The 72089-nt window shown below is 46.5% G+C and overlaps 1 protein-coding gene, 2 non-coding genes and 2 pseudogenes across 4 annotated transcripts; 2 read left to right on the top strand and 3 right to left on the bottom strand.

Moving 5' to 3' along the window:
• Positions 1–29755: 29755 nt before the first annotated feature.
• On the bottom strand, positions 29756–34554 carry LOC123413109 (annotated as a pseudogene).
• Positions 34555–45645: 11091 nt separating this feature from the next.
• LOC123407412 (2-oxoglutarate-dependent dioxygenase 33) lies at positions 45646–48889 on the top strand. Of its 2 annotated transcripts, none has more exons than XM_045100544.1 (12): positions 45646–45998; positions 46330–46445; positions 46879–46997; positions 47112–47175; positions 47264–47331; positions 47592–47650; positions 47736–47895; positions 47984–48003; positions 48174–48220; positions 48326–48406; positions 48504–48593; positions 48672–48889. In XM_045100544.1, exons 1-12 carry the CDS (start codon positions 45965–45967, stop codon positions 48798–48800), a joined length of 987 nt encoding a protein of 328 aa, XP_044956479.1. In that variant the 5' UTR covers positions 45646–45964; the 3' UTR covers positions 48801–48889. The 2 variants fall into 2 exon arrangements, with proteins under 2 accessions (XP_044956479.1, XP_044956480.1); XM_045100545.1 differs by having other exon boundaries at positions 45775–46249.
• A 1093-nt stretch (positions 48890–49982) lies between these two features.
• Positions 49983–50179, bottom strand: LOC123414324. The gene has a single exon (XR_006614322.1). It is a non-coding gene; the product is annotated as a U2 spliceosomal RNA (small nuclear RNA).
• On the top strand, positions 50103–52802 carry LOC123409362 (annotated as a pseudogene).
• A 451-nt stretch (positions 52803–53253) lies between these two features.
• On the bottom strand, positions 53254–53449 carry LOC123414320. The gene has a single exon (XR_006614318.1). It is a non-coding gene; the product is annotated as a U2 spliceosomal RNA (small nuclear RNA).
• Positions 53450–72089: the final 18640 nt, after the last annotated feature.

Raw genomic sequence — 72089 nt, 5'->3', positions numbered from 1 at the left:
TCCTCCGCGGTCCGGCTCGTTCCCGGCGTGGCGCGTGCCTCTCTGTTCCCTAGCAGCGGTTTAGTAGGATGCAGTAGCGCGGCTTGTTCTGCAGTGCAGAGTGTGTGCGTGCCAGCGCCGCGCAGAGGGGCTTCCTCCCCCTCGTGGTAGCTGCCATGGCCAGGCTGGATCCCTCGCCGTGTTGAGCCGTATTGAGTCCCCATCGCGTCTTCTCTGTTACCGGCGAGCAGCAGATTTCGCAGGGCATAGCAGTCAGTCGGGAGTGTTAGCTCACCTAGTTTCAGACTCTCTTCTCTGTCAGTAGACGAGTCATAGCCGAGTGGTAACTAGCATGGTGCGCCTGTAAGAGGGCGTGGGTTCGAGTCCCCCCCTCGGCGCCTTTTGTTCCTTGTTTTGATTTATTCCTGCAGGTGATTACCTTGTCCTTTTTTCCTTCTCCTGTTAACATCAGTAACAGCAGCGCAGTGGTAGATGGTGTTTGTGTTATCGTCAGGTGCAGGGTTCGAATCCCATGCGTTGCACCCCCTTTTTATCTTGCTTGTTTTCCTTTCTGATTTGCAGTAGGGCAGCACAACAGAGTTAACCTCTGTTTGGGTCCTTCTCTATCGAGCCCAGGGGCATAGCAGAGTGGTTGGGTGCAGTAGAGAGCATCAGGAGGTTCAGGGTTCAAATCCTGACCCCTCTTGCTATTGTGTTCTGTCCTTGTTGTTTTTTTTTCCTTCTACTACATTTTTTTTAAAACACCCTTCTTACTACTGCTGATCTTGTGCCTACCAAAGGTGGCCATGGAATTATGTATTTTTTTTTCTCCTTGCTGTCATAGTTGTGCTAGGTGATGTAGTGTGTGTGGTTGTGCTTGTGAAAGATGTGCATGTGAGTGTGTTTCCCTTGTGCTTGGAGTGGGCTCTTGCACCATGTGGGGCTAGTAGATTGTGATGTGTGTGCATTAGCTTGTGGTAGCTCTAGTATAGAGATGTGTGTGAGAGCCTCACCCATGGCAAGGCTTGAAGAGCATTGATGTGCTCATGAGTGGTAGTGTGTGGTGTTGTCGGATTCATTTAGGGAGTGTAGCTATTGTATGCTCTAACTAGTTCTAGTAGGACTAGATTTGTGTCATGTTAGATATGTGGGTGGTGTGGACCTCCCCACCTTTACAAGTGGTGCACCTCCTCATGTTTCATATGAGAGAGGGCATATTGTGTGTGTGGGGTTGGCTCATGTGTGTTGGGGTTGTTGGTGTGTATGACACAAACATGGGGTTCAAACCCCCATGTCACTTTGTCATTGTGCACATGAAACCCTCCTATGTATTGTCCTCTTAGAAGAATACCATATGGATTTGCATTTTTATGTTGTTGAAAGTTTGGGCTTTGTTTCCATGATATAGATGGAGCCCAAAAGCATGGATCTTGGTAGGTTAGTTGTAGGGGTTTGTGCTCAATACCATAGTGGTGTCAAACACCTCTTGGGAACTTGTGTGTGCAAACTATGCCTAGACAAAGTGGGCATGTGGTTGGAAAATTCCAGATTTTTTGAACCCTGAAAATTTCACTAAGTCTGGAATGCTGAAAACATTTTCTTCCCCTGTAGATAAGGTTGTTCTGGTCATTGTGGTGGAAACTGGACTTAGTGCACTGCTGGTGTTTTGAACCTGGTATGTTTGTGAAGCTTCCTGTCAATTTTCAAGTCATTTGGTGTCCAGTAGCTTGTGTTTTGATTGCTGTCAAAAAGCTTCAGAACAGAAACAGTAACTCAGGTGCAGGAATTTTCACTAAGTCCCTGAGAACTGATGGTTTTGGGAAAGTTTGTGGCCTTGTATCTTCTAGAGTTTAATTCCTTTTGCTGTGATTCTTGCTGGATATGGTAGTGTTCTTGGTTGGCAACAGCCACATATATTATTTGTCATGTTTGAAGACCTGTAGCTATGTTGCATGTTGCTCTCAAACAGCTAAAATGCAGAAACTGGGCAGATTGCGTAGTTTTGACATTTTGTTCAAAGTTTGCGTTTAATTGTTGTTGGAGTGTTCTACCTTGCTCCATTTCATTCATGTTGGGTTCATATATGTCTTGGCAACCTGGGAACACCAGATTTGTGCCAATTGTGTGTGTGGTGATGAATCTTTCACGTAGGGCTTCATATCGTGTTTCGTTGTTTCCCGTTGATCCGTAGCTCCGTTTGCAAAGTTCTTTATATGGTTTTGCACCGTTTTTAAGAGATGCATCTGTTCATTTCATTACCATGCATGTACAAATAGTTTAGTGCAAAGTTCTGTCCAGGAACTCGTTGTAGTTTATCTTGCTTGTGCTAGTGTTAGAAATAGTGGTGCATGCTCAACTTTCATCTCATGCATCATGTGATTGTTGCATTTTGTGGAGCTGCTGTTCATTGGCTGTTATTCTTGTGTTGGGTAGCACCGGGAGCGGAGACCGATTACGTGGAGTCAGGAGAGTACTTGCAGGACGATCCAGAACCATTCCAAGCTGAGGATATCACAGGCAAGATGACATGACCTTGATCCCATATCTAGACTTGTTATGTTAGTTTCGATTCCACGTCATATTGCTCGCTGCCTACCACTGAAAATATATTGCCTCTTCATATGCCATGAGCCCAAACACCTTACTCTTTCCTAGCAAATTTGCATGGCTAGGTAGGCTTGCTCAGCTACTAATGCTAGCATTGTTAGTTGCAGGTGTTTTTCACTCATGAGTTGCCATGAGCTTGATATCATTGTATTAATTTCTAGTATTTAACTAATGTATCTATATATTTGGTAAATGACGGGAGGCCTAGCCTTTTGCCGGGTGTCTTGTTCCGTTATTGCCGGCTTAGTTACCGGTTACCGGTGTTTGATTCCATAATGATCGCTCCTAACACGTTCGGGGTTGTTATGGGGACCCCCTTGATAAATCGCGTAGTGTTAAGGCTTGTCCGGCAGGACCCAACATTGGTACTATTTGCTAATCACTTAATAAAAAGCTGCATAGGGAATAGCTACCCCGAGGTTTCTTAATCAACAACCCGGGCCAGTGCTCCTCATGAGTGTTGGTCCAAACTGGGCAGACTATGGGGCCACCACAGGGCAACCTGGGGTTTGGTATACCTGTAGTGTGACTCATCCGGCGTGTCCTGAGACTGAGATACGCGGCTCTTATCAGGGTCGTCGACACGTCGGGAGGTCCTGCTAGTCTTGTCTTGCCTTAGCGGTGTATCTTGCGTATAGGAATCCCGGTGAGATTTTGGTTTTCCCCAGAGTTGAGGTTTTCCTCTAAGGAATCCGACGAGATCACGAGTTTCGTGATAGAGGATGCCTTTGCGGCCTGTGTTCGTTTGTGATGGACTAGTTGGAGCACCCCTGCAGGGTTTAATCTTTCGGAAAGCCGTGCCCGCGGTTATGTGGCAACTTGGAATATTTTGTTAACATCCGGTATTAGAAAACTTAAACTTAAACTAATAAAATATGCCAACTGTGTGTGTAACCGTGACTGTCCCTTCGAAGATCTCTCTTCGATCGGGAACACGGCGGGGTTATGAATGCCGTAGGTAGATGTTCAGGATCACTTTCTGATCAAGTACTCACGACCATTAGCATAGAACACTGTCACTTCTTCTTTTGCGTAAGCTAGCCACTTATTCAACCTTAGGATGCAGCAGCCCGAAACACTTCACCCCTTCCTTACCCAAAGACATGACTAGATCTGGCACCAAGGCCTTAGATTGCTGAGTCCCCGTGGCTCACGGATTCCTCCGAAACTTCCAGCAGGTACAGGTACCCCAGAGGCAGAGGATCCCGACGGCACCCAACTGGCGTGGCAGTACGACGAGGAGACCGATCGCCTTTACGTGAACTATCCAGAAGACTGAACCGTGGTCGTGATCGTGGGCCTGCAGCGGGTAGCATAGCATTTCCTTGTTTTGTAGCCCGTATCGGAACTACCTTGTTGTATCTGCGTTGTGCTCTGTATTTTTTTATTAAGAAGACAGTTGAATCCCAGATTGTCTACTTTATTTATTATTATGTGCTATGTTTACTTGCTTGCAAAACACTTAGATGCGCTCCTTTCCTATTCGGGGGCCTCGACCCCCAGATCGGAAAGGACCGCATCTTGGTCGTTACATCTAACTTTCAAAGCATCAACATCACAAGAAATCCTATCATCGCTCTTAGCCAAATCGTCAATTTTGAGTAGTTTTTCCTCTCTGGACGCATTGAAAATCTTTTGAGAGTTGATGAACTCTTTGATATTACTCTCTAGATGAGAGGGTAATCTATTGTAATTTCCATGGGTATTGTTGTAGGAGTTTCCAAAGTTATTAGAGGAGTTACTAGGAAAAGGCCTAGGAACATAGTTTCCTCTAAAAGCGTTGTTGTTGCCAAAGTTATTCCTACCAACAAAATTTACGTCCAAGCTAGCGTTGCTACTCTCAATCAAAGAAGACAAAGGAAATTCATTAGGATCCAAAGGAGCACTTCTACTAGCAACTAAATTCATTAACTCATCCATCTTAGCACTCAACGAGTTAATTTCTTCTATAGCGTGTACCTTCTTACTAGTAGGTGACCTTTCAGTGTGCCACTGAGAGTAGTTCGTCATGATGTCGTCTAAGAGATTTGTGGCTTCTCCTAACGTGATTTCCATGAACGTTCCACCTGAGGCGGAGTCCAAGATATTTCTAGAAGCGAAATTCAAGCTAACGTAAAAGATTTGAATAATCATCCAAAGGCTCAAGCCATGAGCGGGACAATTTCTAATCATTAATTTCATTGTCTCCCAAGGTCGTGCAACATGCTCATGATCAAGTTGCTTGAAATTCATGATATCATTACGAAGAGAGATGATCTTAGCCGATGGAGAATACTTGGATATATAAGCATCTTTGCACTTATCCCAAGAATCAATACTTTTTTGGGCAAAGAAGAAAACCAAGTTTTTGCGCGATCTCGCAACGAGAAAGGAAAAAGCTTCAATTTAATCACGTCATTATTCACATCGCTTTTCTTTTGCATATCGCAAAGATCAATGAAGGTATTGATATGGGATGCGGCATCTTCACTAGGAAGGTGAGAGAATTGCTCTTTTATAACAAGATTCAGCAAAGCGACATTGATTTCGTATGACTCCACACTAGTGGCGGGAGCAATCGGAGTACTAATAAAATCATTATTATTAGTATTCGAGAAGTCACAAAGCTTGGTGTTTTCGTTCATGGTGACATCAGCAAGCAAGCAAACACACGAGCAAACAAAAAGCGAGCAAGAAAAAGGGCGAACAAAAAAGGCGAACGAAAGAGGCAAATTGGTGAAGTGGGGGAGAGGAAAACGAGAGGCAACTGGCAAACAAAGTAAATGCAAGAGATGAGTTTGCGACACTTACTTGGATGAGTTCTTGACTTGATCTTCCTCCCCGGCAACGGTGCCAGAAATCCTTCTGCTACTTCTCAAACAACAGCGCCAGAAATTGACACGTTGACGGAGATTGGGCTTGCGTTAGTTTTTCCCTTGAAGAGGAAAGGGTGATGCATCACATGAGGAGTAAGTATTTCCCTCAGTTTGAGAACCAAGGTATTGATCCAGAAGGAGGGTCTCATCAAGTCCAGAGTACCTACGCAAACACAAACAAACTTGCACCCAATGCTTCAAAGGGGTTGTCAATCCCTTCAAGATTGTTTGCAAATGTGAGATCTGAAGGCGGAAAGTGCAACGTAGTAAAAAGTGTAAGGCTGAAAATAGGGTGTGGAGTAGACCCTGGTGGCCATAGTGTTCACTAGAGGCTTCTCTCAAAATAGCAATTATTACGGTGGGTGAACAAATTACTGCCGAGCAATTGATAGAACCGCGCAAAGTCATGACGATATCTCAGGCAATGATCTAGCATATAGGCATCACGTCCGAGACAAGTAGACCGATACTTTCTGCATCTACTACTATTACTCCACACAGCGACCGCTATCCAACATGCATCTAGTGTACTGAGTTCATGACAAACATAGTGACACTTTAAGCAAGATGACATGATGTAGAGGGATAATCTCAAACCAATGATGAAAACCCCATCTTTTTACCCTTGATGGCAACAACACGATACGTGCCTCGCTACCCCTTCTGTCACTGGGTGAGGTCACCGCACGGTATGAACCCAAAACCAAGCACTTCTCCCATCGCAAGAATCATAGATCTAGTTGGCCAAACAAAACCCACAACTCGAAGAGAATTACAAGGATATGAAATCATGCATAAGAGAGATCAGAAGAAACTCAAGATTCATAGATAATCTGATCATAAATCCACAATTGATCGGATCTCGACAAACACACCGCAAAAGAATATTACATCGGATAGATCTCCATGAAGATCATGGAGAACTTTGTATTGAAGATCCAAGAGAGAGAAGAAGCCATCTAGTCACTAGCTATGGACCCGTAGGTCTATGGTGAACTACTCACGCATCATCGGAGAGGTCATGGTGTTGATGGAGAAGCCTCCCGTGTCCGAATCCCCCCTCTGGCAGGGCACCAGGACATGCCCCGGATGGGATCTTGCGGAGACAGAAGCTTGCGACGGCGGAAAAGTGATTACGATGCTCCCCTGATTTTTTTGGGAATATTTGGGAATTAATAGGCGAAAGATCTAGGTCAGGGGACCTCCAGGGGGCCCACAAGCCTGCATGGCGCGGCCCCCTGGCCGCGGGGTGGGGGCTTGTGGGGCCCCTAGGGCTCTTCTGGCTTGGCCCCCAAGCTCTCTGATCTTCTTCCGTTCCAGAAAAAATCTTTTCGGGGATTTTCTTCCGTTTGGACTCCGTTTCAAAATCTCCTCTGAAAGGGGTCAAAAACATGGAAAAAACAGGAACTCGCACTTGGCACTGAGTTAATAGGTTAGTCCTAGAAAATAAATAAAAGGCATGCAAAACATCCAAAGTTTGACAAGATAATAGCATGAAACCATCAAAAATTATAGATACGTTGGAGACGTATCAATTGCCCATACCCATGCTCAGTTGTCTTCCTTTGGAGGTGACGGTGGTGGAGTTGTTTTGTCCTTTGATTCCAAGAGGGCCATCAATCTTCGATTTATACCTTGGAGATCTGTGATATGTTTCTCCAGCAAAACAACTTCACGAGTGAGATAAGTATTGTGAGCACGAGTTGTTTCACAAAACCTCAAGAGTTCAATCAAGGATGGAGACAATAGGTGGATGTAGGGTTGAAGGAAATCCACTTCTTCAGCTTCTTCCTTGGTGAACACAAATTGTACTTCGTCCCACGCCTGATTCTTCTCCTTAGCTTTGCCCTTGGTTTCTTTAGGTAGCCTTTCCATGGCCTCCATGACCTCCATTCTTTTCATATCATCATTTACTTCTCCATAGACTTGAGGGAGATTGTTCTCCCCCACAGATTCCTGAGATGACATCTTCACCTAAATCTGCGGCAGAAAACAGGCTCGAAACAAAAACAGAGGAAATCTGCGTGATACGAGGGTCAGACCTTTCGGGAGAATATTGATACGCCTCCGCCGTATCTACTTTTCCGAACTCTTTTGCCCTTGTTTTGGACTCTAATTTTCATGATTTGAATGGAACTAACCCGGACTGACGCTGTTTTCAGCAGAATTGCCATGGTGTTGTTTTTGTGCAGAAATAAAAGTTCTCGGAATGTCCTGAAAATTTACGGAGATTTTTTCTAGAATAAAAGAAAAATACCTGCGCAAAGATCCACCAGAGGGGGCGTGCCAGTGGGCCACAAGCCCACAGGCCGCGGCCACCCCCTAGGCCGCGCCGTGAGGGCTTGTGGGGCCCACGTGGCACCACCGCCCCCAAACTCAGCTCTATATCTTTCGTCTCGCCCGGAAAAAAAATCAGAGAGAAGGTTTCATCATGTTTTACGGTACGGAGGCGTCGCCACCTCCTGTTCTTCATCTGGAGGGCAGATCTGGAGTCCGTTTTGAGCTTCGCAGAGGGGAAATCGTCGCCATCGTCATCATCAACCTTCCTCGATCGACAATTCCATGATGCTCTTCATCGTTCATGAGTAATCTCATCGTAGGCTTGCTGGACGGTGATGAGTTGGATGAGATCTATCATGTAATCGAGTTAGTTCTTGACGGGGTTGATCCCTAGTATCTACTATGTTCTAGATTGATGTTGCTACTACTTGGCTATGCTTAATGCTTCTCACTAGGGCCTGAGTGCCATGATTTCAGATCTGAACCTATTATGTTGTCGCCAATATATGTGTGTTTTAGATCCTATCTTGCAAGTTGTAGTCACCTACTATGTGTTATGACCCGGCAACCCCGGAGTGACAATAGCCGGAACCACTCCCGGAGATGACCATAGTATGAGGAGTTCATGTATTCACCGTGTGTTAATGTGTTGGTCCGGTTCTTTATTAAGAGGAGAACCTTAATATCCCATAGTTTCCATTAGGACCCCGCTGCCACGAGAGGGATGGACAATAGATGTCATGCAAGTTCTTTTCCCTAAGCACGTATGACTACATACGGAATACATGCCTACATCAGGTTGACGAACGGGAGCTAGTTACTTATCTCTCTGTATTATAGCTGTTACATGATGAATCACATCTGGCATAATCATCCATCACCGATCCAATGCCTACGAGTCTTTTACTACTGGTCCTTGCTACGTTACTTTGCCGCTATTGCTGTCACTACTGCTGTTACTTTGCTGCTACTGGTTACTGTTGCTACTGCTGCTATCATACTACCTTGCTACTGATACTTTGCTGCAGACACTAAATCTTTTAGGTGTGGTTGAATTGACAACTCAACTGCTAATACTTGAGAATATTCTTTCGCTTCCCCTTGAGTCGAATCAATAAATTTGGGCTGAATACTCTACCCTCGAAAACTGTTGTGATCCCCTATACTTGTGGGTTATCAAATATATAATGATTTTTTCCAAACCAGAAGGAGTACTCCACACGAAAACGGAGTCTCGGAGGCACACGAGGTGGCCACAAGCCCCCCAGGCGCGGCCAAGGGGTGGGCCCGCGCCTGGCAGGCTTGTCGCCTCCTCGCGTGCTTTCCGGACTACTTCCAATTTTTGTATTTTTTCAAATATTCCAAAACGGAGAAAAATTCCAAACGGAAAAGTTTTGGAGTCTGTTTTCTTACCGAATCACATACCTCTTCATTTTCGGAGTCTGAAACAGGCTGATAAATATCCCTTAGGTATTCTTCCGGAGTTATGGTATTGATAATATTGCTCTAAACATTTATGGGAGTACCTGAGATATAATGCTTGATTCTGTGCCCATTTACCACTCTCGGACAATTACCTTCCGTGTTGTTGATCTTGATAGCACCAGAATGATATACTTCCTCAACAATATAGGGACCTTCCCATTTAGAGAGAAGCTTGCCTGCAAAGAATCTTAAACGAGAATTATATAGCAAGACATAATCACCTACATTGAACTCACGCTTTTGTATCCTTTTATCGTGCCACCTCTCAACCTTTTCTTTGAACAACTTGGCTTTCTCATATGCCTGAGTTCTCCACTCATCAAGCGAGCTAATATCAAATAACCTCTTCTCACGAGCAAGTTTGAAATCAAAGTTGAGATCTTTGATTGCCCAATAAGCTTTATGCTCTAGCTCAAGACGTAAATGACATGCTTTACCGTACACCATTTTGTACGGAGACATGCCCATGGGATTCTTATAGGCAGTTCTATAAGCCCACAGTGCATCATCGAGCTTCTTAGACCAATTCTTTCTAGACCCGTTGACAGTCTTTTGCTGAATTAGTTTAATCTCTCTGTTTCTTAGCTCTACTTGACCACTCGACTGAGGGTGATATGGAGACGCAATTCTATGGTTGACATCGTACTTAGCAAGCGTCTTACGAAAAGCACCATGAATGAAATGTGAACAACCGTCGGTCATTAGATATCTAAGGACTCCAAATCTAGGGAAAATAACTTCTTTTAGCATCCTGATAGACGTGTTGTGATCAGCACTACTAGTGGGGATAGCTTCTACCCACTTAGTGACATAATCAACAGCAACTAGCATTTGAGTATACTTGTTGAATTTTGGAAAAGGTCCCATATAATCAAAGCCCCAGACATCAAATGGTTCAATGACAAGTGAATAGTTCATATGCATTTCCTGACGTTTACCAATATTACCTATTCTTTGACATTCGTCACAAGACAAGACAAACTTACGGGCATCCTTGAAGAGAGTGGGCCAATAGAAACCTGATTGCAATACCTTGTGTGCAGTTCTATCTCCCGCATGGTGTCCTCCGTAGGCCTCGGAGTGACACTTCTGTAGGATCTGTCCTTGTTCATGTTCAGGTACACAACATCTAATAACACCATCTACTCCTTCCTTATAAAGGTGAGGATCATCCCAGAAGTAATGTCTCAAGTCAAAGAAGAATTTCTTCTTTTGCTGGTATGTGAAACTAGGTGGTACATATTTGGTAACGATATAGTTTGCATAATCAGCATACCAAAGTGCACTACGTGAAGCATTGATGACATTCAATTGCTCAACGGGAAAGCTATCATCAATAGGTTGTGGGTCATCAAGAACGTTCTCCAACCTAGACAAGTTATCTGCTACTGGGTTATCAGCACCCTTCCTGTCGACAACGTGCAAATCAAATTCTTGTAGCAAGAGAACCCATCTGATAAGTCTAGGTTTAGCGTCTTTCTTCTCCATGAGGTACTTAATAACAGCGTGATCAGTGTGAATAGTGACTTTGGAATCAACTATGTAAGACCTGAACTTTTCACATGCAAACACGACTGCTAATAATTCATTTTCCGTAGTAGCATAGTTTCTTTGGGCACTGTCTAGAGTTTTACTAGCATAGTGAATAACATTGAACTTCTTATCAACTCTTTGCCCTAGCACAACACCAACAACATAATCACTAGCATCACACATGATTTCAAAAGGTAAGTTCCAATCAGGTGGTTGAACAATAGGTGAAGTTATCAAAGCCTTCTTAAGTATTTCGAAGGCTTCCTCACAATCATCGTCAAAAACAAAAGGAATATCCTTTTGCAAGAGATTGGTAAGAGGCCTAGAAATCTTAGAAAAGTCTTTAATGAACCTCCTATAGAAACCAGCATGACCAAGGAAACTTCTTATACCTTTGATATCTGTGGGGTATGGCATTTTCTCGATTGCATCAACCTTAGCCTTATCGACCTCAATACCTCTTTCAGAAATTTTATGTCCTAAGACGATGCCTTCATTAACCATAAAGTGGCACTTCTCCCAATTCAAGACAAGATTGGTATCTTTACATCTTTGTAAGACTTGATCAAGGTTGCTGAGGCAATCATCAAAAGAAGACCCGTAAATGGAGAAGTCATCCATGACAACCTCGACAATCTTTTCACAAAAGTCAGAGAATATAGCCATCATACATCTTTGAAAGGTGGCAGGTGCATTACATAAGCCAAAAGGCATACGTCTATAAGCAAAGGTACCGAAAGGGCAGGTGAAAGTGGTTTTCTCCTGATCAGCTTGTGCAACTGGTATTTGGGAGAAACCAGAATAACCGTCTAGAAACAGAAGTGTGTGTGTTTGGACAGTCTTTCTAGCATTTGGTCGATAAAAGGCGAAGGTTAATGATATTTCCTAGTGGCTTTATTCAATTTCCTAAAATCGATCACCATCCTATAGCCAGCAATAATCCTCTGTGGGATCAATTCATCCTTATCATTAGGGACAACGGTAATGCCTCCCTTCTTAGGGACGCGATGCACCGGACTTACCCAATCACTATGAGCAACAGGATAGATAATACCTGCTTCCAGGAGCTTTAGTATTTCTTTTCTTACTACTTCTTTCATCTTAGGATTTAATCTCCTTTGCTGATCAGCAACTGGTTTGGAATCAGGATCAGTTTTGATCTTGTGCTGGCATAGAGTGGGACTAATGCCCTTAAGATCATCAAGAGTATATCCGATAGCAGCACAGTGCTTTCTTAGAGTTTTTAGTAACTTCTTTTCTTCATGCTCTGAGAGGCTATCACTAATTATGACAGGATATATCTCTTTTTCATCAAGATAAGCATACTTAAGAGTATCTGGCAACTGTCTAAGCTCGAAAACAGGATCACCCTTTGGTGGGGGTGGATCCCCAAGCAGTTCAACATGCAAATTATTCTTAAGGATAGGATATTGTTCTAAGACAACTCTATCTATCTCATCCCTTTCATACATATGCAATCATTTTCATGCTCAAGCAAGTATTGCTCTAAGGGATCAGTATGAGGTACGTCAATAGAAGCTAAGGCAATAGTTTCATCCCTACTAGGCAACTCTTTTTCATGAGGTTGACTACCAAACTTGGAGAAATTGAACTCGTGTAACACACCTTCAAAGCCAACAGTGACAGTTTGCTTCTCACAGTCAATATGAGCATTGACGGTATTGAGGAAGGGTCTGCCAAATATGATGGGACAAAAGCTATCTTGGGTGGTAGCAGGAACGAGAAAATCAACAGGATACTTCGTTTTACCACACAAGAATTCAACATCCCTAACAATTCCTAGAGGGCAGATAATATCTCTATTGGCAAGTTGAATAGTGACATCAATAGGCTCTATCTCAATAGGTGCAATCTCATCTTTGATTTCATCATATAAGGATTGATGTATTGCACTAACACTAGCACCCACGTCACATAAACCATGATAACAATGATCTACTATCTTAATAGAAACAACAGGCGTGCCAACAACATGCCTATGTTTGTCTCTAGCGTGAGGTTTAGCAATTCTAGCAGCATCTTCACACAAGTGAATATTATGTCCCTCAACATCGTTAGACAGAAGATCTTTGATAATAGCAATGCTAGGTTCAACTCTAATTTGCTCAGGGGGTGTAGGTGTTCTAATGTAGCCTCTACGTATCACAGTTGAAGCTTTAGAATGATCCTTCATCCTAACAGGGAAAGGTGGTTTCTCAATGTAAGCACTGGGAACAACAGGATCATTATAGGCAATGACTCTCTCTTTAACTGGATTGGGTTTAACTACATTGACTTCTAAGGGAGGATGATATTTAAACCACTTCTCTTTGGGGAGATCAATATGAGCAGCAAAAGATTCACACAATGAAGCTACTATCTCAGAGTCAAGTCCATACTTAGCGCTAAAGTCACAAAAAGTATTTGTTTCAACAAAGGATTTAACGCAATCAAACTTGATATTCATACCTGACTCCTTACCTTCTTCAAGCTCTGAATCTTCAGAGTTGCATTTAATTCTTTCCAATAAATTCCATTTGAAGTCAATATCTCTCTTCATAAAAGAACCGGTACAAGAAGTGTCAAGCATGGTGCGATCATCATGAGAAAGCCGAGCATAGAAGTTCTGAATGATAATTTCTCTCGAGAGCTCATGATTGGGGCATGAATATAACATTGATTTAAGCCTCCCCCAAGCTTGCGCGATTCTTTCTCTGTCACGAGGCCAAAAATTATAAATATAAATCCGATCACGATGTACTAAATGCATAGGATAAAAGTTTTGATGAAATTCCAATTTCAACCGATTGTAGTTCCATGATCCAGTATCATCACATAGCCTATACCATGTCAACGCCTTATCCTTCAAAGATAAAGGAAATACCTTCTTCTTGACCTCATCCTCGGGCAAACCTACAAGCTTAAATAAACCACAAACTTCATCTACATAGATTAGATGCAAGTCTAGATGTGATGTTCCATCTCCTGTAAAAGGATTAGCCAGCAATTTCTCAAGCATACCCGAAGGAAATTCAAAGAAAATATTTTCAGTAGGTGCAGCAGGTTGAGGAGCAACTCTTTGTGCTTCCGTTCTAGGTGAAGATACCCCGAACAAGCCCCTCAAAGGATTAGTTTCCATAGTGACAAGTGACAATAAATTTCAGCACACTGTATGAATGTTTCCTTACCAATTTCCACTTACCAAAGGCGCTTCACTCCCCAGCAACGGTGCCAGAAAAGAGTCTTGATGACCCACAAGTATAGGGGATCTATCGTAGTCCTTTCTATAAGTAAGAGTGTCGAACCCAACGGGGAGCAGAAGGATCTGACAAGTGGTTTTCAGCAAGGTAAAATCTGCAAGCACTGAAATTATCGGTAACAAGTGATTGTGTGCTGAGATGATTCGTAGCAAGTAGCAAGTAAAAAAAGTAACAACGGTGCAGCAAAGTGGCCCAATCCCTTTTGTAGCAAGGGATAAGACTGGACAAAGTCTTATAGGAGGAAAAACGCTCCCGAGGACACACGGGAATTTCTGTCATGCTAGTTTTCATCACGTTCATATGATTCGCGTTCGTTACTTTGATAGTTTGATATGTGGGTGGACCGGCGCTTGGGTACTGCCCTTACTTGGACAAGCATCCCACTTATGATTAACCCCTCTCGCAAGCATCCACAACTACGAAAGAAGAATTAAGACAAGGTCTAACCATAGCATTAAACTAGTGGATCCAAAACAACCCCTTACGAAGCAACGCATAAAGTAGGGTTTAAGCTTGTGTCACTCTAGCAACCCATCATCTACTTACTACTTCCCAATGCCTTCCTCTAGGCCCAAATAATGGTGAAGTGTTATATAGTTGACGTTCACATAACACCACTAGAGGAAAAACAACATACAACATATCAAATTATCGAAGAAATACCAAATTCACATGACTACTATTAGCATGACTTATCCCATGTCCTCAGGAAAAAAGTAACTACTCACAAAGCATAATCATATTCATGATCAGAGAGGTAATGACTAGCATCAAGGATCTGAACATAAACTCTTCCACCAAATAATCCAACTAGCATCAACTACAAAGAGTAATCAACACTACTAGCAACCTTACAAGTACCAATCGGAGTCGCGAGACGGAGATTGGTTACAAGAGATGAACTAGGGTTTGGAGATGAGATGGTGTTGATGAAGATGTTGATGGTGACGAGTCCCCTCCGATGAGAGGAGTGTTGGTGATGATGATGGCAACGATTTCCCCCTTCGGGGGGGAAGTTTCCCCGGCAGGATCGTCTTGCCGGAGCTCTAGATTGGTTCTGCTCAAGTTTTGCCTCGTGGCGGCGGCGAAACCACCAAAAAGCTCCCCTGTGATTTTTTCCTGGATGAAACCCTCCATATAGCAAAAGAGGGGGCCAGTGGGCTAGTGGGCTGCCCACAAGCCCCCATGGCGCTGCCTGTGGGGGTGGCCGCGCCGTGCAGGCTTGTGGGCACCCCGTGGTGCCCCTCTGGCACTTCTTCGTCCCAATATTTTTTATAAATTGGGAAAAAATCCCCGTTGATTTTCACGGCGTTTGGAGTTGCGCGGAATAGGTATCTCAACTTTGTTCCACTTTCAGGCCAGAATTCCAGTTGCCGGTATTCTCCCTCTTCATATAAACCTTGCACAATATGAGAGAAAAGGCATAAGAATAGGCCAGAATAAACCTTGCAAAAGAAGCGATAAATATCAACATGAATACATGATGCAAAATGGACGTATGAGTATGGAACAAAAGGATCGGAAGAGAAAAGCAACACATTAATAGCACGATTCATGGTCCTACTAATAAGTAGCATCGACTACACATATAAGTTCAACGACTGTCCAAACTAAAGAGACATACAAGTTCATTAAACTTTAATTACAACATAGCATCAGTACTTTCGACTCGACTCATGGACCGGAGCGTGGATGAAGCCGCCGTCTTTCGTGATGGTCATGAATGTGCGGTCGTTGTCAGCCTGCATTTGTAGCGTTGTGTCAATATCACTGTTGGACGGTGGACAGTTTAGGTAGAACTGCCCCGATCTAGCAAGGACATCTTGATAGATGATTTCCGCCAACTCCTATTGGATGCGAAAGAATTCTTGTTTGATGTCCTCGTCCTGGATTGCCTACAAGCATGCGACCCAATCTTTGAGCTCATTTGGTAGCATACGGTGATGCTGGTCCCGTACGATTGCCCGCATGTGATGGAGGGCGTAGTAGGCATCCTTCTAACTGCCAGGCGGCTGCTTGATGCAGGGGAATGTCGTTACGTGGGCGAACACGTGCTTGCCATACCTAAGAATTGACCTCCTGAAGGTGCCTCCAGATTTGGCGTAGCCGGGGAGGACATCATCAAGAACTTTCTTGATATTTGTGTAGTCTTTCTTCGACTGACGGCCCGAGTCGAAATATGTGGCCATGGAATATTTCGGGCTTAAGAGGATGAGTGTGCAATGTGTGTCACTGCACAAAACATGGAATGTTAGCAAAAAAAAGAACGATCGAAATCTAAGAAATCATATGTTACGGGACGATGAGGGGATGACTTACTCAGAAAAGTAAGGCACGAGGAAGTTATCCTTATCTGCATTTGCCAGAATGACGCCTTCGAGGTATGAACTCGCGACATGCCAGTCCCCAACACCATCCAAGAGCTTGGCACGCATGTAGAAGGGGTCGACTATTACGATGTCCAGGGTGTTGTCTCTAATGATCCGCATCTCCGTACTGAGCGAAAATAGCCGAATGAAGGTGTAGTGCATCGGATAAAGATTAAGCATAGCGAAGATGTCATCAAACCGCAAGACGATCATACGCTCGATGTTGCTATCGACAAAGCCCTTGCCCTCTGGCACCTTGGCCATGAAAACCGGGTATGCCCCATCATTCTAAGAGAGACGCCGCTTCTCCATATAAAGAACAGCGTCATGCAGACTCCGCATAGCACTGGTTGCAGCATTGAGCATATTATTCGGTAGCATCGGCCTACCCGCCACATGCACCCTCCTCTCAATATCCTTAGATATTGGTGGCCCGTCCTAAGCACGGATCGTACTCACTGCCGGCTAGCTCGCACCCGTGTTAGTTTTTCTTTTCCGTCCCTTCTGCTTCTTCTGCTGTAATGGGATCGAGTTCTGCTCAGAGACCACCTTCTTGAGTGTGTTTTGGCTGATAATATTTCGCACCTCGGCTATTTGAGTCTCGGTGAAGGCGGGAGCTGGAGGCGTCTAACCATAGCATTAAACTAGTGGATCCAAATCAGCCTCTTACGAAGCAACGTATAAACTAGGGTTTAAGCTTCTGTCACTCTAGCAACCCATCATCTACTTACTACTTCCTAATGCCTTCCTCTAGGCCCAAATAATGGTGAAGTGCTATGTAGTCGACGTTCACATAACACCACTAGAGGAAAAACAACATACAACACATCAAAATATCGAACGAATACCAAATTCACGTGACTACTATTATCACGACTTACCCCATGTCTTCAGGAACAAAAGTAACTACTCACAAAGCATAATCATATTCATGACCAGAGAGGTAATGAGTAGCATCAAGGATCTGAACATAAACTCTTCCACCAAGTAATCCAACTAGCATCAACTACAAAGAGTAATTAACACTACTAGCAACCTTACAAGTACCAATCGGAGTCGCGAGACGGAGATTGGTTACAAGTGATGAACTAGGGTTTGGAGATGAGATGGTGATGATGAAGATGTTGATGGTGATGAGTCCCCTCCGATGAGAGGAGTGTTGGTGATGACGATGGCGACGATTTCCCCCTCCGGGAGGGAAGTTTCCCCGGCAGGATCGTCCTGGCGGAGCTCTAGATTGGTTTTGTTCAAGTTCCCCCTCGTGGTGCCGGCGAATCCTTCGAAAAGCCTCCTCCTGATTTTTTCCAGACCGAAACCCTTCTTGTAGCAAAAGAGGAGGGCCAATGGGCCAGCAGGGAGCCCACAAGCCCCCTAGGCGCGGCCAGGGGGGTGGCCACGCCTAGCAGGCTTGTGGCCACCTGCTGGCACCCCTCTGGCACTTCTTCGGCCCAGTATTTTTATAAATCCCAAAAATATCCATGTTGACTTTCACTGCTTTTGGAGTTGCGCAGAATAGGCATCTCAAACTTGCTCCTTTTTCAGGCCAGAATTCCAGCTGCCGGCGTTCTCCCTCTTCATGTAAACCTTGCAAAATAAGAGAGAAAAGGCATAAGTATTGTACCATGAAGTGAAATAAGAGCCCAAAAAGCGATAAATAGTCACATGAAAACATGATGCAAAGTATCAAACGATACGATCAATATGCTACGTTCATAGTTTGGGTCTAGTCCATCACATGATTCTCCTAATGAAGTGATCCAGTTGTCAAGTAACAACACTTGCATATAGCCACAAAACCTTGACTATCATTGATCAACTGGCTAGCCAACTAGAGGCTTGCTAGGGACATTGTTTTGTCTATGTATCCACACATGTATTTGAGTTTCCAATTATAGCATGGATAATAAACGGTTATCTTTAAACAGGAAATATAATAATAACTATTTATCATTACCTCTAGGGAATATTTCCAACACCCGCACCGTGCGTCGTGCCCGAGTCATAGCAGCCTTCGACCGTGCGACCATGGGGAACCATGTCCCACAGTCACGCAAGACACCAGGTGGTGAGCCCCGCGCAAGGACCCTGCTCCCGCCGGCCATCGTCAGACGCCCCGTCGCCACCTCACCGTGGCGTCGCGCCCGTCAGCCTCCTCCCTCAACTGCGGTGGCGAGAGGAGCGTCGATGGCGGTGAGGCCGCGTCCTCGTCCTCTTCCTCGCCTCACCAGCTCCCTGCGTCACCAATAGAGCGGCAACTTCGGTGGCCCTGACACCTGCACCGCCACGGCAAGACCATCATCCCTCTGCTCACCGTCATGCCACCTCCAGCAAGTGCATCTTCCCTTTGCTCGACATGCTCGGACAGTGCCCCTAGCGATGCTGACTTTGGCAGGTCCTTTGGCCGCTACACAAGTTGTTGTTGTTTCGGTCTTTGTCATTGCCAGCACTTGTTGCACAATCCACCATGTGACCGCCCCCTCGTACTTCTTTGTGTTGTACGGTTGTCCCGAGAAGTACGCCAATGACCGACGCCCAGACCACCATGTTTTTTTGGATGCAAGACCCCAAGACCGCGTGCTCCACTACCGTCGCTGAAGACTCGTGTACCATTACTTCAACAATCGTCGTGAGAACCACTACTTCCACGACGTCCACGACGACCCATGTACATCTACACCACAACGACTCGATCCGCTCTGAATTGCACGCTTCAAAGGTATAACCACCAAGACAATCACCCGTGAACCGAATGCATTGTTGTATGAGATGCGATGTTGTCCGTTTCGCAGATGCCATGTTAATTGCAGGTACCCCATATTCATGCTTCCGGCACATGGGAACCCGGTAACCGGGATCACCCCATCATTCTTTGGCATGACACGCTCACAATCCGTTGGCATCGGTATCTCATCGTGTCATCAGAACCGGGACGTTGTTGTGGCTGCCGATTGCATGCATGTTGCATTCATGGCATAATGTCTTGTGTGCATGTATCTTTTAAATGTAACTACGTTAGAGATGACATATATGTGTAAACCGAGTAGAATGACGTGTACAATCACATGCTTCACCTCTTGCCATGTTTAACAACATTTATTATTGCCGTGTACCTAAACGGGAGTGAACTAAATAATTAAAATGTGGAGTTTCGTCAATATGCAACTCGTTGCATATTGAGCTTCACTTAACGTGTAGTGTTTGATTGTTGTGAATTGTCGTGCTATGCCTTGCATAATTAAATGGACATGCATCATATTGTTGCGCATTATGACATGCATATGTTGTGGTGTTTATTCTGTGTTGATTGTTGATCCGGGTTATTTCTTCTCGATAGAGTTCCGAACCGCTTCAAAGTATGAGGAACCGTTTGAGTATGATGGTTCGTCTGCTTCACGGATTCGTTCTTCTTCCAAGCTGGATCACATGCAAGATGACCATTTCCGTAGATACCATTACTATCATTGCCATGCTAGATGTCTCGTTTCTTTCGGTATGCCTCGTTGCCTACCACCTATTTGATAAGCCTCCCGACATTGTCATGAAAAGCCTCTAACCTTTCCACAACCTGGCAAACCACTGTTTGGCTATGTGACCGCTTGCTCAACCTTCTTATAGTGTTGCTAGTTGCAGGTGCATGTGCTTCCATGTGAAAACATGGGTTCCATGTTATATCACCATATTATGCTTTTTAACTTAATTCACCTATATACTTGGTAAAAGGTGGAAGGCCTGGCCTTCTAGCCTGGTGTTTTGTTCCATCTTTGTCACCTTACTTTCGGCTACAGGATTTATGTTCCATAAATGAGCGCTCCTAACATGCTTGGAGTTGTTATGGGACCCCCTTGATTTTCGTGGATTTTCGTTTTGGGATAAAACTCGTCTGGCAAGGCCCAACATTGGTACTATATTCGCCCAACATAATAATACTGATAAGTAATTTCATGCATAGGGAGTTAGCGCTACCCTAGGAGTAATTCAACATAATACAGGGGGGCCAGTGCTACTCGTGCTGGTCCAAACTAGAGCCGTTTGCGGGGCCAACCCGGGGCAACCCAGGAGATTTCTATCAGGCCACCGTACGCTGTGCTTATCCGTCGTGTCCTGAGAATGAGATACGCGGCTCCTATCGGGATCGTCGACACGCCGAGCGGTCTTGCTGGAATTGTTTTACCTTTCTTGAGCGTCTTGTGCATCAGGATTCCGGTGATGCTTTGGGCTATCTCAGAGTTGAGGTTTTCCACTAAGGAATCCTAGGAGATCACGAGATTCATGGTCAACGACTTCTATGCAACTTGTGGTAGTTTGTGATGGACATGCCGCTTGTGGTAGTTTGTGATGGACTAGTTGGAGTACCCCTGCAGGGTTAAATCTTTCAGAAAGTCATGCACACGGTTATGTGGAAAACTTGGAAACTTTTTTTAACATCCGGTTCTAGATAAATTGAAGTAAAATTAATTAAGATATGCCAACTGTGTGCGTAACCGTGACTGTCTCTTCTCGGAGTTCTGCATCCGAAAGAGGACACGATGGTGTTATGTCTGACGTAAGTAGGTGTTCTGGATCATTTATTTGATCATCATTAGTCACATACATCTTGCGTAGATCATCCCCCTTTTATTCGTGTACTCGTAAGTTAGCCACCTCAAATAAATGCTTAGTTGTTTGCTGCAGCCTCATCACTAAACCATACCTCATCCATTAAGCTTTGCTAGTCTTGATACCTGTGGAAATGAGATTGTTGAGTCCATGTGGCTCACATATTACTACAACAACAGTTACAGGTACAGTTAAAGCGATACTTTGACGTGAGCGTGATGATTGTTCTATTTGGAGTTTCTTCTTCTTCTTCTTCATTGATCTAGGATGGATTTGAGGCCGGTAGCCTGGGATAGTAAGGATAGTCGTCGTTCTTTTATCGTTTGTTTCCGTCTGTAGTCGGACCCTGCTCTTCTACCTAGTGTTTGAATATGTTGATGTATTGATGTGATCATTGATGTAGCTTGTGGCGAGTGTAAGCCAATTCCATATACTCATCTATTCTATAGATGTACTTGTAACGATATCCATTCTTGCAAAATGACGAGATGCGCTTCTATCCCTGTCGAGGACCTCGTGCCAAAATAAGGATAGGATCGCATCTTGGACCTTACAGTATGACATCAGAAGTATACTATTTTTTGTGTGTCAAACATAGCACAACTGAAATACTTCATGTCATTATTTATTTTGAGAAAATATGTTGTGGCTGGGACGTCCGAACGAGGCATAGAGATGTGCCTTCTAAACTGAAGAGTACTTATGTCTGTTTTTATTTCTATTTAATTTTTATATATACTAACAAATTTGTTAAACATTTCAAAGGGGGACATTAGCAAGAGCTAGACTGAACTGGGGTTCAGAGAAAGGCAAACAAAGAAGAGGGCATAAAATCCAAGGCGAGCGAACAGGGGGGGGGTTAAAATCAATTCTCCCCTTGGTTGGCGGCTTGGCCACGAACACGGATGGGGCAGGATCCGGGTGCTCTGGAGATGATGCATCACACCGTGGGCCTCGACCTGGGCCTCGGGTTGGGGCTCTGGCTCACCTCACATGACAGCCTCACATCCTCCACCACCAAGATAGCTAGCAAGCGATAGCGAAACGTCACGCTAGCTAGACGCAAGGAACAAACCTGGACTCATGTGTTACTCTCTCATTTAGGGTTAGCGGCGCTGCCTGAGGCAATTCTCGTGATCGCTGGGGAGGGGCTGTCGTAGCAGGACACTACCGAGTCGTCAACTCACAAGAGGTGACGCGGGGTTCTTCGCTCTTGCCGGGGGTCGTTAATATGGATGTCTCGGGGGGATCTTCTTTGCGTACGGGCAAGGAGAAAGATATCGATCTAGAGGAGATGATAAAGAGTAGGGAACTCATGGAGGAGGAACTTGATGAGGTCATCATTGGGGAAAATGATGCTCAAACTTTCGGAGCTGAGGCTAGGTGGATGGCCATCGCAAGAGTTAACACGGATCAACCCTTCAGCCCTACTGCTTTCTCGGACAACATGAAGTTCATCTGGAGCTTGGCTCGCACGCCAAAGTTCACAGAGGCCGAAGAGAACCTGTTCATCTTTCAGTTTTTGCTGACCTAGGTGATTGGAAGAAGTTGTGCATGGGGGTCCGTGGCTCTGCACAGGTCTCGGGGTCATAATTGAGGACTAAGATGGCAAAACTGATCCTCGTGCAGTTGTTCTTGATGGCCTTTATGTGTGGGCTCAGATTCACAAGATACCGGACCTTTATCATTGGGAACATTTGTTGATCAGCTAGCTCGCAGGATTGGCAAGGTTCGTGAGGTTCAGGCGCAGCCTACGGTCTACTACGAGGGAGATTATGTTTGGGTGCATGCTAAAGTTTTTACGGCCAAACCCCTGACACGTTTTATTCCGCTGGCAGTGGTAGGCGAGGGTACTCGCACGCTTGTGGTCAAGTATGAAATTTCCTTACTTCTGCAAGGTGTGTGGGCTGATGGGACATGGTTTCGAGGAATGCGGCAATGGGGTCTGGAAGGAGGAAGATAAAAAGAGGGGAGGTTGGATGATCACTCAACGGCGAGAGATCAGTACTCATCAAATAGAAGAGGTATATTCCCATCCCATGGGGGAAGGGGGAGAGGACGCGGAGGCAATTCAGGCCGCGGTTATGCACTAGCTAGAGGCCGAGGGCATGCCAATGAAAACAAAGCGTCTGAAGGAGCCGAAGACCAGGGGAATTTTGGACCCGACCCCGCGACGAGGTGGCGAGAGGCAAGGAAAGTGTAGCAGAAGGGAGCGAAGCAAGAGGGGGTGCTCTAACAGAGTTGAACAATGCTGTCAAAGGAGCATCAGAACATGGCCCTGTTCATGTGGCCGTTGTTCACTCAGATGGTGTCACCCACGACTTGGATGCTAGAAACTGTAGCAAGAGGGGCTCGCAGGACAAGGACCAGACTGTTTCTTCCAGCAATGCTACTCCTATAATTGTGACTAATGGTGAGCTGGTTGTTGTAGAGAGGAACTCGGCAGGAATACCACCACTTCCCCCGGTCTATGTATCACCTTGGAAGGACAGAAAGAGGCCGAAGAAAGGTCCGAATGGAGATGACAACGGTGCTCGACAAAAGATTGCTTTATCGGCGAGCTCCTACGAGGAGCACCGCCGGGCACAATGAATTACCTATGTTGGAACTGTCGGGGCACGAGCTAGGCCTCGATAGTTTGCGAACTTCGCGATCTAATGAAGAATTTTCCCCCTACTTTGCTTTGTTTCTTATAAATACAGATTGAGAACGCTAGAGTAGAGAGTTTAGCGAGTTCAATTGGTTTTGATAAAGCTTTTTCTATTGATGGCGTGGGAAGAAGTGGAGGCATCAATTTGTTTCGGAAAAAATCAATAAATATAATTCTTTTGGGGTATTCAGTTTACCACATAGACGTGGAAGTTCTTGACCCGGGATAGGATTCTTGGAGAATGATTGTGGTCTATGGGGAGGCCCAAACTCACCTGCGACATCAAACTTGGGATACGTTAAAGAACATAAGTGTCTCAAGCAACCTTCCTTGGCTTTGTATTGGTGATTTCAATGAAGTTCTTCGTCCGGAAGAACATGAGGGTATTTGACAATGAAGCAATGCTCAAATTCAAGCCTTCACAGAGGTGGTTGACGTTTGTATGCTGATGGACTTGGGTTTCAATGGCAGGTTTTGGACTTTCGAGAAGAAAATGGTGGGGGCTCTTATACCAGAGTTAGGCTGGATCGTGTGCTGGCGTCTGTGGAGTGGATGACCCTCTTTGCCAATGCAGACGTGAAACAGCTGGAAGCTGCTACTTCGGACCACTGCCCGATACTCCTTGAGCGGAATGTCGCTCTCAACCTGGCGAGACCCAAAGACAACATCTTAAGGTACGAGGTGGCTTGGGAGTCTCATGAAGGTTTGAAGGATGAAATTCAGGAGGCTTTGGCAGCAGGGCAACCCAGCCTGCGAGTGGATGAAACCAAACAAAAGCACCATGTTTTGTCCCAAAGCCTCGGATTTTGGGATAAAACCACGTTTGGGTCGGTGCGGGGCGAAATTAAAAAGTTAAAGTCTAAGCTGATGAGGTTGAGGGCTGATCGCTCTGGCCCTAGCCATACGGAGGAGAAGATTCATGAGAGACTATTAAGATGTATCACGGGGAAGAAATTCTATGGCACCAACGGTCTAGTATTGACTGGCTGTTGGCGGGGGACAAGAACACAAAATTCTTCCACACGAGGGCAAGCACGAGGAGGAAGAAAAACATGATAAAATCCCTCTCCAATGCTTTGTGCATCATAGTGGACGACCCGACTGAATTGAAAACCCTGATTTCCGATTTTTACAAAGACTTGTACACTTCAGAGGGAGTAAGAAACATGGAGGCAGTGCTTCAACATGTGCCTCGTAAAGTCACACCTGGTATGAACGAAGCTCTATGTGCTCCTTATTTCAGAGAAGAGGTTAAAGTGGCGCTGTTTCAAATGTTTCCCACAAAATCTCCCGGCCCGGATGGCTTCCTCGCACACTTTTATCAGAGGCATTGGGAGGTGTGTGGGGAAGAGATTACAAATGCACTGTTGCGTATCATCAAGGGGGAAGAAAGCATGGAATGCATTAACGACACTTTTTTGGTTTTAATTCCAAAGTTAATGAATCCAACCTTAATCTCTCAGTTTAGGGCGATCAGCCTTTGCAATGTATTGTATAAAATTGCATCAAAGGTGGTGGCGAGTACGCTGAAGCAAATCTCGCATGAGATTATTTCTGAGGAACAATTTGCTTTTGTACCGGGAAGGCTGATTACGGACAATATCATTTGTGCCTATGAATGTTTACATTTTATGAAGAAGAGCACGGTCGAGTAGAATATTCATTGTGCGTTAAAGTTGTACATGATTGAAGCATACGACAGGGTTGAGTGGGCATATCTTGAGGCAATCATGCTTAAGCTTAGTTTTGCTAAATCTTGGATTGATGTCGTTATGTGCATGATTAAGTGATTGTCATTTTCAATTTTATTCAATGGAGAGAAACTAGACCAGTTTAAACCCACCAGGGTTATTGGACACCCCATAGAAGAAGACCGCGCATGTGGATACACATAAAGCCAACAAGCTCAGCACAGTTGGTGCCATCGAAGATCACCGAGCACTGAGGAACAGCCACATAGCTTGAAGAGGACATGATGAGCTCCCTTTCTTTGTTTTTTTTTTTTGAAGTCAACCTAATCCCGATCTGGATCAGGGCCAAGCACAGCTACAACGGGCAACCCACGGGGCAGGCCGGAGGCAGCAGCGGGCGACCCATGGGGCAGGAAGCCGCAGGGCACGCCGGACAACTGCCTGCAGCAGTGACAGCCCCACGGCGGCTGCAGGAAGCAGAAGCAGTGGCAGACCGACGGCGGCTGTAAGAAACAGCAGCCGCGGCAGCAGGGCCGAAGGAGAGATGCGGCGGGGACCAGCAGCAGCACGATGAGGGCGGGCGGCAAGCAGCCGACAGCGGCGGAACCGGGCGGGGCCGGTCGAGAAGCAGCCGACGGTGGCTGAGTCCGGGCTGGTCCGGACGAGGAAACGCCTACAGCGGCGGTTTCTGGGAGAGGCCGGACCTAGGGCGGGGCAGAGCCTGGCGAGGGGAGAGCGGGTGGCGAGCCCTGGGGGAGCCAGACGAGAGAAGGGCGCCCGGAGGAGTTAGCTCGCAGCGCTGGCGCTGGTGGAGGAGGAGAGCACGGAGCTACGAATGTGCGGGGTGGGAGAGAACCTAAGCATCTGATACCATGTTAGGAATGAGCAACTAACATTCACACGGGCCAAGGGCCAATACTTATACAAGTGGTAAAAGGCAAGAAAACCTCTGGTACAATGGGGATATACACCAAAGGGACTATACGCATCTAACATATTTCACCTCGGTAGTTCTTGTATACTTCAATCTTCGTAATTAGAGATGGAGAATTTCATTGCTCCATTTCTCCTAATCAATCTGTGTGTGTCATATATGACGGCTTTGCCAAGTCAATGGTGCTTTTTTATGAATCATCGTTACCAAAGGTGTTGGTCCATTTTTTTGTAGGTTGTTGGTGCAAATGGTGCTGACCAAACTATTGTTAGCGGGTCCATGGAAGTGCTGAAACCATGTTGGACCGTTGCGACATCTGGTGTACCGGTGTGAGAGAAACTTTTTAATGTTTCAATCTGCCACTACAACCATTTCAATCTGTTCCATTATGGTGACCTTTTAAGAAGTTTTTGGATGACATTTGATCCATCTCGCATAGAGGTGACGGCTGCTATTCTGCTAGAGAGAGGCGATGGTCATATACAGAAGAGAGGAAGTCATGGTCATCTTTCTAACAGGTCGGGGAGAGGTTAGTATATTTCTTTGGCGACTTTCGTTGCATCAACTCCATGGCACTAGGATTTATCTTACGAATTCATGAGCAGCTGTTTATCTCCAATACATTGAGCTTGTTTGTCTCATCACTTGCAGGCTAACTTGGTCACGATGCGACATGGAGGTGGCAACTATCTTCTTTTTTCGAAATGGCACTTATCCTGCATTCATTAAGAAGAAAAGAGTTGCTCGGTTAATTAAGGAAAACTGAGCAAAAACCAGGTTGTACAGTTCATTATGGAGAACCGAACGAAAACCATCACAACCGCTGGGCGGCACACAAAAACCTCACACACACCACTCCAAAGAGGGTCTTGCCGAGACATCACATAGACGTCATCGTCATCGCCATTCCTAAACCCTGAGCAAACGACTCCGACTTCACCTCAGGCGATCGTCAACTGAACACACATTGAAGAGGTCGTGCGGAGATGCATGAATGCCTGCACGACCGCACCAAACCCAGCCACCGGCGACCAGACATCACAACTTCGACTCTGACGGAGAACCATGTAGGAGAACTAGGCACGGTTGGCGCCGCAAAAGATCATCGAGCGAACTACCTGCTACCTGTCATCGTATACTACTGGAGCCCCGCCACCGCAGCTTCGACTTCAAAGCAACAAACCAGCCGAGACGATTTCGCACACCCACCGGAGAAGAGCCGACTACCGCAACCATAGCCATGTCTCCGACACTCACCTCGTTGCCACAGAAGCCTCGTGCCAATACCGCCGTCTTCCATTGGTCTTGCTCACCATATCCAGCTCGAAAAACGAGGCCCATAGGAGAGAATACGACACCAAGGCGCTTTCATTGTCCGATCAAACCAGATCAAGGGTTTCCCCTAAAGCTGGAGCGATCAACACAGGAGAGGTGCAACCACAATACAACAATGTCTCCAAGAAGATAAGCGACGGCCACGACCGCTGCCACCTCTAGCCCCGGCCATAGCCGAGACAGGGTTTTCACCCAAGCTCCTCAGACCACCTCAACCGCACATCATCTCACCATGGCGACCACCAAGCACCACCACCGAGCTGGCCCAGCACTACGAGCTCCTCCACCTCGGGCTACCGCGCTGACGGAGCAGCAATAACCCTCCCTCGCGTCGCCATGTGACCTCACGGCAGCACCTCCTTGCCACCGGACCTCCGAAGCCGCTGGCCGAGCGCCGTACTGGCCGCTAGAGCCCCTCCACCATGCGCTCCACAAGAGCAGCAGCACCACGACGAGCTTGGCCCTCACGTCGGAGATCCGCGCCGCCCGAACCTCCCGTGCACGCTAGCCGAGCGACCTTACCAGGCCTCGCCCGAGCCAACGCTCCCACGCCCTCGCTGGAAGTGGATCTCGCCAGCGCCCGCGTCATCTCAGTCGCGCTTCGCCGTACCTAGCCGATGGGAGCCACTGTCACACCGCCCACATTCCCTGGCCATCGGATCCGAGCCAGCCGGCAACGGAGCCTTGCCCGCGCACCCGTCGGAGTCCGACGGGACTTACCCTGGGCGCCCGCCGGAGGCCGACGGGCCTTACCCTTGCCATGCCCGCGCCGGACCATATCAGCCAAAGCACGGGCCACCACCCCACGCCGCCAGGGCGCCACTGCAGGCCGGCCCCGCTTGCACGCCACCAGATCCGGGCGCAAGGGCCTTGGATCCGCCACCCCCGCCGCACCGAGATTGCGATGACCACGCGCCGGTGCTGCACGAGCCAGCCACCGCCGCCGCAGCCTGAAGGAAGCCTGTCGCCGCCGCTGCCACACGGGCTTTGCCCGACGGCGAAGGGGGGAGACGACGGAGAAGCGGTTGTCGGTGGTGGCTTGGGTCGCCACCCGTGTCGCTCGTGCGAACTGACGCTGGGCCCTGGGGTGGATGTGCGCGAACAATCTTTTGAAAAAAATGTTACCGATCGACCTTCCTTCTCCATCAGGGATGATGGAGAATGTCGTGATCCCCACTCTCAAGGTCTTTTCTCTGCGAGCCTACGGCCCAAAGCATGCCATCGCATGCAGCGATAAAGAGGCCGTGGTGATTTCTCCTTCTGGTGGCCTACTGGCGTCCATCGAGCTTCCTGCGCCGCTGAATCAGGCGCTGGTCCTTGAGGACTTCTGTGTAGACGGCCTGACGAGGCAGTCCGGGGCACTCTTCTTCGGCACACCCTCGTCGGCTGCTTGATCGTTGTGGTCGGGGTGATACTGCCCTCTCTGCTCCTCAACTCGCCGAGCATTGCGATGGTAAACCAAGGTCGTCTTCGACCACACATGCTGCATCATGAACCTCACTCCTTTTATTTCTCTCAACATGCAACGCATCTCACTTCATCAACCCTCTACTTTATTTATTCAACATGCATAAGAAACGCTACTCATATTCTACAACAGTACAATGATAAAAATATAATAAATCATATGTATTGCTAGTTTTCCACTCTTGATTCTCATATTCAAATTCCAGGCAACCAAATCTCATCAAAATTCCAGAGAAACAAATAGAATAATGTAGTTTACACAGGTGAGGAAATAATAAGAGTCGGTTTGGTCCATTGGTTGATGACTAAACATCAATGCAAACATAGCCACAGATAAAACAATACAACCGAGTACTAGCACAAAAAAGTGTGGTGAACAAAATAATCATAAGCGTATCAAGGCACAGAGCTGATTACAACGAAACCGAATTGTTCGATTCAAGGCCTGAGATGAGAACCTCAGATTTTACTCCTGTAGCTTGCTGCTGGCATTGCCTCACATGAAGAGCAGGACTCGCCCACGCAGCCCTGGTTGACCTATAAAAGTGCAGTCACATAATATAAGCACGGTCATATAGACAAGTGAGCAACGTATCAGTGCACATACATATGCGTACGTGGCGTACGCAGAAACATTCTCTGAGACTTTCAAATTCGCATGGGATTCATACCTGAAGATTTACTATAGAGCAACAGTTAGCTTGCCTCCTGAAACAGATATAGATAGCCATTAGTAATATACTCCCTCCGTCTTAAAATAACTGTCTCAACTTTACACTAGAGTAGTACAAAGTTATACTGTTATACTAAGCTTAAGACATTTATTTTGGGACGGAGAGAGTACTTCTAAAGAAACTCTCTTCTTACAAGTACATGAGAAAAGAAACTACTTTTGTGATGTTACACGTAACAGGTTCATTGAATGCGAGACGGTTGGGATGGATCTGAACCGCATGCTTCAATCATGAAATTGCCGGTTGCGAATCTGCAAATGAAACAAAGGTGAAATGAGAAAGAAACTCGTCTCCTTTTACAAGTAAGTACTCCCTCCGTTCCTAAATATAAGTTTTTTAAGAGGTTTCATTATAAGTCTACATACGAAGCAAAATGAGTGAATCTACATTCTAAAGTATGTCTATATACATCCGTATGTAGTCCACTAATGAAACCTCTTTAAAGACTTATATTTAGAAACGGAGGGAGTACATGAGAAAGACACTACATTTGTGATGTTAGTAAACGTACCTTGAGTGCGGGATGGTTGGGATGGATCTCAACTGCATGCTTCAACGATGCAAGTGCTGCCTGCAGCACGTCGCTACCCATTCCAGTGTTATCTTCGATTGCAGCATCAACTTTCTGAAGACGAGGGAGGTTCACCAGGCTATGAAAGTCCAAGCCATTGGTCCCTAACAGGCCGGTTAACTCAAAACACTCAAGGCTGGACATTGCTCCCCTTACAAATCTGGGTTGCTTAGAATTTTTCAGTTCCAAGTATCTCAACTTGGGGAATGCACCCTCCTCCATGGTGTCAGGAAAAACAACGCCATCGTAACAATAAATGCACAGAGTAATGAGCTCCGAGAACCTCCCGAGGATCTCCATATCCCGCGATTCCATAGCCATCAGTTCTATATGCAAGTGGCAGAGGTTCGGGAGGCATGAGGAGTTTATCCACACTGGCAGCCCAGGAAGCAGGCCATACAGTGCCAGATGACGCAGGTGCCCAAGGGCCACAGAGCCAGCGTAATCAGACCACGGCTCAGGTTCATCTTGATACCAACAATTAACCCTTATAACTTGAAGTTTTTGCAGATTGACAAGACGTTCCATCAAATCTTTGAACAACATATCATCATACTCGTAAAAGAGTACGTCGAACTCTCTCAGCTCCTTCATCTTGCCCAGCCCTTTCAGAAAGTCTGCAGTGACCTCGCCCAACTGTAGCTCTTCCAGAGATGTTAGATTCGTCCAGTCCAGCACCCCCTTGCTAGAATTGCGAGAGCGCAAGCACTTCAGTTGAGTTAGCCGACCAACACTAACCAGTCTTCCTATGCTAATTCTGCCCAAGTCCAGTACCAGCAAAAACCTTAGATCCCCTATTTCTTCAGGGACGTCTACGATAGGAAAATTATCTGGGTGCCAACGTTGGTCCGAGATCCCAAGGTACCTGAGGTGAACCAGCCTCCCAAGATGCTTAAGATGATAAGGAGAATCTTCCAGCTTCACAGAGAATTGCAGACTTCCCATGAAAGTGCACTCTTCTAAAGCCAACACACGCAGAGCTTTAAAGTTTGAAAGCAATGGCAACATACTAAATTGGCACATGGTGGCATTATATGACCTCACTTGCTGCATGCTCGAGTTAGCCACAGATCCATCCCGCTCTACGACCTCATTATTTATGGCTAACCTACGAGCATTGATGCGCGGAGATGTTCTTTTGCTGTTTGATGCAGTGACAAAACCTTCGTCTTCTGATAGAAAATGGATCATATCAAGCACCAAATCATGCACACGACAAGCATATATGATGCCGTGATATGGCTTCTCCACTGCCTGGATCATGCTTCTATCTATGAGCAAGTTGAAGTATCTCTCTCCAACCTCAAATAATCCTTTTCCTGGTTCCTCATGGACATATCCTTCGGCTACCCACCTCCATATCAAAGTGTTCTTCATGAGACAATAATCCTCGGGGTATACATTTAGGTGCAATAAGCAAAGCCGTGGATAATATGGAAGATCATAGTAGCTATATAGCAATATCTTTCTAGTGTTATCCACGTCATTATTATCTTCATTCCCAAAACCGATGGAGTTATACACCACTGACCAATCTGCTACTGGTTTACTATCCAATAAGCTAGCTAGTGTAATGATAGCTAGCGGTATCCCACCACATTTTTGCATTATCTTTTCAGGTATCTTAATCGGTTGATCATAAGGATTTTTGCTTTTACCAACAGATAATCTCAAACTGAACAATTCCTTTGATCTACCAGGAGAAAGGGGTTCATGCTTGTAAATGTCATTTGCCTTTTTTGCCACTTCAAGAATACGAGTAGTTGTGATTACTCTACTTCCACATTTACTATCAATGAAAGCACATTTGATTATGTCCCATGAACCCATATCCCATATATCATCAACGATGATGATGTACCTGTTCGCATGACAACGTAAGATCCATGGATTAGTATATCTTATCTTATCTTATCTTATCTTACCTATCTTATCTTATCTTATCTTATCTTATCTTACCTACTAACAAAGCAAATAATGCTTCTTCCATACGTCATCCATATTGCCCTTAAAGTTGACTAAAATTACTCACCAATACCACCTATAAGTCATAAAAAACATTTCAAACAGAAATTCTCGGGACTGGGCCGGCCCATGTAGGCACCTCCTATATTACGCTCTGAGCGTTGGAAAAAGATGCAGCACACCTGTTTGGGCCGGTCCATGCGTGGGCGCCTGTTTTTTTAGTTTAATTTTTTTATTTTTCTTTTCAGTTCCATTTTGTTTTTCTACTTTAAATAATTTAGAACTTCAAACAACTTTTCTCAATTTTAAGAAACTGAGAATTTCGAAATAAATATTCAAAAAAACATATATTTTTTTGAGAATTCAAAAAATACTCAGGAGTTTTGAAAAATGTTTGCATATAAAAAAATGTTTAAACTTTGAGAAAATGTCCATAAAATAAAAAAGTCAACGATTTTAAACAAAAGTCCGTATAAAAATCTTAAAAACAGTTCGTGCCTCTGTTTTTAGTCTCATTTTTTATTTTCATTTTTCTGTTCCATTTTTTATTTTAAATAATTTAGAACTTTGAAAAAACTTGTGCAATTTATAAAACTGGGAATTTTGAAATAAAAGTTTGAAGAAAATATAAAATGTTTGTGAATTCAAAAAATGCTCAGGATTTTTGTAAAAATATTTGCATATTCAGAAAAATGTTCATAATTTTGAGAACAATGTTGGTGAAAACAATAAAAGTCCATGATTTTGAAAAAAAAGTTTGTGTGTTATTTTTTGAGTGCAATTGAAAAAAATGTTTGCTAATTCAAAAAATGTCCTAAAATTTTAAAGACATAATATGATCAGCATCGTTGGAGATTATAATTGTTTTTCTCCCGTTGCAACGTACGGGTCCTTTTGCTAGTATATCTAAAGTGTGGGCTTAGAAATAGAAGAAACGTGGCAAGCACATCAACCAAATCCAAAGACTCATTATTTAATTTGCAACAGGGTGCTTCACAGGACAACCAAGAGTTTTGTCCAAGGCACCCAAGAATACCAAGATGGCAGTAAACAATTAATGAAGAAAAGAAGTGTTGGAAGTTTTAGAGATTACAATATGGACTACATTTAGGAACAGAGGGAGTACCTCTTGTTCGCAAGCAGTCCTCGGAGTTTTTCAATGAGCAGCGCCTCATCTAAAACTGTTGCATTGGCACAAGAGGCTTGGTCGACTCGGCTGAGAATACCTATGAGAACATTCTTCAGATTAGGATTTTGACCAACTGAATAAAAAGCCTTGCATTCAAATTCTGCTTGTATCTTGTCGTAAACTGCTTTGGCAAGAGTTGTCTTGCCAAGTCCTCCAAATCCGAAGATGGAGAGGATCTTGAGCTGCTGCTTGGACACACAATCATCTCCGTCTGCCATCCTCTTGATCAGCTCGTCCCTTGGCTCCTCAATGCCAACAAGCTCTCTATGGTCTTTGAACTGAACCATCAAGCGAGGATCTACGGGGTCAATGATGGTTGTAGCAGCTAGACTTGCCTCAACATCATCAATCCTGTACCGGCCGCGTCGATCCGCCACCTGCTGGACCTGATCCTTGATGCCTATGATTGCATCGGCGATCTTGTAGCGGGTCTTCACTTTCATGAACATGTTACCTGCCTTCTTCATGAACCCTTTGAAGCTGTCTGGGTTGATGGCAGGCGCAACGCCCACCAGGAAGCTTTCAACGACGTCCTCCATCTCGTACGACAGCTCCCTGACATCATTGGCCCAGATCTTGGAGTTGTGTCGAGCTTGTCACGCGGCACCATGGCCACTTTGCGGAGGGCGGCGTCTATGTTCCTCATCTCCCTCTCGAGAAATTCTACATCTTTCTTCACGCCCTTCTGCAGCTTGTATTCTCCGTTGAGGAGCTCGGCCAGCTTGGGGAGGAGGGAGCGCATGGCCGCCGTCGCGAGGTCCATGGCTTGGGTATTGAATGGTGGTTTTGGCCTCTCTCTCTCTTCTTTTCTTGTACGTCAAACACTGCTGGTGGAGATGGTCATGTGCTGTGGCAGGGTTGGTGGCTGGATGGCCGGCGGAGATGAGAAAACTCGTCGGCGGAGCGGGGCTGGAGGGGGTGTCGGAGTGGAGACGACGGCGGAGCGGGATGGAGGGGATGGGGGAGTGAAGGAGCCGGTGGGAAGAGGGACGGATCAGGCCATGGCAGAGGTGGCTGGGGTCTGTGTGGTTGGGTAGGAGCGTGAGTTGCCGTGGACTTAGGTGGCGTTTGCCGAGAACCAAACGCCACCTTAGAGCAAGTCTATTAGAACCCTCAAACCCTTAAAAATAACCGTTTTTTACAGTTTTCGTCAACAAAACGACGTAGACTATAACCCTTAAACCTTTAAACCCGTAAAAAAAATTTAAACGTCCAACCCGCAAACGCCATCGCAGCCTGTAGAAGTGAGAGTTGGGGGGAGAAACTGCCCCCAACCTGCACTCCACTTCCTCTCCGGCGCGGGAGGGAAGTTTCAGCTCCCTCCCCTCGATCCGCCGCCGCCGCCGCTCCGCTCCGGCCGCCCCTCCGCCGCCCCGCCCCGGCCGCCCTCCGCCGCCGCTTCCCCGCCCCGCCGCAGCCCCTCCGCGGCGCCGCCCCGGCTGCCCCGTCCGCAGCGCCGCCCCTGCCGCAGCGCCGCCCCTGCCGCAGCGCCGCCCCGCCGCCGCCCCGCCGCAGCCCCTCCGCTGCGCCGCCCCGGCCGGCCCTCCGCAGCCCCGGCCTCCCCTCCGCCGCCGCCGGCCGGCCCTCCGCAGCGTCGCCCCGTCCCGGCCGCCCCTCCCAGCGCCGCCTCCCCGGCCGGCCCTCTGCAGCACCGAATGGTGAGGTTTACATTTTTGCTTTTTTGCTTCATTTTTACATTTTTGCTTCATTGGACATTACTCACAATTGTTGCCACTCACATTGTAGATGGACTCGTTGTCCGATGCGTCGGATTGGTCGTCATGGCACGGAATGTATTGCGGTAAAAGCCGTGATGCTACCATTGTGCTTGAGGCCGTAGCATCGGAGGACACATGGATTTGGCATGCATTCTTTGGGTTGCCGGGAACACTCAATGATATCAATGTCCTCAATAGATCTTCATTGTTCAAAAGATTAATTTCTGGAGATGCTCCAGCTTGCAACTACAAAATCATGAACAATGAGTATTCAATGGGATACTATCTCACCGATGGCATCTATCCCGAATGGGCAACTCTTGTGAAGTCCATCAAGGAGAAAAATGTGGTGCCCTTAACAAGAAAAGAGGCTCATTTCACCAAGGCACAAGAGGCAGCGCGCAAAGATATTGAGAGAGCTTTTGGTGTTTTACAAGCAAGGTTTGCCATAGTTCGGGGTCCAGCTCGGTTTTGGGACAAAAAAACCTTGGTGAACATCATGAAATGTTGTGTGATTCTACACAACATGATCCTAGAGGATGAGAGAGGGTTAAACCTCCCTTGTTTCTATGATAATGTTGGTACCCGTGTGCAACCGGAAAGAAACCCTTCTCGCATACACGCCTTTCTTCAAGCACATCGTGAGATTGAGGATGCAACCACTCATGGTCGTCTCCGGGATGATCTAGTAGAGCACCACTGGCAGTTGGATGGGCGGCGTATTGGCCCATGATGTATCTTTGTTTTACTTTTCTATGTCCTATTTGATTCAAACAATTGTTGTAATTTGCTGAAACATTGTTTTATGTTGTTATTTGCTCAAACATTGTTGTAATGATTTGAATGATTATTGTTTTATTCGGTGTTGTAATAATAACTAGAATGATTATTGTTTTATGTCAAATGTGATTGAATTTGTGATATGTCATATGATGAAATGTGATGAAATGTGTGATATATGAATGACAGTTTTAAGGTTTGGGGTTGGAGCAAAGACTAGAACCCTCAAACCCAACCCTTATAACGGAATATTCCGTTATAAGGGTTGGGTTTGAGGGTTCTAGTCTTTGCCTCTGTTTTTCAACCCTTAAAAGTGTCAAAATTGTGCAATTCTCAACCCTTAAAACTGGTTTTTGTTTTAAGGGTTTGAGGGTTCTACTAGAGATGCTCTTAGCGGAGGTGGTTGGGGTCTATGTGGTGGAGCATTGCTACAGCTACGGATGCTTTACAGGACTTCTACGGACGAGGCTGAGCTGGATTATTTTAATTGATGATTAGATGAGGCCGGTCCCACAGTGAGAATCAAAGGGATAAGATTAGTGAAGGAAAAAGTATAGGTCCGTAACTTTTTGTAAAATAAATCTGTAAGTCTAGCATTTTTGTTGTGTGGTGGGGGAAGAGGAGGTGCAGGACGGAAGAAAATCTTATACGACTACTAGGTCGTACGGTTCATCTCAGTAGACCCCCATCGATCAACTGACACGTCGATTTACGAATCTCAAAGCGGAAATAAAACCTCCTCCTCCCCACTACTGAAATTTCTCTTTAGAATGCCCGCTGGCTTCTCACCGGAGATTAGCAAGACCGGTCGCTGGCTGGTTTGTGTTTTTTCTTGAGGATGTCGGACGTGTTCTTGTTATTCAGCACCACCGCGAAGGCGCGAACACTCGTGTGCCCTCCTCCAGTTTCAATTATTGCTACATACAGTCTATGTTATCAAGCATTTTTAAAGTTGTATCGAAAAAGGCTTTTACTTCGTTTTATAAATAAAGCAACCAATATCGATCATCCTATACAGACTCACGCCATCACAATACACGCACACACCCAAGGCATATGATACATAGGCGCTGATCGCAGCAACACTACCCCTAGTACCACAAGAGCAACTGAAGTTCTCAACCGTGATCACACCAACGCGAAGACATGAAGCCGTATATGACGAACCGTGTGCTCCAAGGAGGCGCCTTCATCAAGGTTACAACACTAGAATGCCGCCATCGCCCGACCCGAGGATCAGAGTTTTCCCTAGAGCAACATGACAGGCAATGAGAGCCGCGACGACGCCTTCAAGAAGGAAGCGAGCTACGCCGCCGCCGGTACGTTCGAAGATGGATCAGGTTTTCACCCCGTCCAACACTCACCACTACTAGATGCCACACCCCGGCGACTATGCCGCCCACATGGCCATGTCCAATGGGGAGCACCAAGCCACGGCTCCGTTGTGACAGCCCGATGTCGACGTTCCGGAAGATTCCCCTCCTATTCTGTTTTCGTCGTGTGGTTCGTTTGTCTGTCGCATTCATCATCGCATCATGCGCATCATCTGCATTGCATCGGCATCTCCGTTGCCGCCAGTTTTCAAACTTGTGTCCGTTGTTAGTTGCCGGTTCTCGTCGTTGTCCGTTCTGAGCCCAACAGCCCTCGCACGCGCCCGCGGCATCGTTCGTAACCCTGTTTTAAAAGTGTGCATAAAACTTTCTCTGATCGGGTTGAGCTTTGACGTGCGGTGTTATTTTAATATAGCTAGGCCGCCTGTCAAATTTCGTCGCGATCGGAGTTCGTCTGGTACCCGAACGGTCGACCGTAGCGGCACCGTATTCCGTCTATCGTCGGACGTCTGTCGGTGTTTTAAAATTCGTGCCGCGCTGCCCGTCTCCCCTCTCATCTTAGCCAACGCCACTCTACACACCTAACCCTAACCCGCCTCTCCGATCGGACCGCACGATCGCGACCGGAGGGTCGAAAAACCCCCAGATACCCTTCACCCTAGCCCCCACTCTCTCTCTCACCTCCCACCACCCACGAGCCGCCGCGGGCCCGCCGAGCCCAGATCGGGCCCGGGCAGGCCCATCCGGCCGCCGCCGCCCGCATCCGTGCCTCTCCCTGCCCGCACACCCTCGCCGGAGGCCTCCCACGCGCCCTCACCACCCCTCGCGGGAGTCCTGCCTGCTGGTTGCTCGCCGGAGTGCTCCGCCCCCGCTCCCGAGCTCGCCAGCCATGGCCGCCTCTTGCCGCTGGCCGTCCTCCGCGCCGCGTCAGATCCAGTGCCCGAAGCTCCGCGACGTTCCCTGCTCGCCCCGCCGCCGTCCGGCCCGGATCCGGCGAGGTCCGGCCAGATCCGCCGATCCAAGACCCTCCTCGCCGCCTTTAGCCACTGCCCGCCAGAGTGCGCCTCGTTCCTCGCCGCCCCACCGTCGGTTGCCCAGGTTTCCGTCGGTCCTGGCGTCCTGCTCCCGATCCAGTCGAGCGGCGTCAGCTCGCCTGCCTGGGCCGCCTCGCCCCGACTGGGCCGGCCTCCCACCGAAGGCCCAGCTAGCCAGGCCTAGCGCACCCTCGCCTCGGCCCGAGTCCAGCTAGGTGAGATCCCCTCCACTTCCTCTATTGCGCGCCCTGTGCGCCCTTTAGTTTCACCGCGCTCATCCTGTTAGGCCCGTTTACCATCAGACTCAGCCCGAGAGGCATTTTTTTTATTTTCTGGCAATTTAGTATTTTTAGGGAAAAGACGTATAATAAAATGCCCGTAGTTTATAAACCGTAAATCGGATCAAGGCGTATTTTATATGGTTTTGGGGTAGCTTCGCGAGTAGAACACGTTTTCGCAACTTGCATATTTGTTTGACGTGGTTTGTCATGCCAAATGCATAGATTTACGTGCTGTCTCAATAGGATAGTGCCCGTATTTATTTTTCTTGCGGTCCGGATTGTTCGAGTGCCTTAGGTAAAATGCCCATGTTTTAGGGACCACTTTTCCATGCATTTTAGAGCGGTCATTTGTATTTTAGCGTGTAGGGAATTGCCTCTAGTTTATTTTCCCGTATATAGGTTATTTTCCCGCATTAATGTGTGGCTTTATTTTGTGTTGCAACCCCACGTATTTTATAAGTTTCCGGGGTAGAAAAATCCCATGGATTTTTCTATGCAATTAGTTTTAGCATTAGAGAAAGTTAGTTCGCGAGATATTTTGCTATGTTGCCCTTTTGTTTAACTCGTATGATTTTTTCCGTGCCTCGTTTGAATTAGTTGTCAACTAGGGAGTTGTTCTTTGATGTTTTGTCTAGCCCCTGGTATTTTTAGTTGCAATAGAAATACATGTTTAGGTGTGTTTTGATTGCCCTCAAGTTGCTAGAAATAGTGCTGTTTTAGAGGAGCTGAAATATTTCTAAGTCTGGAATCTGTTATATTTTGTTTCTGTCTTGTCTTGCTTGCATCTTGTGATATGTAGCTCTTTTGAGGTTGGTCCAATGGAGTTAGTTGTACCCCTTGTGTTTCTCTAGCACACTGTAAATTTTCATGCCATGTGGAGTCCTGTAGCTATAGGTTTTGCTGCTGTCAATATTGCTTCAGATCGAAAACTGCACTTTCATGAGGTGTAATTTTCACTAAGTCTGAAATAGTGTGTGAGATGCCGTTTTGTGTCTTCTTGTCCTGGTGCTCCTTGCTGTCATGCTAGTGGTTGTTAGTTGTTTGTAGTAGAGCGTCTTGCCCTCTTTCGTGCCATGCCTTGCTTGAGTTTATTGGAGTTGTGTAGCTCGTAGTTGTGGGGCGAAGAAAATGCTATGTGGCTGATTTTGGCAGGTTGTAGTCAGTTCTTGTTCTGCTCGTAGTTGATGAACCGTAGCTCCGATTTGATCGTGTCCTACATGAAACTTGCTTAGAATCTTGTGTAGTTTCATTTTCTCTTGCTGGTTGTTTGTTTTGAAGTGCTCGTAGCCGTCGTTGCGCACATATTGCATTCATGCCATCATATCTTGTGTTTCTTGTATCTTTTGAACCGTAGCTCCGTTGGAGATGTTCTTTATGTGTAGATTGCTTGCCTTGACGCGTAGAATCACATGAACCTATTTGTTTTGCTGTTTAACAACTAATTAAAAGCATTAGTACAGATCTGAATAGAATTGTAAATTAACATATGAGGTCGTCTCAGAGATGCTATATTTCATTTCCGACCTCATTTAAAATGCCTAGATAGATAGTTTAATTACGCTTCACCTCTTGTCATGTTTAATCACATTTAATATTGCCGTGTACCTAATCGGGATAGAACTAAATAATCAAACGTGGAGTTTCGTCAATATGCAACTCGTTGCATATTGAACTTCACTTAATGTGTAGTGTTTGATTGTGTGAATTGTCATGCCGTGACTTGCATGTTTTCAGCTGCTCATGCATCATATGTGTTGTGCATCGTGTGGTGAATTCGTGTGTTGATTCGTGTTTCCGGTTTGCTTCGTCTCGATGGAGTTCCGCAAGCGTGTCGGATGTGAGGACCCGTTCGACTACGTCAGTTCGTCTGCTTCACGGAGGCATTCTTCTTCCTAGCGGGATCTCAGGCAAGATGACCATTTCCCCAGATACCATTACTAACATTGCCATGCTAGTTTATCGCTTCTATCGTTTATGTCTCGTTGCCTACCACCTGTTAAATTCAGCCTCTCAACAATGCCATGATAACCTTCAACCTGTTCAACCTAGCAAACCACTGATTGGCTATGTTACTGCTTGCTTAACCCTGTGTTACCGTTGCAGGTGCAGATGCTTCCATGTGAAAACATGGGTTCCTTGTTATTCCACCATATTTAAATGCTATTTAATTTAATGCACCTATATACTTGGTAAAAGGTGGAAGGCTCGGCCTTTCTAGCCTGGTGTTTTGTTCCACCTTTGCCCCCTTAGTTTCCGGCTACCGGTGTTATGTTCCATAAATGAGCGCTCCTAACACGATCGGGGTTGTTATGGGGACCCCCTAGATAATTCGTTTTAGATTAAGACTGGTCTGGCAAGGCCCAACTTTGGTACTACATTTGCCTAATCACCTAATAAAATTGCATAGGGACTTCCCGGGCCCCGAGGATAATTTAATCAACCCCCGGGCCAGTGCTCCTCATGAGTGTTGGCCCCACCTGAGCGATGTCCGGCGCCCCTCTGGTCACCCGGAGGTTTAGTGATCCCGACGTCTAGCTCATCCGCCGTGTCCTGAGAACGAGGTACGCGACTTCTATCGGGATCGTCCACACGTCGGGCGGCCTTGCTGGATTAGTTTTACCTTTGACGAGATATCTTGTGCATCGGGATTCCGGTGACGCTTTGGATAATCTCAGAGTTGAGGTTTTCCACTAGGAAATCCGACGAGATCGCGAGCTTCGTGATTGAGGATTTCTATGCGGCTTGTGGTAATTTGTGATGGACTAGTTGGAGCACCCCTGTAGGGTTTAATCTTTCGGAAAGTCGTGCCCGCGGTTATGTGGCAACGTGGAAACTTTGTTTAACACTGGTTCTAGATAACTTGAAGTTAACTTAATTAAAATATGCTAACTGTGTGCGTAACCGTGACAGTCTCCTTCGTGAGTTCCTTCTCCGATCGAGGACACGGTGGGATTATGTCTGACGTAGGTAGGTGTACAGGATCATTCATTTGATCACCGGTAGTTCACGTCCGTTATGCGTAGATCTTCCCCCTCTTATTTCTTGTACTCGTAAGTTTAGCCACCAAATATATGCTTAGCCGCTGCTGCAACCTCACCACTTAACCATACCTTACCCATTAAGCTTTGCTAGTCTTGATACCTTTGGAAATGAGATTGCTGAGTCCCCTGTGGCTCACAGATTACTACAACACCAGTTGCAGGTACAGGTAAAGGTTACGTGATGCGAGCGCGTTGATTGTTCATTTGGAGTTGCTTCTTCTTCTTATTCTTCGATCTAGGATGGGTTCCAGGCCGGCAGCCTGGGACAGCAAGGATGGACGTTGTTCTTATTTTTCTCGTTTGTTTTCGTCCGTAGTCGGACCCTTCTCTTACTCTTGATGAATATGTAATGTAATGATGTGACTCTGATGTAGCTTGTGGCGAGTGTAAGCCAACTCTGTATATATATATCTCTTCTTTTCAGTACATGTACTTGTAACGATATCCATTCTTGCGACACGACGAGATGCGCTTCTATCCCTGACGAGGCCTTCGTGCCAAATTGAGGATAGGGTCGCATCTTGGGCGTGACATCCGTCCAAGAGCACCACGTTACCACCACCAGAGCCGCTGCCCCCGCATCCAAGACCTTGCCACCACCTCACACGAGACTTGACACACCCCAACCAAAGAGACGGGCGAAAAGGTTCGACCATTCGCACCCTTGGGAGACCCCCAGTGCTGAGACCCGATAGGTCGGCCAGCGCTGGCCTCCATCGACCTATCCTGCTGCCCCAAGCGCGAGACGAGCTCGGTCCTGCTGCACCTTGCGCGAGACGAGCTCGGTCCTGCTGCACCTTGCGCGAGACGAGGTCAGTCCTGCTGCACCGTGCGTGAGACTAGTCGGTCCTGCTGCACGTGCGCGAGACGGGCTTGGTCCTGCTGCACGGGGTGCGAGACGAGAGATGAACCGCAGTTGGGAGAGGGCCATCCCTTTAATGGAAGTAGCGCCCGGGCTACGCGGAAATGAGACGAAGGCCAAACCGGTCTGCACACAGACGAACCGATGCCGGAGAAGCCGTCCGCCGCCGCAGGCAAATCCGTCGAGCCATCGCGAAGCCCCCACGACACCGGGAGGCACCACGTGGACCTTCCCACGCTACCGCACACGACCGGAGCAATGGCCACGCCCGGCCGCTTCCCTTCCCGCGTCGCCCGACGAGCTTCAAGCACCGGAGCCGCCATGCACGCGCCACCTTTGCCAGGCGCTGCCGACTGACCCCCATCATGAGATCCACCCGGATCCAGCCGAGGATGACCGCGCGCCACCTCTCGAGATGGGAGCACCACAGCCGCCCCGCCGCGTGCGAGGCCTAAGACAACGTCCACCCAGCCACCCCGCCAGCTCGTCGTTGCGCCCCGCGGCCGCCCAGTGCTGCCACCCGAGGTGTACGCCCCGCGCCGGAGCCCCACGAGCAGAGGGGCAAGAAGGGCCCTGCCCCCGCTATGCCCATCGGGCTTTGCATGAGAGCGCGCACGATGGCGATGGGGAGGAGGGAGGGAGGCGGGTCGAAGTGAAGGGCGGCTAGGGTTCCCCCGGCGTGCACAGGCGCGTCGCGGGAGGGGAGGGGCACATAAGGAAGTTCACCGCTCTGCCGTATGGCCCCTGCCGCGGATCCGAGGGCGAGCCCACAGATTCAGACCGAGGAGGCCTCAAAGTTTGAGGCTCTTTCCAAAGTTGTATCCCATACCATGTGGACTTTGCTGAATAAACTTGGTTTTACCCCTAAAAAAGCAAGTGTGTCATGTAAGTATAAAAACAAATACAATAGGTGACATAAGCAGACTAGAAAAACAAAAATATTATATATATTTGATTAGTTGGAGTAGAAAGAAGAGGAGTAGCATACGCTGGTAAGAGCAACTCCAATCGAGTGATCCAAACAAACGCGCGGTTTATCTACGTTATGTCCATTTGGGTCGGCATATCCGTCTCCTCTTTGTTTGGATGGACCGTGCGCCCAACGCATTGACCCATTTTTCATCCGCGCGACAAGCTTACGGCCATTTTTTTGTTACATATGTTTAAATAAAAATACAACTAAACATTAAATTGTTCCAAATAGATTTAAAAGTTTTAGCCAAGTAAACATTAAATTGTCTCAAATACATCTAGAAGGAAATGTTGCCGATACATTTATTGGTTACCAACATGAATTCACATGTGCTCAACAAAATCATTTTGCAGCTCTATGTGAGTTTCCCAATCACGCATCTTATGATGAAACTCGACGAACTGTGTAAATGTTGCCCCTTCAACATGCTCACACACAACGTTGTCACCTTGAAACTGGAACCCTTGATAACAGACGCCCATCCTCTACGATCATGTTGTGCATCATCACGCAAGATATCATCACCTCCTATAACTTTTTGGTGCTCCAAGTTCTGGCGGGATACCGAACGATGCCTCATCGAGATTGAAGAACATCAAAAGCATGCTCTACATCTTTGCGAACACTCTCTTGTTATTGGGCAAATCTCTTTATCTTCTCTCCTACAGGGTTGAAGATTGTCTTCACAAGAGTAGACCACTACGAACAGATACCGTTAGCTAGATAGTATCCATTGGTGTATTGGGCCATTGATCTCAACATTGACCTCCGGGCAATTGCCTTCTGCCATTCTAGCAAACACCGGAGAGCGCTCGAGCACATTGATGTCGTTGTGAGATCATGCTATGCCGAAGAAAGAGTGCTAAACCCAGAGATCTTCGAAAGCCACGGCCTCAAGTATGGTCGTGCAAGCTCAGACATGGCCCTTATACTGGCCATGCCAAGTAGAAGGGCAGTTTATTCACTTCCAATGCATACAGTCTATGCTACCAAGCATCCCCGAAAACCCCCTGCTAGCATTTATCGCTAGCAACCGTGCTGTATCAGCAGCACTTGGCTCTTTCAAGTACTCCAGTCCAAACAAAGCTATGGCAGGTTTGCAAAACCTATACATGTGAACTCACTCATTCGAACGTACTCATCAATGAGATCACCGGAAACTCTGTATGCAAACATCCGAATGGCATCAGTACATTTTTAATAAGAGGAGAAGGCAATCTTTTCAAGGCCATCCCTCTTGCACTCAAAATAGTTATCATACTTGACCACCCCCTCCCGAATACGGTTGAATACATGCTTAGCCATACGAAAACGGCGTCGAAACATGTGATGTTTGGAGAACAGGTTTGGGGTCTTAAAGTAGTCCTTCCAGAGTAGGAAATTGCCACTCTCCCGGTTGCAATTCAGCACCGACGTGTGCCCCGGTATGAATCCCCTAAACTGCGGGAGCTCCATATTAAGGAGGTCCTGGACGACCAACACAGCCGCCACGATGTCCTCATCGGAATCACAGATAACATTATAGAAGAAAAACTCATCGTCGGAGTCCATTTGTACCTTGCTGGCAAAGCGTCGAACAGTTTGCGGGTGTCTTGGGCAAATCCGAACGGCGAGGAGCCTCAGGCTCCATCGAGACAAAGTAGTGGAGCAGGGCGACAGGGACGATGGCGGCAAGAGGTGAGGCTAACGGAAGGGGTCGGTCTATAGCCGATTGGCTGGCGACGACGACGGCGGAAGCTGACGGCGAGAGTGAGAGGCGGGGCGGACATGAGCGTTGGAGGGGAAGGGAAAAGGGAGGAATGGCATATATGCAACCGACTGGCCCGAGGCGGGGCGGACATGAGCGTTGGAGGGGAAGGGAAAAGGGAGGAATGGCATATATGCAACCGACTGGCGGGCCAGGGGGAAGAGAAGGGCGGACGAAGCGGACGTCCGTCCCGCGTCCATGTCGACGTAAATCCGACCCAAATTAAGCAGGAATGAATCGCGAGTGGACAAAAAGCAGATGCGCATCCGTTTAAGTCGACACGTTGGACGGTGTTTTGTGTCCGCGAGAACGCAAATAAAACCCGCGCGAACGATATGGACGCCCCCGGTTGAAGTTGCTCTAACTCGTGAGCCAATCGGTCGCCGCCACCACAATGCCCTGAAACACCCACCTTCTTCTGCCTTGGCGTCGCCATCGGTGCGGCAGGTGCGTAGGACGATGGTGTCGCTCTCACTACAGCCGCCAACAGCACAAAGCGCCCTCCCCTACACGACACACCAAAACCAAAACCAAAACCAAACAGGAAAAGGTGCTCTGCACCGCATCGCAATAACGAACGCCATGATATGATATGGATGGATGATTGCTGATCCTGCCGTCACGCCACTCACCTCACCTCATCTCATCTCATCTCATCTCACCCGAAATCCCTCGGGTGTCTCTCGCCTCTGCCAACATGGGTTCCGACTTCAAGGCCATCCCCCTGATCGGTAAGTCCTTCATTAAATTAATTATCCTGCCGATCCATTAACCTATTACCATAATCCGCTGCTGGAATGGATACGATTCCAACTGCATGCAAGATCCGGATTCCCGGGCCTGATTCTGGGCACGAGCCTCTGGAATTCCGAACGAATCCTGCCGCAGTCCCAGCTGTAGCAACTGAGCGATCATGGGCCATTCAGAACTCTGCTTCCTGTCTGGATTCAGCAGGATGGCACAGACTCGATCTACCTGATTAGTACGTATGAGCGGAGAAACAGAAATATCTCACTCTAAAGCTGATGATGTAAGGCTGCGTTCTCCTCTTTGCGTGATCAGATATCGGCCCGCTCGTCGAGAAGATCGATGACCCTGCCATGGCCGGCGACGAGGGTGTTCTCGGCGTCGTCCGGATGCTGGACGCCGCTTGCAGGGAGGCCGGGTTCTTCTATGTGGTAATGATCATTCGTTCAGCTTTTGATGGCAATTCATCTGGACCTCTAACTAAGCAGGCTTTATAAAGTGGAAAGTGATTCCTTATACTTTGTTGTTCTGTGGTATTTCAACTGAAAATGGAAATAAATAGTACTAGTATCATTAACTGGCAGATAAAATGGTGTGCTGCCATCAATAAAAAAAGTGTGTGCCATGCTCAGTGATTTTGTGAAGCTGGTCTTTCCCCTTCTGTTTTATGAACGAAACTGGTCCTTTATACTCCCTCCGTCCCAAAATAACTGTCTACTACTTTGTACTAGAGCTAGTACAAACTTGAGACACTTATTTTGAGACGGAGGGAGTAGTAAATAAAAACTGGTTCTGGATGCTGCTCAACTCATCGGTCGAGTGCTAATTAACCATGGCAAAATGATGCCTGTCTGTTGTTAACAGAAAGGCCATGGGATTTCGGAATCGCTAATGACCGAAGTCAGGGATGTCACGCGCAAGTTTTTCCAGCTCCCTCACCAAGAAAAACTGAAGATCAAAATGACACCTCAGAGTGGTTATAGGTGTGTCTGCATACAAAATTTGACCTTCTCTCGCTTCCTTTATTTATAGCTCGTTTCTTGGTTCTTGGAAGTCTTCTACATATAGAAATGAACTTTGTTATTGCTTCTGATCAGAGGGTATCAGAGAGTGGGAGAAAATGTTACCAAGGGTAAACCTGATATGCATGAAGCAATTGATGTGAGTTCACCTCTGCCCCTGAATTTCTTGCCATGCTTGTTTAAATTGTTCTGTTCTTTAGCTAAACAAATAGAAACAAAAATTGCAGTGCTACACGCCTATCGAACCGGGCAGGTATGGTGATCTTGCTAAACCAATGGAAGGATCTAATTTGTGGTATGTTCTCAACTTCCTTTCTATTTTTTTCTTTAGGGATCGCTTCTCTGTTCTTTCTTCTGAAGGTATATCTTAGAGAGCCGTTATCACATTTTTCAGAAAACTGTTCACTGCCTGCTTTTATTTTGTGCATCAGAAAATCCTGTAACATTATTATACACCTTCTAATATTTACTTATTACAATATGTTCAGAATGTAAAGAATGCTCTTTTACTACTTAATACACTTTAAAGAACTGAATAGTTTATCTTCCATGCAGGCCCGATTACCCATCAAATTTTGACGCGCTGCTGGAAAACTATATAAGCCTTCTACGAGGTCCACTTATCTGAATCACTTTGCTTATTCTTTTATGATAGTCAACCGTATCTAACAGTGTTGACCATGTCATTATTCATTTCAGATCTTTCAAGGAAGATCATGAGAGGCATAGCCTTAGCATTGGGTGCGCCGTTGGATGCTTTCGAAGGGGGAGTGGCGGGAGATGCTTTCTGGGTTCTCAGGTTAATTGGCTATCCAGTCTCAGATGACATCCCACAAGAGGAACGCACTGATATAGGATGGTAAGGACTAAGGACACATACATCCTAAAACAGAAGTTACCTTGTGGAATGTTGACACATCTCACTCTGTTTTTCTTCTCTATTCCAGTGGAGCTCATACAGATTATGGTGAGTACACCCCTCTTGGTTTTACATCATTGTCTTGTGTTTAAAAAGGGTCAATACCACTATACCAGTGTAATCTGCTTGCTTCTTAGAAAACCATATAATATAGTATTCTTAGGAAAATTATACGAAAAATCCTGAAAATATTTCCCTCTCATTCTGTTGAACTGAAGGCCTTCTGACATTGGTGAATCAGGATGATGATATTTGTGCTCTTGAGGTACATTTTCCTTCACCAACACTTATATCCATTTATGCCCTCCGCTTCCTTTGTCATGAAGCAAAGGAATTTATCTGCTGAAACTCTTTGGCAATTGGGTATCAGGTCAGAAACCAGTCCGGTGAGTGGATATACGCCAAGCCGGTCCCGGGAACCTTCGTTTGCAACATTGGGGACATGTTGAAGGTTTATTTATTTGCGACTACACTAACATTTTACTATTTTGGCATTCATTCTTTTTTTAGCAACGTTATTAATTATATACCATCTTATTTGATTTCAGGTCTGGTCGAATGGGATATACCAGCCCACGCTGCACAGAGTCGTCAACAACTCCCCTCGCTACCGTGTATCTGTCGCCTTTTTCTATGAGGTATATGCAGATGAACTTTGATTGAGTTGCTTATACTTAATTTTCCATTTTTCTGAAACAAACGACACGTATGTGCAGTCGAACTTCGACGCTGCGGTGGAGCCGGTGGAGTTCTGCCGGGAGAAAACGGGCGGCGTTGCCAAGTACGAGAAGGTGGTGTATGGAGAGCACCTGGTGCAGAAAGTACTCACCAATTTTGTCATGTAACAGTTGGGGGAGGGGAGGTGAAATCCTGAAAGGGAACAAATTTCTGTAGCTGTACTGAAAATGATCCATCAATAAAATCCTTCGACAAATCGATAAGCCTCCTTTCTGTCCCGGTGCATCGTGACCAGGCAAGGTAGCACATGAGAATTTCCTCTCATCTGGCTTTCTCCCTTTGCGTGCGTTCTGCGGATGGAACCATCACAACTGCATTATTGCTTGGCTTGGGATGGATCACATTACCACTACTGGCTGGCACATGTGAGCTTCATTGAAAGATTGGTGGAGTGGGACCTTGAAGAGTCGTCGAGGCTTCCCCAAAGCGCTTGCCTCCCTAATGATGCTCATTTCCTGGGAGGTCTGGTCTGAAAGAAACGCAAGGGTCTTCCGTACCAAGGCGGCTCCCCCCACGGTCATCATTAACAACATCAAACTAGAGGTGTCCATTTGGGTTCTCGCGGGAGCCAAACATTTGGGTTGTATAATGCCGCACGAGTAGTTCCCCTTCATTTTGCCGCTCGCGGCTCATGTTTACAACCTTCTTCTTAATTAATGAAATGGCTAATCTTTTGCCTTGGTTAAAAAAAACAATCTTTTGTGCAATTTTGTGATGATAATGAAAATGCAGCCACCAATACATCTTTGTATTACTCCAGTCCGCTCATCCTGAAATGCTTTCAATCTCTGAGTTATGTTTGGAGTTCAGAAACAAAGTTCAGAACCAAATTTTTTTTAGATTGTCATTCAGAACCAAATCACATGACAACATGCACAAGAGAAGAAAAAAAGTTGCACATTTGTGCCAGTCAGATGCCGAGAATTTAGACAGCATCCAGTTTCATTTTCCTTTGTTGGGGACCAGGCAGATGGGCTTTGACTACGGTGGATGGCCATCCTGCTGCAAACAAACCACCACATTCAACATGAACAAGGTACATTTCTCCATGGATGCAAGTAAATTAAGTCAACGCGCTTCGTGGTTAATGAATCTTCCTGTGTTTGTTTTGGGCTTATGATGATTCTTTCGCCGGACTTCCATCCTCGTCAGTGCTCTATGAATCTAACAGCAGCTGAAGTAACACATACTGAATGAAATTGGTAGGAACAAGTTGGCATCTTCTCCAAATTCTTCACGAGTTACCAAGCATTCTCTTCCAAAGAAATTAAAAATTTAAATTGCTTTGGTTGGGGTGCGCCTGCCCAGGCAGTAGTGCAACGCACTGGGCAACACCTGAGGGACCCAATGGCAAGCCATTGTGATGGTCCTTCCCCCATAAAAAATAAATTTAATATCGTTGTGGACACATGGTCCACATATCAGATATTAAACTGATAAGAACAGATACTACACTTGATCTTAGCCAAAAGGCCGAGAAAGGTATGATTTGTGGTGTTGCCCTGTCCCTCTATTTGTACCCTTCTACCCTCCCGTCCCCTCCTCAGCGTGCGAGGTGGTACTAAACGGGTTGCAGGCGGTACAATGCCAAAGCCTCTTGGGTGGGCCTAAAACGAAAAGCCTCTTGTCGAGGCCTATATTCCCGGCCTGATTAGCGCCTGGCTTGCCTGTTTTGCCATTATATACAGAGTTGGATGCCTCAAAAGAAATACAGAGTTGACGAACGCGTGCACACGGGCTGCTGACAGTCACGGGCTCGAGTCCTCATTCTTTCTGAAAGACAAATTCTGCAGTGCGTTCATGGGTTATTCAGAACATATGTTGATGCGGCCTTCTCTGAATTCATGAGTTACTATTCAGAGATTATCCACCCTCTCTAAACTCAGTAGGACGGAAGAAGTGCGTCTCCTTCGGACATGTGGCTGATCCATGGAAAATTCTCTTTTCCGTACCATTCGTGTTACGGAAATTTCTCGCTCTAGGCAGGCGATACAGCTGATGTCTGTTTGTTTATCTGAAAATGATATCAGCCCGCTCGTCCAGAAGATCGATGATGGCCAATGACAAGGGTTTGCTCGACGACGCTTGCAAGAGGCCGGATTCTTCTATGTGGTAATCACTCCCCTTCTGTTTTGTGCACAAAAAAAAATGCTGATCTTTCCAGATAACGACAAGTTGCATCAGCAGTTTACAGATAAACAGTCGTGCTGCTGATCTTTCCCCTTCTGTTTTGTGCCAAAAAAAACTGGTCCTGAATGCTCTTCAATTCATCAGTCGAGTGCTAATTAACAATGTGCTGTTGTCAGCCTAACTGTAGTAAATGATGCATGTGCATTATTAACACAAAGGTCATAGGATTTCCGAGTCACTAATGACGGAAGTTAGTCACGTCACATGCAAGTTCTTTTAGCTCCCTCGCGAGGGTAAACTCAAGATCAAAATGACACCTCAGAGTGGATATAGGTATGATATGTGAATAGAAAATTTAACTTTTCTTTTAGCTTATAGTTTAGTCCTTGGAAAACCACTACGTATGCAAATGAACTTTCTTATGGTCTATCGTCAGAGGGTAGAGTGGGAGAAAATGTTACCAAGGGTAAACCTGATATGCATGAAGCAATTGATGTGAGTTCACATGTCCCTGAATTTTCTTCTCATGCTTATTTAAACTGTTCTGTTTTTTTAGCAAAACTTTAGAATAAAAATTGCAGTGCTACACGCCTATCAAACCGGGCAGATATGGTGATCTTTCTAAACCAATGGAAGGATATATAATTTGTGGTATGTTTTCAACTTTCCTTCTCTACTTTTCTTTAGGGATACCTTCTCTGTTCTTTGTTCTGAAGGTATATCTTATAGCGCCATTATCACATTTTTGAGAGAATGGTTCATGTAACATTATTATACACCTATCAATATTAAATGATGTTTAACATGTGACAATTTACAGGATGCTCCTTTAGTACTTAATATGCTTTAAAGAATTGAATAGTTTATCTTCCGTGCAGGCCAGATTAGCCATAAAATTTTGACGCGCTGCTGGAAAACTATATAAACCTTCTACAAGGTCCACTTCTCTGAATCATTTTGCTTATTGTTTATGCTCGTCAACCGAAACATGCCATTTTTCCTTTCAGATCTTTCAAGGAAGATCATGAGAGGCATAGCCTTTGCATTGGGTGGGCTGTTGGATGCTTTCGAAGGCGATGTGGCGGGAGATGCTTTCTGGGTTCTCAGGTTAATTGGCTATCCAGTCTCAGATGACATCCCACAAGAGGAACACACTGATATTGGGTGGTAAGCACACATGTACCGTAAAAAACAAGTTATCTTGTGGCATGTTGATACATCTCACTTTATTTTTCTGCTCTATTCCAGTGGAGCTCATACAGATTAGGGTGAGTACAGATCTCTTGGTTTTACATCATTATCTTGTTTTAAAAAAAAAGTCAATATCGGTATAATATGCTTGCTTCTTAAGAAAACCATATATAGTATTCTTAGGAAAATTATACGAAATATCCTGGAAATTGTTTTTTCCCTCATTCTGTTAAACTGCAAGCCTTCTGACATTGGTGAATCAGGATGATGATATTTGTGCTCTTGAGGTACATGTTCCTTCACTAGCACTTGTATCTTGTAGTATTATCAGTTTATGTTATGCCCTCTGCTTCCTCTGTCATGAAGCAGGGGAGGAGCTGGCCTGCTGAAACTCTCTGGTAATTTGGTATCAGGTCAGAAACCAGTCTGGTGAGTGGATATATGCCAAGCCGGTCCCAGGAACCTTCGTTTGTAGCATCGGAGACATGCTGAAGGTTTCTTTCTTTGCAACTATCTATTTTGGCAGCCTTATTCATTCTTATTTTAGCAACCTTATTAATTATGAATCATCTTATTTGGTTTCAAGTTTGGTCGAATGGGATATACCAGCCCACGCTGCACAGAGTCGTCAACAACTCCCCTCGCTACCGTGTATTTGTCGCTTTCTTCTATGAGGTATATGCAGATGAACTTTTGATTGAGTTGCTTATACTTAATTTTCCCTTTTTTCTGAAACAAACGGCACGTATGTGCAGTCGAACTTCGACGCCGCAGTGGAGCCGGTGTAGTTCTGCGGGGAGAAAACGGACGGCGTTGCCAGGTACGAGAAGGTGGTGTATGGGGAGCACCTGGTGCAGAAAGTCCTCACCAACTTCGTCATGTAAGAGTTTGGGAACAAATTTCTGTAGCTATACTGGAAATGATCCATCAATAAAACCCTTGGACAAATCAGCCTCCTTTCTGGTCGGACAAACTAACCGTCCCGGCGTATTGTGACCAGGTAGCACATAAATTTAGACAGACAATTTCATTTTTCTTTGTTGGTCCCGTGTATTGTGACCAGGCAGCACATAAATTTAGACAGACAATTTCATTTTTCTTTGTTGGGGACCATGCAGATGGGCTTTGGTCATCCCGCTGCAAACAAACCAACACATAAGTTGTGTTCTTGTCAAACAAATGCTTCACCTGATAGATCTACCAAGTATGCTTCTTATAAGAAATTTCAAATTGTTTTGGTTGGGGCACGCCTGCCCGGGCTGTAGTGCAACGCCCAGGCGACACCTGAGGGACCCAGCAGCAAGCCACTGTGGTGGTCCCTCACCCATAAAAAATAAATTTAATATCATTGTGGGCTCATGGCCCACATATCAGATATTAAACTGATAAGAACAGATACTACACTTGATCTTAGCCAAAAGGCCGAGAAAGGTATGAGTTGAACTGCTGTCCTGCCCCTCTATTTGTATCCTCCTACCCTTCCGTCCCCTCGTAGCCGATCGAGGTGGTACTAAACGAGCAGCTCGCGCCTGTGGTGCCTCTGGCGTGGGCCTCAAACAAAAAGGCCTTTCTGCGATCGAACGCCTCCGGATAACGAGAACAGCCACGATCGAGCGCTGTCGGACAAACTCCATTCAAAATACTATGTATGTACTGCTGACTGTCACGGGCTCAATTCCCCGTCCTTCCTGAAAGTGAAATTCTGCAGTGCGTTCATGAGTTATTCAGAACATATGTTGATGCAGCCTTCTCTCAGTTCACCAGTTATTATTCAGAGATTCCCCACCATCTGTGAACTCAGCAGACCGGATGTTGGAGTATGACGGAGGAAGTACTTCTCCTTAGGACATGTGGCTGATCGATACATGTTTATCCATGGAAATTTCTATTTCCGTGCCAATCGTGTTACGGGAGATTTCTCTAGGTAGGTCATACAGCTGATTTTTATCTGAAAAGGAGTTCTCTTTTCCTCATTGCGTGATCAGATATCAGCCCACTCGTCGAGAAGATCGATGATCCTGCCATGCCCGACAACGAGGGTTGCTGGACGTCGCCTGGATGCTTGATAGCAGGATTCTTTTATGTGGTAATCACTCATTCAGACTTATTAATTTGGACCTCTAATAAGCAAACAGTATAAACTTGAAAAAGGCTTGTTTGTTGTACTCATTTTTATGTCGTTGTGGCATTTCAACTGAAAATTGAAATAAATAGCACCAGCAGTTTACAAACAAAATGATGTGCTATCATCGACAGTAGGATGTATAAAATGTCAGTATGTGTGTATGTTCAATTGTTCCTTGCAGGTGGACTTTACCCTTCTGTTTTATGAACAAAAACTGGTTCCCAATGCTGTTAGTGTGGGCTTAAACCTCATGTGCTCGTTGTTTCGTCAGTCTGTCAGTTAGGTGTTCGGTTTTTCCTCTCCACTTAAGCAGTCAATAATAGCTAGTTAGCTGAGTAGATAAGGTAGTTAGGGTAGCTAGTTTTTCTCCCGTAGACAAGGTCTAACGCCCGCATGAACTGGATCGTGGGATGGCGCGGTCGTGGTGGTTGTAGCGGGCGAATAGCTCGGGCCGTTGGTGGCTCTGCGTGTGTGTGTTTGTAACAGAATAAGAGCAGAAGATATACAGGGAAAAAGGATGCAAGTTGTTCGCATCGCCAAAACCCTCGAGCCCCTGTTATCTTGTCCGTGTGATCTTGATCGAGAGAGAGAGAGAGTGAGTTGACCTGATTCGTGCTTACATTGGCATGAGAGCCTCGTCAACCTCGGGATCATGGCAGGAAGCGAGGAGCGCAGGAGGGTTGCCGCCACCGACGGGTCTAGGACGCCGTCGCCGAGGCGCGGGCGCACCATGACGCGCTCGCCCATGGGGAGGAACAGACGCACCGGGCGCGGGCGTGAAATCGCCGCGCCGGTAGTGCAGAGGCGCGAGGTGGCCCTGCCGACGGTGTTCCCAACCCTGACTCGGAGCAACTACGGCAACTGGTCGCTCCTCATGCGAGCCATCCTACAGATTCGCGGGCTATGGGACGCCGTCACCACGGGAACAAACGACTTCCACGACGACCGCATGGCGCTGGAGGCCGTCCTTCGGGCGGTGTCGCCAGAGATGCTCGCCGTCCTCTCCACGAAGGAGACGACGAGGGAAGCGTGGGATGCTGTCAAGACCATGCGTATGGGCTCGGCCGCTGTGCGTGAGGCCAGGGCGTAGAGCCTCCATCGGGAATTCGAGGACATCCGCTTCAAGCCCGGTGAGAACGTCGACGACTTTGCCATGCGACTTACTGGGCTCGTCAGCAATCTCCCGATACATGGTGATCCTGTCGGAGATGGGCGCGTCGTGCGCAAGTTCCTTCATGTTGTGCCTCGTAGGTACGCCCAGGTGGCGCTCTCCATCGAGACCCTGGTCGACCTCGACACCCTAATGGTGGAGGAGCTCACCGGCCGCCTCAAGGTGGCGGAGGATCGCGTGGATCGGGACGGCGATGGTGAAGGCGGTCCCCACCTCCTGCTGACCATGGAGTGGCGCGCGCGTGAAAAGGGCTTGGCCGCCAACGACAACAACTCGTCAGACTCACAAGGGCGTGGGTGAGGGCGTGGCCGTGTGTAGTGCCCCATATGTAACCTTCCCTATTTTGGAACCATTGCAAGTGGGTCCACTTGTCAGAGATTATGATGTTATAGTTGGTACCATGATTTCATGTGTGTTCCCTACTACTTCCTTCTCATGCATGCATGCATAGCATATCATTGCATGGCCTTGACTTGTGTTGTTGCTATATGATCTTAGCATTTCATGTGGTGTGGTGATCTTGTGGTTAGCTACCTAGTGTTGCATGTGTTCTTGTGAGTGTGTTGAGGGACTTCTATGAGTGCATGTGATAGTAAGTTGCTAGGATTCCAAACCATCCTCCCTCCCTCTCTATTTCTTCTTTAAGTCAAGATTCACTCCTTCCTTCCCCGTTTTAAAAATGTCCAATATTGAGGGATTATATTGAGTGTAAAGTTGTGATAGCTTGGTGAATTTTAAAAGTGTTTTAATCAGGTGCAATAAGTACAAAACAGAGGCATTAATTCTGTTTTGTGAAATATTATCTGCTCCTAAAAATCTTGATCTTATTCTATTTAAATAGGTCATATTTTTATATGACCAGGGGGTATTTTCTTTTGAATTATCCCAGTAGTTTTTTGCCTTGTATTATTTATCCTATCTGGCCTTTCTTTTAAATAGCAGCAGCAGGTTTTTCCTCTCTGTCTATATAGTGCCAGTGGGCTCCCTCTCCCTGGCGGCCCACTCCTTCCTTTCCCGCGCGGTGGCCCAGCTCCACGTCCTCCCCTTTCCTTCAGACGGCGCCGTCCGCACCCCTCTGTTCTTTCCGTCAGTAGCAGACAGAGAGAGAGACGCAAGCGCCGTGAGGCACTAACGTCGAGGCCCCCCTATTTATCTTGGCGTCCGTGCCCTCTCCATCTCGTAGGGTTTCCCTCTCTCCTCCGCCGCCACCATCTCCATCTCCCTTCTTCTTCTTTCTCTGGTAAGTTTCTGTAGGAGTAGCAGAGAGAGAGAGAGAGAGAGGGTTCATCGCCGCGTCTACCCCGCCGTCTCCGTCGAGCAGCGCCGGCGACCATGCCCGGGGGCTCGTGGAAGGCGCCCGCGTTCCATTCCCGCCGTCATTGAGGTCGAGGGACGACCACAACGACGGGCAGGAGTTCATCACCGGCGTGTTCCCGGCGAACTTCTTCCTCTTCCTCGGTCCGGCAACAGCAACCTTCTTCTTCCTCTCCGGCGGCGCCATCTGTTGGGGAACGTCGCATGGGAAACAAAAATTTTCCTACGCGCACGAAGACCTATCATGGTGATGTCCATCTACGAGAGGTGATGAGTGATCTACGTACCCTTGTAGATCGTACAGCAGAAGCGTTAGAGAACGCGTTTGATGTAGTGGAACGTCCTCACGTCCCTCGATCCGCCCCGCGAACAATCCCGCGATCAGTCCCACGATCTAGTACCGAACGGACGGCACCTCCGCGTTCAGCACACGTACAGCTCGACGATGATCTCGGCCTTCTTGATCCAGCAAGAGAGACGGAGAGGTAGAAGAGTTCTCCGGCAGCGTGACGGCGCTACGGAGGTTGGTGATGACCTTGTCTCAGCAGGGCTCCGCCCGAGCTCCGCAGAAACGCGATCTAGAGGAAAAACCGTGGAGGTATGTGGTCGGGCAGCCGTGAGAAAGTCGTCTCAAATCAGCCCTAATTGCTCCATATATATAGGAGGAGGGAGGGGGGCCTTGCCTTGGGGTCCAAGGACCCCCCAAGGAGTCGGCCGAACCAAGGGGGGGAGGACTCCCCCCCCAAACCGAGTTGGACTTGGTTTGGTGGGAGGAGTCCCCCTCCCTTCCCACCTCCTTCCTTTTTTTTTCTTTCCTCTTGATTTTTCTTCTCTTGGCGCATTGGGCACTTGTGGGCTGTCCCACCAGCCCACTAAGGGCTGGTGTGGCTCCCCCAATGCCTATGGCTTCCCCGGGGTGGGTTGCCCCCCCCGGTGAACTCCCGGAACCCATTCGTCATTCCCGGTACATTCCCGGTAACTCCGAAAACCTTCCGGTAATCAAATGAGGTCATCCTATATATCAATCTTCGTTTCCGGACCATTCCGGAAACCCTCGTGACGTCCGTGATCTCATCCGGGACTCCGAACAACATTCGGTAACCAACCATATAACTCAAATACGCATAAAACAACGTCGAACCTTAAGTGTGCAGACCCTGCGGGTTCGAGAACTATGTAGACATGACCCGAGAGACTCCTCGGTCAATATCCAATAGCGGGACCTGGATGCCCATATTGGATCCTACATATTCTACGAAGATCTTATCGTTTGAACCTCAGTGCCAAGGATTCGTATAATCCCGTATGTCATTCCCTTTGTCCTTCGGTATATTACTTGCCCGAGATTCGATCGTTAGTATCCGCATACCTATTTCAATCTCGTTTACCGGCAAGTCTCTTTACTCGTTCCGCAATACAAGATCCCGCAACTTACACTAAGTTACATTGCTTGCAAGGCTTGTGTGTGATGTTGTATTACCGAGTGGGCCCCGAGATACCTCTCCGTTATACGGAGTGACAAATCCCAGTCTTGATCCATACTAACTCAACTAACACCTTCTGAGATACCTGTAGAGCGTCTTTATAGTCACCCAGTTGCGTTGCGACGTTTGATACACACAAAGCATTCCTCCGGTGTCAGTGTGTTATATGATCTCATGGTCATAGGAATAAATACTTGACACGCAGAAAACAGTAGCAACAAAATGACACGATCAACATGCTACGTCTATTAGTTTGGGTCTAGTCCATCACGTGATTCTCCCAATGACGTGATCAAGTTATCAAGCAACAACACCTTGTTCATAATCAGAAGACACTGACTATCATTGATCAACTGGCTAGCCAACAAGAGGCATGCTAGGGACGGTGTTTTGTCTATGTATCCACACATGTAAATGAGTCTTCATTCAATACAATTATAGCATGGATAATAAACTATTACCTTGATACAGGAATTATAATAACAACTATACATTTATTATTGCCTCTAGGGCATAATTCCAATAGTCTCCCACTTGCACTAGAGTCAATAATCTAGCCCTCACATCACCATGTGAATTACATTGTAATAAATCTAACACCCATACAATTTTGGTGTCGATCATGTTTTGGCCGTGGAAGAGGTTTAGTCAGCGGGTGTGCTACATTCAGATCCGTGTGCACCTTGCATATATTTACGTCCTCCTCCTCGACGTAGTCGCAGATGAGGTTGAAGCGTCGTTTGATGTGTCTGGTCTTCTTGTGAAACCTTGGTTCCTTTGCTAAGGCAATGGCACCAGTGTTGTCACAGAACAATGTTATCGGATCCAGTGCACTTGGCACCACTCCAAGATCCGTCATGAACTGCTTCATCCAGACACCCTCCTTAGCCGCCTCCGAGACAGCCATGTACTCCGCTTCACATGTAGAATCTGCTACGACGCTTTGCTTGGAACTGCACCAGCTTACTGCACCCCCATTAAAAATAAATACGTATCCGGTTTGCGACTTGGAGTCGTCCGAATCTGTGTCAAAGCTTGCATCGACGTAACCTTTTACGGCGAGCTCTTCGTCACCTCCATACACGAGAAACATCTCCTTAGTCCTTTTCAGGTACTTCAGGATATTCTTGACCGCTGTCCAGTGATCCACTCCTGGATTAGTCTGGAACCTACCTGCCATACTTATGGCCAGGCTAACATCCGGTCTAGTGCACAGCAGCGCATACATGATAGAACCTATGGCTGAAGCATAGGGGACGGTGCGCATATGCTCTCTATCTTCATCAATTGCTGGGCACTGAGTCTTACTCAATCTCGTACCTTGTAAAACTGGCAAGAACCCTTTCTTGGACTGTTCCATTTTGAACCTCTTCAAAACTTTATCAAGGTATGTGCTTTGTGAAAGTCCTATCAGGCGTTTTGATCTATCCCTATAGATCTTAATGCCTAGAATGTAAGCAGCTTCTCCTAGGTCCTTCATAGAGAAACTTTTATTCAAGTAACCTTTTGTGCTCTCCAAAAGCTCTACGTTGTTTCCAATCAGTAATATGTCATCCACATATAATATTAGAAACGCCACAGAGCTCCCACTCACTTTCTTGTAAATACAAGATTCTCCAACCACTTGTATAAACCCAAATGCTTTGATCACCTCATCAAAGCGTTTGTTCCAACTCCGAGATGCTTGCACCAGTCCATAAATGGATCGCTGGAGCTTGCACACCTTGTCAGCATTTTTAGGATCGACAAAACCTTCGGGTTGCATCATATACAACTCTTCCTTAAGGAAACCGTTAAGGAACGCCGTTTTGACATCCATCTGCCAGATTTCATAATCGAAAAATGCAGCTATTGCTAACATGATTCTGACGGACTTAAGCATCGCTACGGGTGAGAAAGTCTCATCGTAGTCAACTCCTGGAACTTGTGAAAAACCCTTTGCCACAAGTCGAGCTTTATAAACGGTCATATTACCGTCAGCGTCCGTCTTCTTCTTAAAGATCCATTTGTTCTGAATAGCCTTGCGGCCCTCAGGCAGTATCTCCAAAGTCCACACTTTGTTCTCATACATGGATCCTATCTCGGATTTCATGGCTTCTAGCCATTTGTTGGAATCTGGGCCCACCATTGCTTCTTCATAATTCGCAGGTTCATTGTTGTCTAACAACATGATTGATAAGACGGGATTACCGTACCACTCTGGAGCAGCGCGTGATCTCGTCGACCTGCGTGGTTCAACAGAAACCTGAACTGGAGTCTCATGATCATCATCATTAACTTCCTCCTCAACCGGCGTCGCAACGACAGAGGTTTCCCCTTGCCCTGCGCCACCATCCAGAGGGATGAGAGGTTCGACAACCTCGTCAAGTTCTATCTTCCTCCCACTCAATTCTCTCGAGAGAAACCCCTTCTCGAGAAAAGCTCCGTTTTTAGCAACAAACACTTTGCCCTCGGATTTGAGATAGAAGGTGTACCCAACTGTCTCTTTTGGGTAACCTATGAAGACGCATTTTTCCGCTTTGGGTTCCAGCTTTTTAGGCTGAAGCTTTTTGACATAAGCATCACATCCCCAAACCTTAAGAAACGACAACTTTGGCCTTTTGCCATACCAAAGTTCGTATGGTGTCGTCTCAACGGATTTCGATGGTGCCCTATTTAAAGTGAATGCAGCTGTTTCTAATGCATAACCCCAAAATGATAACGGCAAATCAGTAAGAGACATCATAGATCGCACCACCTCTAACAAAGTACGATTACGACGTTCGGACACACCATTACGCTGTGGTGTTCCAGGCGGTGTTAACTGCGAAACAATTCCACATTGTCTTAAGTGAGCACCAAACTCGAAACTCAGATATTCACCCCCACGATCAGACCGTAGGAACTTGATCTTCTTGTTACAATGATTTTCCACTTCACACTGAAATTGCTTAAACTTTTCAAATGTTTTAGACTTGTGCTTCATCAAGTAGACATAACCATATCTACTTAAATCGTCAGTGAAGGTGAGAAAATAACGATATCCGCCGCGTGCCTCTACGCTCATTGGACCACACACATCTGTATGTATGATTTCCAACAAGTCACTTGCACGCTCCATTGTTCCGGAGAACGGAGTCTTATTCATCTTGCCCATGAGGCATGGTTCGCACGTGTCAAGTGAAACAAAGTCAAGTGACTCCAAAATTCCATCAGCATGGAGTTTCTTCATGCGCTTTACACCAATATGACCCAAACGGCAGTGCCATAAAAATATGGTGCTATCGTTGTTTACTCTAACTCTTTTGGTCCCGATGTTATGTATATGCGTATCGCTATCAAGATTCAATATGAACAATCCTCTCACATTCGGTGCATGACCATAAAAGATGTTACTCATAGAAATAGAACAACCATTATTCGCAGACTAAAAAGAGTAACCGTCTCGCAATAAACAAGATCAAGATATGATGTTCATGCTCAACGCAGGCACTAAATAACAATGATTTAAGTTCATCACTAATCCCGATGGTAGCTGAAGTGACACTGTGCCGACGGCGATTGCATCAACCTTGGAACCGTTTCCTACGCGGATCGTCACTTCGTCTTTCGCCAGCCTTCGTCTATTCCGCAGTTCCTGCTTCGAGTTGCAAATGTGAGCAACAGAACCGGTATAGAATACCCAGACACTACTACGAGAGCCGGTTAAGTACACATCAATAACATGTATATAAAATATACCTGATTTTTCTTTGCCCGCCTTCTTATCTGCCAGATACTTGGGGCAATTGCGCTTGCAGTGACCCATACCCTTGCAATAGAAGCACTCTGTTTCAGGCTTAGGTCCAGCCTTGGGTTTCTTCGGCGGATTGGCAACAGGCTTGCCGCTCTTCTTCGAATTGCCCTTCTTGCCTTTGCCGTTTCTCTTGAAACTAGTGGTCTTGCTCACCATCAACACTTGATGCTCTTTACGTAGTTCAGACTCTGCGACTTTCAGCATCGCAAACAACTCGCCGGGAGACTTGTTCATCCCTTGCATGTTGTAGTTCAACACAAAGCCTTTATAGCTTGGCGGCAGTGATTGAAGGATTCTGTCAGTGATAGCCTCTTGCGGGAGTTCAATCCCCAGCTCAGCTAGACGGTTTGAGTACCCAGACATTTTGAGCACATGTTCACTGACAGACGAGTTTTCCTCCATCTTGCAAGCATAGAATTTATCGGAGGTCTCATACCTCTCGATCCGGGCGTTCTTCTGAAAGATAAACTTCAACTCCTGGAACATCTCAAATGCTCCATGACACTCAAAGCGACGTTGAAGTCCCGGTTCTAAGCCATACAAGACTACACATTGAACTATTGAGTAGTCCTCCTTACGCGCCAACCAAGCGTTCTTAACATCCTGATCAGCCATAGCGGGTGGTTCATCTCCTAGCGCAGCATTAAGGACATAATCCTTCTTCCCAGCTTGTAAGATTAGCTTAAGATTACGAGCCCAGTCTACAAAGTTGCTTCCACCATCTTTCAACTTAGCTTTCTCTAGGAACGTATTAAAATTCAGGATGACACTTGCGTGAGCCATGATCTACAACACAAATATATTCAAAGTGGACTTTAGACTATGTTCAAGATAATTAGAGTTCAATTTAATCAAATTATATGCTAAACACCCACTCAAAAAGTACATCTCTCTAGTCATTTGAGTGGTTCATGATCCACTTACACTATCCCAAGTCCGATCATCACGTGAGTTGAGTATAGTTTCAGTGGTAAGCATCCCTATGCTAATCATATCAACTATATGATTCACGATCGACCTTTCGGTCTCATGTGTTCCGAGGCCATGTCTGCACATGCTAGGCTCGTCAAGCTTAACCCGAGTGTTCCGCGTGCGCAACTGTTTTGCACCCGTTGTATGTGAACATTGAGTCTATCACACCCGATCATCACGTGGTGTCTCGAAACGACGAACTGTAGCAAGAGTGCACGGTCGGGGAGAACACAATTTCGTCTTGATATTTTAGTGAGAGATCACCTCATAATGCTACCGTCGTTCTAAGCAAAATAAGGTGCATAAAAGGATTAACATCACATGCAATTCATAAGTGACATGATATGGCCATCATCACGTGCTTCTTGATCTCCATCACCAAAGCACCGACACGTTCTTCTTGTCACCGACGCCACACCATGATCATCCATCAACGTGTTGCCATCGGGGTTGTCGTGCTACTTATGCTATTACTACTAAAGCTACATCCTAGCAAAATAGTAAACGCATCTGCAAGCACAAACGTTAGTATAAAGACAACCCTATGGCTCCTGCTGGTTGCCGTACCATCGACATGCAAGTCGATATTTCTATTACAACATGATCATCTCATACATCCAATATATTACATCACATCGTTGGCCATATCACATCACAATCATACCCTGCAAAAACAAGTTAGACGTCCTCTAATTTTGTTGTTGCATGTTTTACGTGGTGACCAAGGGTATCTAGTAGGATCGCATCTTACTTACGCAAACACCACAACGGAGATATATGAGTTGCTATTTAACCTCATCCAAGGACCTCCTCGGTCAAATCCGATTCAACTAAAGTTGGATAAACCGTCACTTGGCAGTCATATTTGAGCAAAGGGGGTTACTCGTAACGATGAAACCAGTCTCTCGTAAGCGTACGAGTAATGTCGGTCCAAGCCGCTTCAATCCAACAATACCGCGGAATCAAGAAAAGACTAAGGAGGGCAGCAAAGAGCACATCACCGCCCACAAAACCTTTTGTGTTCTACTCGAGAAGACATCTACGCATGAACCTAGCTCATGATGCCACTGTTGGGGAACGTCGCATGGGAAACAAAAAATTTCCTACGCGCACGAAGACCTATCATGGTGATGTCCATCTACGAGAGGTGATGAGTGATCTATGTACCCTTGTAGATCGTACAGCAGAAGCGTTAGAGAACGCGTTTGATGTAGTGGAACGTCCTCACGTCCCTCGATCCGCCCCGCGAACAATCCCGCGATCAGTCCCACGATCTAGTACCGAACGGACGGCACCTCCGCGTTCAGCACACGTACAGCTCGACGATGATCTCGGCCTTCTTGATCCAGCAAGAGAGACGGAGAGGTAGAAGAGTTCTCCGGCAGCGTGACGGCGCTACGGAGGTTGGTGATGACCTTGTCTCAGCAGGGCTCCGCCCGAGCTCCGCAGAAACGCGATCTAGAGGAAAAACCGTGGAGGTATGTGGTCGGGCAGCCGTGAGAAAGTCGTCTCAAATCAGCCGTAATTGCTCCATATATATAGGAGGGGGGAGGGGGGCCTTGCCTTGGGGTCCAAGGACCCCCCAAGGAGTCGGCCGAACCAAGGGGGGGAGGACTCCCCCCCCCCCCCAAACCGAGTTGGACTTGGTTTGGTGGGAGGAGTCCCCCTCCCTTCCCACCTCCTTCCTTTTTTTTCTTTCCTCTTGATTTTTCTTCTCTTGGCGCATTGGGCACTTGTGGGCTGTCCCACCAGCCCACTAAGGGCTGGTGTGGCTCCCCCAATGCCTATGGGCTTCCCCGGGGTGGGTTGCCCCCCCGGTGAACTCCCGGAACCCATTCGTCATTCCCGGTACATTCCCGGTAACTCCAAAAACCTTCTGGTAATCAAATGAGGTCATCCTATATATCAATCTTCGTTTCCGGACCATTCCGGAAACCCTCGTGACATCCGTGATCTCATCCGGGACTCCGAACAACATTCGGTAACCAACCATATAACTCAAATACGCATAAAACAACGTCGAACCTTAAGTGTGCAGACCCTGCGGGTTCGAGAACTATGTAGACATGACCCGAGAGACTCCTCGGTCAATATCCAATAGCGGGACCTGGATGCCCATATTGGATCCTACATATTCTACGAAGATCTTATCGTTTGAACCTCAGTGCCAAGGATTCGTATAATCCCGTATGTCATTCCCTTTGTCCTTCGGTATGTTACTTGCCCGAGATTCGATCGTTAGTATCCGCATACCTATTTCAATCTCGTTTACCGGCAAGTCTCTTTACTCGTTCCGCAATACAAGATCCCGCAACTTACACTAAGTTACATTGCTTGCAAGGCTTGTGTGTGATGTTGTATTACCGAGTGGGCCCCGAGATACCTCTCCGTTATACGGAGTGACAAATCCGAGTCTTGATCCATACTAACTCAACTAACACCTTCGGAGATACCTGTAGAGCATCTTTATAGTCACCCAGTTACGTTGCGACGTTTGATACACACAAAGCATTCCTCCGGTGTCAGTGTGTTATATGATCTCATGGTCATAGGAATAAATACTTGACACGCAGAAAACAGTAGCAACAAAATGACACGATCAACATGCTACGTCTATTAGTTTGGGTCTAGTCCATCACGTGATTCTCCCAATGACGTGATCCAGTTATCAAGCAACAACACCTTGTTCATAATCAGAAGACACTAACTATCATTGATCAACTGGCTAGCCAACTAGAGGCATGCTAGGGACGGTGTTTTGTCTATGTATCCACACATGTAAATGAGTCTTCATTCAATACAATTATAGCATGGATAATAAACTATTATCTTGATACAGGAATTAAAATTACAACTATACATTTATTATTGCCTCTAGGGCATAATTCCAACACCATCTTCCCCGATCCAAACCCCTTCTTCCTCCCCAAGGTGAGGATCACCTCCCCCTTCCTTCTCCCCCTGGTTCGGCCTAGATCCGAGGTAGTGCATCGGTTCCTTCGTGTTCGTTCTCTGTTCGAGCAGCAGCATCAGGGGTTATGTGTTTGAGGTAGTAGATGCGTGAGGAGTGCGTTTGGGTGTGATGCGCAGAAGGGGGCTTCCTCCCCCCTCGTGCTAGCGTAGCAGCCGTAGCGCACGCCGTTTCTCTGTTGCCGAGCGCCTCCCCCGTAGCGAGCAGCAGATCGCTGTAGTTGTGGTGATTCTTCCCTGTCAAGTGCGCCTACGTGTGTGCAACAGTGGCAGGGCTCCCTTCCTTTCCCCGCGTAGCAGCAGCAGCAGCAGACGGTGCCTTTTGCACGCAGCAGCAACAGTGGCTCAACCGAGCGTCCCTGTCGCCGACGAGCATCAGTGCACGCGCAGGTGCAGGGTAAATTCAGTTGGGGTGCTAACCTATCCCGGTTTAGCCCTCCCCTCTGCTAGACTTCGATTAGTAGCGCAGTGGTTGTTGTCTCTAGTTGTTTCCTAGAGGTGCAGGGTTCGAGTCCCAGGGTCGCCACCTCCCCTTTTTTAATTCTCCTGTGTTTTGTTTTGGCACAGTAGCAGTAGCGCAGGGGGATGTTTATCCTGTTAAACTTCCCTTGCTTTTCAAGCAAAGACCTAGTAACAGAGTGGTGTAGTTCCTGTGTGGTGTTACAGGGGTTGTGGGTTTGAATCCCTCCCTGCCCTTTTTTTATGTTGATGTGCATATCTATTTAGCTATGTGATGTTGCTTAGTTGCTGCAGATGCTTGGCCTCATGTGGGTATTTAATCCACTCACTTCAGTATGTTGTTCTTAGTGTTGATGCTAGCAAGAGTAGGGTGCATGGTAGATATAACTTGTGAAGGTAAGCATGCATATATTTGAGAGCATATATGTGTGTGTGTAAGTAGATGTGTGTGTGCTCTAGAGGGAGTGCATGTAGGTGCATATGCTAGTATAACCTTGAGCCTGCAAGCATAGCATTTTTGTTATGTGTGATGCACTAGAGTTTCTTGTGTAAGTGCAACTTATGGGGGTTATGATGTGTGTATGCTGCCATGTGATGCAAGCTATGATTAACATGTGTAGGTATGTGTTTTGATCTAGAGCATGATGTGCTTGTGGGTGATGTGGAGTAGATGTGTGTGTGAGAAGCATCCCACCTTTGCAAGCAAGCTTTGCACCTTCACATGACCATATGTGAGAGGGCATGGTGATTTGTATGTGTGGATAGCTTGGTAGAAGTGGTTGTGAAGTTGATGTGCATGACACAAACATGGGGTTCAAACCCCCATTTCACTTTGTCATTGTGCACATGAGCTCAACCATGTAGTAGTTGATATAGTGAAACTACATGAAATGATGCCCTATTCATTAGGCATGATTTGGAGTAGTTTCCTCTTCCTTAATTTGGGTCACTTGTTCCAAGTAAGTGCCCACATATTATATATGATTTTGGGGTAGAATATCCCAAGTAATCCAGTGGTGAAGTTAGTTTTACCATTAGGATACTTTGTGGAGTTGACATATTCAGATTTGTTGCAAGTTCGCTCTTTGTTTCCATGGAATAGGTGGAGCCCAAGGGCATGAGCTTTTGTGTGATAGTAGGAGTTTTGCTCTACATCATAGTGGTGTCATTTATCACTTGGTGCTATTTGTGTGCAAACTATGCCTAGAAAAATTGGGCATGTGGCTGAAAAAAGTCCAGCTTAGTGAAATCTGGAATTTCACTAAGTCTGAGATTCTGGAAACATTTTCTTCTCTTATAGATGAGGATGTAATGGTCATTGTGTTGAGAACTAGCCTTAGTTCAGTGCTAGGATTTCGAACCTGATATGTTTGTGAAGCTCCCTGTAAAATTTCAAATCATTTTGAGTCAAGTAGGTTGAGTTTTGGTTGCTGTCAAAAAGCTTCACAACAAAGACAGAAACTCAGGTGCAGGAATTTTCACTAAGTCCCTGAGATCTGATGGTTTTGGGAAAGTTTGTGGCCTTGTATCTTCTAGAGTTTAATTCCTTTTTCTGTGATTCTTGCTGGTGTTGGTAGTGTTCTTGGTTGGCAACAGCCACATATATTATTTGTCATATTTGGTGGTCTATAGCTATGTTGCATGTAGCTCACAAAGAGCTAAGATGCAGATTATGACAGATTATGTAGTATAGTCATTTTGATCATTGTGTGAGCTTAGGGATGTTGTGGTATTCTTCATTGCTCCATTCCATTCATGTTGGAATGATAGATGTCTTGGCAACCTGGGAATCCCAGATTTGTGCCAATTGTGAGTGTGGTGTTGATTCTTCCACGTAGGGCTTCATATCTTGTTTCGTTGATTCCCGTTGATCCGTAGCTCTGTTTGCAATGTTCTTTATATGGTTTTGCATCGTTTTCACGAGCCGCATCTGTTCATTCCATCCTAATGCATGTAAAAATAGCTTAGTGTACAGTTCTGTCCAGAAACTTGCAGTAGTTTATTTTGCTTGTGCTAGTGATAGAAATAGTGGTGCATGCTCAATTTTCATCGTATGCATCATGTGATTGTTGCATCTTGTGGTGCTGCTGTTCATTGGCTGTTATTCTTATGTTGGGTAGCACCGGGATCGGAGAACGAATACGTGGAGTCAGGAGAGTACGTGCAGGACGAACCAGAACCATTCCAAGATGAGGATATCACAGGCAAGATGATATGACCTTGAGTCCATCTCTAGAGTTGTTATGCTAGATTGCGTTTCCATGTCATGTTGCTCGCTGCCTACCACTGAATTAAATTGCCTCTTGATATGCCATGAACCCAAACACTGATCCCTTCCTAGCAAACTTGGTTGGCTAAGTAGGCTTTGCTCAGCTACTAATGTTAGCGTTGCTAGATGCAGGTGCTTTGACTCATGTGATAACATGAGCTTGATATCATTATCTTAAATGTTGTTATTTAATTAATGCATCTATATACTTGGCAAATGACGGAAGGCCTAGCCTTTTGCCGGGTGCTTTGTTCCGTTATTGCCGCCTTAGTTACCGGTTACCGGTGTTTGATTCCATATTGATCGCTCCTAACACGTTCGGGGTTGTTATGGGGACCCCCTCGATAAATCGCGTAGTGATAAGGCTTGTCCGGCAGGACCCAACATTGGTGTTAATTTGCTAATCACTTAATAATCTGCATATGGAATGATCACCCCGAGGATCTTTAATCAACAACCCGGGCCAGTGCTCCTCATGAGTGTTGGTCCAAACTGGTCTGCCTACGGGGCCACCACAAGGAAACTTGAGGTTTGGTACCTGTAGCTAGTTCCATCTGGCGTGTCCTGAGACTGAGATATGCTGCTCTTATTGGGGTCGTCGACACGTCGAGAGGTCCTGCTAGTCTTGCCTTACCTTAACGATATATCTTGCGTATAGGAATCCGAGTGAAGCTTTGGTTTCCCCCAGAGTTGAGGTTTTCCTCTAAGGAATCCGACGAGATCACGAGATTCGTGATAGAGGATTACTTTGTGGCCTGTGTACGTTTGTGATGGACTAGTAGGAGCACCCCTGCAGGGTTTAATCTTTCGGAAAGCCGTGCCCGCGGTTATGTGGCAACTTGGAACATTTTGTTAACATCCGGTATTAGATAACTCAAACATAAGCTAATAAAATTGCCAACCGTGTGCGTAACCGTGAATGTCCCCCTCGAAGATCTCTCTTCGATCGGGAACACGGTGGGGTTATGAATGCCGTAGGTAGGTGTTCAGGATCACTTAGTGATCTAGTAAATCCGATCGCTGGTGTAGACCACCGTCACAATTACCTTGCGTAAGTTAGCCACTTAATCCAGCTTAGGATGCTGCAGCCTTATACACTTCACCCCTACCCTACCTAATAACATGACTAGTTCTGGCACCAAGGTCTTAGATTGCTGAGTCCCCGTGGCTCACGGATTCCTCCAAAACTCCCAACAGGTACAGGTACCCCAGAGACAGAAGATCCCGACGGCACTCAGCTGGCGTGGCAGTACGACGAGGAGACAGACCGCCTCTATGTGAACTATTCAGAGGACTGAGGCGTGGTCGTGATCGTGGGCCTGCATGCCGGGTAGCATAGAATTTTCCATGTTTTGTAGTCCGTAGCGGAACTACCTTGATTGTATCTGTGATCTACTCTGAGTTGTTAATAAGAAGACAGTTGAATCCCGAATTGTCTACTTTTATTATTATATTGTGCTATGTTACTTGCTTGCGAAACGCTTAGATGCGCTTCTTTCCTATTCGGGGGCCTCGACCCCCAGAATGGAAAGGACCGCATCTTGGTCGTTACAAGTTGGTATCAGAGCCATACGACCATAGGAGCCTTTGTGTGATCGTATTTGGCCGAGTCGAGTCTAGAAAATGTTTTGAGTCTTAGTTATATCGGAGAGTAGGATTCTTTTTTCTCCTCTTCTATGCTCTGGTGAGGTACCCGTCTTAGGAAATCTTTAACTCTACTCCTTTTCTCGCTCAAATTTTTTTAAGGATCACGCCAGTATTTGTGAAATCTATATGATTTCGATGTGACGGAATCCTGTCCTGGTGCCTCCTATCTGCTCTAACTATCAGGGGAGTTGAGCTCCACGGATTATCGCGCACATCGCCATCATTCAGATTTCTGAGTATCTAAGAACGGAGGGTGTTCGTTATTGCTTCAATACGGGTAGTGGTGAGATAACCCTGATGTCCCCAGTACTGGTGTAGATTGTTCGGGGGTACTGTTGGGGAACGTCGCATGGGAAACAAAAATTTTCCTACGCGCACGAAGACCTATCATGGTGATGTCCATCTACGAGAGGGGATGAGTGATCTACGTACCCTTGTAGACCGTACAGCAGAAGCGTTAGTGAACGCGGTTGATGTAGTGGAACGTCCTCACGTCCCTCGATCCGCCACGCGAACTATTCCGCGATCAGTCCCACAATCTAGTGCCGAACGGACGGCACCTCCGCGTTCAGCACACGTACAGCTCGACGATGATCTCGGCCTTCTTGATCCAGCAAGAGAGACGGAGAGGTAGAAGAGTTCTCCGGCAGCGTGACGACGCTCCGGAGGTTGGTGATCATGTCGTCTCAGCAGGGCTCCGCCCGAGCTCCGCAGAAACGCGATCTAGAGGAAAAACCGTGGAGGTATGTGGTCGGGCTGCCGTGGAAAAGTCGTCTCAAATCAGCCCTGAAACCTCCGTATATATAGGTGGGAGAGGGGGGACCTTGCCTTGGGGCTCAAGGAGCCCCAAGGGGGTCGGCCAAGCCAAAGGGGGGAAGGACTCCCCCCCAAACCGAGTCCTACTTGGTTTGGTGGGTGGAGTCCTTCTTTCCTTTCTCACCTCCTCCTTTTTTTTCTTTTCTCTTTGATTTTTCTTCCAATGCGCATAGGGCCCTTTTGGGCTGTCCCACCAGCCCACTAAGGGCTGGTGCGCCACCCTCAAGGCCTATGGGCTTCCCCTGGGGTGGGTTGCCCCCCCCGGTGAACTCCCGGAACCCATTCGTCATTCCCGGTAACTCCGAAAACCTTCCGGTAATCAAATGAGGTCATCCTATATATCAATCTTTGTTTCCGGACCATTCCGGAAACCCTCGTGACGTCCGAGATCTCATCCGGGACTCCGAACAACATTCGTTAACCAACATTATAACTCAAATACGCATAAAACAACGTCGAACCTTAAGTGTGCAGACCCTGCGGGTTCGAGAACTATGTAGACATGACCCGAGAGACTCCTCGGTCAATATCCAATAGCGGGACCTGGATGCCCATATTGGATCCTACATATTCTACGAAGATCTTATCGTTTGAACCTCAGTGCCAAGGATTCGTATAATCCCGTATGTCATTCCCTTTGTCCTTCGGTATGTTACTTGCCCGAGATTCGATCGTTAGTATCCGCATACCTATTTCAATCTCGTTTACCGGCAAGTCTCTTTACTCGTTCCGCAATACAAGATCCCGCAACTTACACTAAGTTACATTGCTTGCAAGGCTTGTGTGTGATGTTGTATTACCGAGTGGGCCCCGAGATACCTCTCCGTTATACGGAGTGACAAATCCGAGTCTTGATCCATACTAACTCAACTAACACCTTCGGAGATACCTGTAGAGCATCTTTATAGTCACCCAGTTATGTTGCGACGTTTGATACACACAAAGCATTCCTCCGGTGTCAGTGTGTTATATGATCTCATGGTCATAGGAATAAATACTTGACACGCAGAAAACAGTAGCAACAAAATGACACGATCAACATGCTACGTCTATTAGTTTGGGTCTAGTCCATC

This window comes from Hordeum vulgare, chromosome 7H (assembly GCF_904849725.1).
Source record: "Hordeum vulgare subsp. vulgare chromosome 7H, MorexV3_pseudomolecules_assembly, whole genome shotgun sequence".
NCBI classification, from domain to species: Eukaryota; Viridiplantae; Streptophyta; class Magnoliopsida; order Poales; family Poaceae; genus Hordeum; species Hordeum vulgare.
This window is presented reverse-complemented; position numbering and strand designations above follow the sequence as displayed.

Bases quoted from the DNA above. Each gene is read 5' to 3' on its own strand.
- LOC123407412 (XM_045100544.1), top strand. From the start codon at position 45,965: ATGGGTTCCGACTTCAAGGCCATCCCCCTGATCG. The intron at 47,332-47,591 runs GTATGTTCTCAA...TCTTCCATGCAG, and splicing joins ATGGAAGGATCTAATTTGTG to GCCCGATTACCCATCAAATT. The intron at 47,651-47,735 runs GTCCACTTATCT...TATTCATTTCAG, and splicing joins CTATATAAGCCTTCTACGAG to ATCTTTCAAGGAAGATCATG.